This window comes from Carya illinoinensis, chromosome 3 (assembly GCF_018687715.1).
Source record: "Carya illinoinensis cultivar Pawnee chromosome 3, C.illinoinensisPawnee_v1, whole genome shotgun sequence".
Taxonomy (NCBI): Eukaryota; Viridiplantae; Streptophyta; class Magnoliopsida; order Fagales; family Juglandaceae; genus Carya; species Carya illinoinensis.
This window is the reverse complement of record NC_056754.1, coordinates 35,949,541-36,021,629: the sequence shown is the minus strand read 5'-3', so window position 1 is coordinate 36,021,629 and position 72,089 is coordinate 35,949,541. Positions and strand designations below refer to the sequence as shown.

The window sequence follows — 72,089 nt, the reverse complement described above, 5'->3', positions numbered from 1 at the left end:
GTAAGGGATACCAACCTGTGGTTCCCTATCCTCAGAGATTGGCAGCTGGCCAAAAGAACAAGTATCACACGGAGATTCAAGAGATTTTCAAGCAAGTAAAGATCAATATTCCACTCTTGGATGCCATACAACAAGTGCCTTCATATGCAAAATTTTTGAAGGACTTGTGCACAGTGAAGAGGAAGCTGAATGTAAAGAAGAAAGCTTTCCTAACAGAGCAAGTTAGTGCATTGATATTGAGCGAGACTCCTCAGAAGTTTGGAGATCCCGGCTCTCCCAACATTTCCATTATGATTGGTGAATCACGCATTGGGAGAGCTTTACTTGATTTGGAGAGTAGTATGAACTTGCTACCGTTCTTAGTATATGAGCAGTTGGAATTGGGTGAGCTAAAAAAGACCTCCATCATGCTACAGCTGGCTGACAGATCAGTTAAGGTACCAAGGGGTATTGTAGAGGACGTGTTAGTCCAGGTGGACAAATTCTACTACCCAGTGGATTTTGTGGTTCTTGACATGCAGCAGCCGGTCTCCACTATTTACCAAGCTCCTGTCATCCTAGGAAGACCATTTCTAACTACATCAAATGCTTTGATCAATTGCAGAAGTGGAGTTTTAAAGCTTACCTTTGGGAACATGGCACTTGAGTTGAACGTTTTCAACGCTTACAAGATGCCAGCACATTTTGATGACACAAGTGATTTGAATGCTGTGGAGAGTTTGACACCAACAGATTTTATTTGCTCAACTTCTCCCTTATTTGATAATGATTATATTTTTCAGACACCTGAATTTTTACTTGATGAGAAAATTGATCATATCAATGAAGATGACTTTGATTTTTTTGATTGTTTTGCAGATTCTTCGTTACCACTTGAAGTACAATTTGCGGGAGTAAGATGGAAACCCCAGTTTGAAGCTCTACCACCACCAGACATACTTAAATCTTCAAAGGAAGAAGTTCCCCAGTTGGAGCTGAAACAACTTCCTCAAGATTTAAAGTATGTGTTTCTTGGTCCTGAAAAAGGCACTTTTTCGGTGGTGATTTCCTCAAAGCTAAATCAGAAGGATGAAACCCAGTTGATTGAAGTATTAAGGAAGCATCGAGGCGCAATTGGTTAGACAATAACCGACATCAAAGGCATTGATGTCGCTGTATGTACCCACAGAATCCATCTTGAAGATGATGCTAGACCAGTTCGTGATGCTCAACGTAGGCTCAATCCTACCATGAAGGAAGTTGTGAAAGAGGAGGTGCTTAAGCTACTCGCAGTGGGTATCATTTATCCCATCTCAGACAGTAAGTGGGTAAGTCCAACTCAAGTGGTACCAAAAAAATCTGGTTTGACTGTCATAAAAAATGATAAAAATGAGTTGATTCCAACTAGAATGGTTACTGGCTGGAGAATATGCATTGATTATAGAAAACTTAATTCAACTAGTAGGAAGGATCATTTTCCTTTACCATTCTTGGATCAAATTTTGGAAAGAGTAGCTGGTAATGCATATTATTGTTTCTTGGATGGCTATTCTGGTTATTATCAAATTGCTGTAGCGCCTGAGGATCAGGAGAAAAGCACTTTTACCTGTCCTTTTGGCACTTTTGCTTTTACTAGAATGCCTTTTGGTTTGTGTAATGCTCCAGCTACTTTTCGGAGATGCATGATGAGTATTTTTTCTGACATGATTGATGATATTTGTGAAATATTCATGGATGATTTATCTGTTTTTGGAAAATCCTTTGAGAGTTGTTTGCATAATTTGGCACGTATTCTCCAGAGATGTGAGGAAAAAAATCTTTTACTTAATTGGGAGAAATGCCAATTTATGATTACTCAGGGCATTGTATTGGGACATATTGTTTCTTCTGAGGGTATAAAGGTTGACAAGGCAAAGATTGAATTAATATCTAAACTTCCTATTCCTAGGACAGTTAGGGATATTCGTTCTTTTCTTGGTCATGCTGGCTTTTATAGGCAGTTTATTCAAGGGTTTAGTTCTATTGCAAAACCTTTGTGCACTCTTTTACAAAATGATATTGAATTTGTTTGGACTAATGAGTGCCAAAAATCTTTTGATACCCTTAAGAAATCACTTACCACTGCACCTATTGTGCAACCTCCACAGTGGGACCTTCCCTTTGAGATTATGACAGATGCTAGTAACTATGCCTTAGGAGCTGTTTTGGGGCAGCGGGTGGATAATAGGCCATTTGTGATTTATTATGCTAGTAGAACCTTGAATGATGCCCAAAAGAATTATACAACTACTGAAAAAGAATTGCTTGCAGTGGTTTTTGCACTTGATAAATTTCAGACTTATATTATTGGTTCTCCTGTTACTATTTTCATTGACCACTCTACTCTTAAGTATTTGTTGGCTAAGAAAGATGCAAAACCACGCTTGATTCGCTGGATTCTATTACTTCAAGAGTTCAACATCAACATTAAAGACAAGAAAGGAGTTGAAAACGTGGTAGCTAACCACCTCTCTAGATTGTCATCATCTCCTTCTTTAAATGTCAGCCTTCCTCTTGATGATAGTTTCCCGGATGAGCAGCTGTTTGTAGTTGATAGAGCTCCCTGGTATGCTGACATAGTCAATTATCTGGTGACTGAGCGAATGCCTTCTGAATGGTCCACCCAAGATAAGCGTCAGTTTCTCTCTAAGGTACGACACTTTTATTTTGATGATCCATATCTTTTTAAATATTGTTCAGACCAATTGATTCGAAGATGCATTCCTGATGATGAGTTTTCTTCGGTTTTGAGATTTTGTCATATGGGTGCATGTGGTGATCATTTTTTAGCAAAAAAAACAGTTTCAAAAATTTTGCAAAGCGGTTTTTACTGGCCTTCCATGTTTAAATATGCTTATAATTTTTGCAAGGCTTGTGAGCCTTGTCAAAAATTGGAATCCATTAGCAAAAGAGACATGATGCCTCTTTCCCCTATTCTGACTTTAGAAATTTTTGATTGTTGGGGAATAGATTTTCCAGTTTTTTTTGGAAACAAATATATTCTTTTAGCTGTGGATTATGTCTCAAAATGGGTGGAGGCCATTGCTTGCAAAACAAATGACCATCATGTTGTCATGAAATTTTTGCAATCTTTGTTTGCTCGTTTTGTCATGCCAAAAGTTATTATAAGTGATGGGGGTTCTCATTTTTGCAATAAACCATTTTCTACACTTGTGAAGAAATATGGTATCACACACAGAGTTTCTACCCCTTATCACCCTCAAACAAATGGGCAAACTGAATTGGCAAACAGAGAGATAAAAATTATTTTAGAGAAAACCATCAAGCCTTATAAGAAAGAATGGTCGGTTAAACTTCTTGATGTTTTGTGGGCTTATAGGACAGCTTTTAAAACAAATCTAGGGATGTCTACTTATCAATTAGTTTATGGTAAAGCTTGTCATTTACCTGTTGATATTCAGCATCGAGCTCTTTGGGCCATAAAACATGTTACATGTCACTTGATGAAGCTTCAGGGTTGAGAAAATTGCAGATCAATGAATTGGATGAAGCTCGTCGGAATGCTTATGACAATGCTCAACTCGCAAAGGAACGCATGGAAATTCTACATGATCAGAAAATTCATCCAAAGCATTTCACACTTGGCCAGGAAGTTCTTCTTTACAACTCTCGCTTGCATATTTTTCCTGGAAAGTTGAAATCCCGATGGAGTGGGCCTTACATTGTAAAGACCGTTCATCCTCATGGTGCGGTAGACATTGTCAATCCGAAGAATGGGAATAGCTTCACTGTCAACGGACAACGTCTAAAGTCATTTCTGAAGGTCTTTGATCCACATGAAGAGATCTTGCTTGTGCAAAACCCCAGGGAAGTGTTTTGAATTGCTTCTCCTTCTTTACAGTTTTCTTTACTTACTTTGTTTTTATTTGTTCTTTTGCTTTGATTTTATATTTCATGTTGATTGTTTGTTTTGCTTGCTTAGTTCTGTGCACTTTCTTTTCTTTCGTTCGACTCATTGAGGACTATGTCTCTCACTAGTTGGGGGTAGCATGTGTGTACAGTTTAAAAAATATATATATATATAAAATAAAAAAATAAGATTTGTGAAATTTGAGCATCTTGGTGGAGTAGTTGAGCGGGATCATTTGTGAAGATTTATTTTCAAGGTTAAACATAGAGCATAATTTTTGATGCATCATATTTTGTTGATATGTGGCTTGAAACACCGGGATATTATACTTATTGAGATGAAACTTGATAAAATTTTTGTAGAACGAAAGGCAAATTTTGAAGGACATTTGGCACATGCTTACGCTTGTAGTGTTCCTTATTTACCATTCATTGATTTAACACTGGAGAAGTAAACTGCAGGACTACCGAGCCATGCCAAAAAAGAAAAAAAGAGAAAAAAAAAAGCAAAAAAAAAAAGGAAAAGGATTTGAAAAGATTAGAATGAAAATAAAAGAAAAAAAGAAAAAAAAACAAAAAGAAGAGAAAAATAAAAAGAGAGAAAATGAATAAAGGCGACTTAGTGAACTTTCCTAAGTAAAAAGGGTTAGAAACAGTTACTCAAGACTTTGGGGGTTGAGTGTCCAACCTTTAAAAACAGAGCTGGCGTGAAAACTGCTAGACCCTTGGGCTTTGAGGTAGTTAGAATTAGCAATGATTAATCTTAAGGTTGAAAAATCATATGGCAAATCATGGCTAGTAATGAGGAGCACACAATCGGTCTAGCTCCACACACACATTTGAGTTCTGAGACATTTGCTTTAATTCTATGTGAAAGATTGTTGAGATAGTCTTAGTGGGTATAATCCTTGGGGGTTGAGTAGTAACGTGTCACTTTTGTGAGAATTCATAATTGTGTTTGATTGTTTTTGTTTGAATTTTGATCTTTATGTAATATTCATCTCAATTAATTTTCACTATTTTGCTCAAGGATTAGCAAAATGCTAGTTGGGGGGTGTGATTGAGCTGAATTATTACATTTTTAATTCTTTTGGAACCAATATATATTAATTCTTTCATTACTTTTTCATTGGTTTTATATGGAAAAATGAATAAATCAAAATTGTGATTTTAATTGATTAAAAGCATGAATTTCTGCTCTAATTTTATCAGCTGTTGATTAATATGGATTATGGTACATATCGCTCGAGCGGCGGCTTCCCGCTGCTCGAGCGAAGTCAGGCAGATTCAAATGCTCGACTTCCGCTCTACAGCGGGCTCAAGCGAGTTGCGGAAAAAGAGATCGCTCGAGCGGAGGCATTTAGCCGCTCGAGCGAATTCAGGCAGAGTCGAACGCTCGATGTTCGCTTGACACTTCGCTCGAGCAAATATCGCATTTTTACAAATCAGGGTTTATTCCGCCGTCAGAGTATATATATGTTTTTTTTACATCCTAGGACAGACCTTTGGCTGGAAAACTCGGTTTTGAGTAGAGAAACACTTAGAATTCATTATTTTTTCCATTGATTTTCATTCAGATTCGGAGAGGATGATTCATACAATCGATCATTCACGCAGCTACACAATTTCCACTAGATCATTCACTCACACTGCAGCAGATTGAAGAACTCCTTGAGGGGTCCAATTGCCACTGCAGCTTAGCCTCCCCCACCGCTTCGAATCTTCATCTCCATTCAATTGGCTTGATCTTTTCAATTCCCTACTTGCTATTTCATTTCAGTTTTGAGTTTCTGAATTATTTTGGAGAATTTTGATTTAGACGTTTGAGTAATTTATTTGTTATTCATTTAATTCATGTTATTCATTTTTATCGTTTCGTTAAGCTTTCATTTTAATAGTGATTACAATTACGGTAGTTTAATTTGAGAATTTGTGATTTGAATATAATGATGAACCCTAGAACATTGATTTTTGGGGCTTTTCAATTTTCAGTGCATGTTTTGTCAATTACTTCCTAATTTAGTTTTATTAATTTCTGAGTTTAATCTATTAGTCCTTTACATTCCAGTCCGACAATCAAAATCTAAAAACATGAATCTAGTCCATGACTAGTACCCTTTTCCATCCATTGCACATACCATCATTTTATTTTCTCTTTGTTTCATCTTTTTCAACGAGTTTGATTTTTACGTAACTTTCCCTGAGGAGACGATCTAGGAATTTATTCCTAATTATTATACGACATCCTCCTGCACTTGGAATAGCTTTAGTGCTACTCATTTTTGAGTGAGTCAATGATGCTTATTATTTGACTTTCATTATGTATTCATACATTTACTGTTATGCATATATCATTAACCTGTGTGAAAATTTCTTGTTAGCTTACTGAGATTTGTAATCAAATATCGTCATGGTAGTCTCAACTACCATTCCTCATAAAGGGTAGACGATGTGTCAGTACCAGAACTGGGAATGGACACTGGCCGACTATAGGAGGTTGACTAAACGCCGCAGACGCAATGCGGAGCTTACAACCTCCAAAGATAGGTTCTTAGAAGTAGTTTGGCATTGTTAGTCGAGTTACGCGAGTTACTCGATAAACTAGCCCATTAGTATATTTTGGTAATGTAATTATGGAGTCTGATCTGCTATGTTTTGAGATTATAGTCTTCTAAGACCTGCACTATAATCATGGATATTTACTTGTCAAGTATGTATGGATTATGTTTTTAATTATTTGGGATATTCTCAGTTTTGTCCATAGTATTGCTCAAGAAAAAAATTATCCATCGCAAACAGGGGCATAATGCTCTGAGTTTGGTGCATCTTATTTGTCATAAACGGGGGCAAGTAATCTTGTGTTGCATGTCCCAACACTTCAGATATTCGTTTGATCCAAAGCGGAATTTGGGGTATCACAAAAATACTGTTAGAATATTACTTTTTAAAATTTGAGAAAATTGAATTGTTTTTACTGTGTTTTGTTTGACAGTTTGGAAAATTTGTAATGATTAGATGAAAAAGTTAAAAATTTAAAATTAAAAAGTGTTTGTATTTGTGTAATGCTTGAGAATGAAATTTTGAAACATTTTGAGATAAAATGAGATGAGATTAGATGATTTGTGTAACCAAAGACACTTACGTTTTCTCCTTCTTGATTTTTTTTTTCTTTTAATTGCAAGGGTGCTCTAAGCTTGTAGGTACGGGCCTATACCACACCTTCCCCTATACCAGACCCATTCAATTTCTAAAAAGAGAAGCTGCTCATTCTTTCTAGAAAAAACTCAATCGGAACTCCCACCCTCCTCTCTGTTCTTTTTCCACCCACATTCATCTCCCTTCTTTCATGGTAGGTTTTTTTTCCCCCCCCTCCTTTCCACCACTTCTGTTTTGGTCAGAGTTACCCCACCACGCAACTCTCCAACCGCCGATCTACCGGGATGACGTTGAACCGCAGTGAAATTCTCGACGCGTGACCCTCACACATGGCTTATACCAAGCATGGCCTACACTTGGCTCGACAGTTTGCATATCTATGTAAACTATAAAAAATCATCTTTTAAAACGCCCCTGTCTTTGTAGGGCATGGGGGGACCAAGTATTTGGTCCTATGACCCGCTTTTTTTCTTCTTTTTATTTTTTATTTTTGTATTGTGGTTGTTGTAATTGGGTGTTTGTTGGAAACCACACTCCCTCTTCATGTATCTTGTTTTCTATTATCTGAATGATAATTTGCTTGCTAAGGAAAAAAAAAAAAAAAAAACAGTTATAGGCTATACCTAATAGGTGTGTCATTTTAAGATTGAAGATGTGTGGTTTAAATTTTTTTAATATTAAAATCTTTGTAAAATTCTGAAAAAAAAACTAAAATAAAATTGTATTCAAACAAGACACGGTGTTTTGGAAAGTCGAGCATAAAATGGCTTTCTTAACTAAAATTCAGTCAAACATTTTGAATCGTCCAATCTGAATACTGTGACGGAATACTGGCAAGAAATTTCTTTGTTAGAAAGCTACGTCTAGAGCAGTCTTTGACGCCACCATGGGGCTCCTACGTTCTTTTACGCTTCCTTGACTGATAGCTTGAAAGTTTTACTGGTTTAAGAGGACATCTTGATTAACGGAACGGGATTGCAAGAAAAAGGTTCAGAGAAATAGCAGCATGGACTTGGAGCTTGACAAATACTTTTCGCCCTCCGTTTTCTGTGTTCTCTCCATCCGTGTGTATCTCGGTTTTAGCAGCATTTAAGATCAACTCGTCCTCCAAAACTGCGTCGAGCATTTGTTTACAACGAATCAAGGAGAATGGGAAGCGATACAAGAAAAAAAAAAAGGTGAAGAATATGAAACATGAGATGACACGTTTAGTCACATGAGAATTTGAAATTGAAAAGTGTGTATACTTTAGTAATGTTTGGAAAGGAAAATATGAGAAGTTTTTAGAGGAAATGAGATCATCCCACTTCCTATAAAAGCCCTTAACATTGTCCAAGAGCAGTTTGAATGCAGGAATTCATTTGGTAAATTTCAAAAGTTGGATAAGGTGTTCTTGAGGTCTTGTACCAGTTGTATGAGCTAATTTCTCAACTAACTAATTCCAAGCAACAGATTGGACAAGAACGAGTGATCAGCCACCATTAGATTGATCAAGCATCGCTGATCCCTTAATTAAACAACAATTATCAAAATGAAAACAGATATAACAAACTCTGAAAGGGAGTTAATATATCTAAAAATGTAATGCTACATTTTTGGTAAAGCAGATTATGAACCAGTTTCTGTAATCACTTGAGATCGTAAAATGGAAAACAATGAATATAATATCTTGTATGCAACCTTCTATGAAACAAAAACCAAAAGAATCTCCATCCACAACCCATCCTTTTTTTTACAGTTTTTCACTTGCCCTGAATTACTACCCTTTAACACAATGTTAAACATCAGCACATCTCATCGGTACGTATCCCAACCTGGACTTCTTTGTGTCATACAAGATGTGAAAATTCTGGTGCTGGTAGTTTCCAATTATTGAAAGAGCGGAGCGAGGAGTCCCTAAAATTGCTAGACAAACAACATCCTCCGGTTCAAGCCTGATAAAGTAATTCTCGTCTGGGAAATTCCACACAGCTCCATCTGCAAAATGAATTCCAAATTCTGGCAGCTCCATCTTCTCCACTCCAGACACATTGTAACAAGGATGCAGAAAAGGAAAATCTTCCACTAGAGGGTAGCCTTGAACCTTCTTCAGGAATGCCTCCTTGATAATCTGATAAGCAGGTTCTGCAAAATAACTTAGGGTAGTACCCGAATCGATTATTGTACCACCAGCACCATCTGATGAAAGATGCCAAGTCTCTTCTGGGATATTAAGCACCTCTCCTCCAACCACAATCGACTTAATCTGGACATAGTAGAATGTATCAGTTGAGTTTTCCTTTCCAGCAACAAATGAAGTAAAATTCAGATTAGGGTTGCTCAGAAGGTCCTTGTCCTCTCCAAAAATCAACTTGCTGCTAACATTTGCATCACTGTTTCTATCCACAAGACAATAAGAAAAAGAGTGACCATAAAGAGACTGCAGCTGGGAGGAAAAGGAGAGAGGTCCTCTTCCGAGTCCCAACAACCCTGCAGCCCCATGGAATAGGCCTCTATTCCAATGACCACAACCAAACATCACATGCTCTACCTGCTTCAAGTCTGACTTACCAGAAGATGTCGTAAGATTAACTGTGAAGGTTTCAACCGCAAAATCTCCAGTCGTATTTGAAGAATCTCCATACCAATAAAAGTAAGGACATGTTTGATGCTCAGATTTGCAAGGCCTGGGCGGATCTGGGGATGAAACCAATTGACACCGAGGATCATGACAGCTTATATTCCTAAACGAACTAGAAGCTTTGGGATCATAATAAGGTCCATTTTGTTCAAAACAATCCAAACAAGGAACGCATTGAATCCAATTAAGGTCACTGCCAGTATCAAGAATCATAGAGAAATGTTTAGGAGGGGTACCCACAAACACATCTATGAAGTATTCTCCAGAGCCAAGACTCACCCCCGATTCCAAGGTCGCCATGAGCTGCCCCGAAAGGCTGCCTGTGTAAGATTCCGGTGATGCAGCCGGAGCAAAAGCCAACTTGGATTCATTCTTTGCTGGCTTACTATCTTTCTTTAGCCTTGAAATGGTGTTTTGGTTCTTCTTCTCTATAATCCTCGTATGAAGTGTCCGGATTCTAGTCAAATCCTTGGTCGTGAACTCAGCCGCAGAAATTTTAGGATCCAATTGTCGGGTCAGCGGCTTGTGCTTAAGATGGAGCTTCACAGATGGTTTCCCCAAAAAAACATCTTCATGTTCTTCGTCGTCGTCGTCATCTTCCTCTGGTGTTGCTTGCATCGTTGATTCTGATTCTTTGTCTTTCTTAGCTGTTGAAAAGCTACAACCAGTACTCCCAGAAGACGAAACGGCATTGAAGCTCAGGTGATCGGGCAATTCAATAGCTGCCAGGGTAGAGCCATTAGGATTATGGCTTTTGTGATAGTGAATTCCAGCAAAAGCTTGGAAAGGGCCAGAGAAGACTAAAATGAGGACCAAGATGAGAGCAACCTTAACAACCATGGTAGAGAAGATCCTACACCAAGTCCAACTGAAGAAAATTCGAAAGGAAGTGAGGGAAACAAACCCCAGGATGAGGAAGACGTTGCTCAAAACTCGAGGTTTTTATGGGAAATAAATCAAAACAAATAAACGTGTGAAGAGAAAAGCCAGAGAGACAATTAAGATGAAATTAAAATTTCAGGGAAACAGGGATAAAGAATGGAAATATCTATGGAAAACAAGCAGGACTTGACTTGCCTTCAAGCACAGAGAGTAAACCCAGGAACCCAGAAACAGAAGCCCCAATCGAATCCAATAGAACTACAATCGGTTCTGCGGAAATGTAAGGAAAGAAGGTAGAGAAAGGAAGTAGAAAGAGGAAAAAAGGGTCCGCGTTCTGGGTCTGGGTGCACGTTCCTATGGATGGAATCAACGTCGAAGACTTCGAATTTGAAACACTATCGTTTATTTTTTATTTTTTAAAGAAAGTCATACCGTTCAACTACGCGGTTTGATTATAGAAATTAATTGATTTATAGTTTTGATGAGTTCAAAAGATTATTGAGGAAGGTGGGTTTTTACCTGGTCCAGTCGTGAGTGGTGGGAGACTCCAACCACGCGGTTTGAGTCTGGAGTCTTGACTCTTCCTCCCGCCCCATTTTTCCTGAGTCCAGTCACATTTTTCGAGGAATGTAGCTCGAATTACTATCAAAGAAAGGAATTTTTTTACTTTTTATTATTATTTTTATATTCTTAAATATTTTAAAAATATATATTTATAATATTAAAAAATATTTTTTAATTATTAAAAAAAAAAAAAAAAAAAGCTTTTTCGGGACATTTTCGGGTCCCGAATTTATTTCTGTTTCTCATTTTACTCCGCACTAGTAGTGGCGGCAGAAGCATCTACCACTCCACAAGTCGGACAAGTATTTTTGTGTTGCTATGGTCTTTATTCTTATCTTTTGAAATCAACAACTCTGATGCCCAAAAATTTTAAAAACTAAATTTTATCTTTACATTAATTACAAAAAATCTATTCATTATCTTTTTATTATTATCCTCTCATCATTTTATAATCTGACATTAGATGATAGTATATTTACGATTAAAATATAATAAATAATTTTCAATTATCTACTGTCATATCATGAGAGAATGATCAGAAAATAAATTATTAAGAGCACTAATTAATTATTCTCAATTAAATTAATCAATTAAGTCACATATTAACTAACTTTTGTGTTAATAATTCTTTAATGAGATTACTACAGAAATACTCTTCTTAAGATGCTGCTAGCCAACCTGTGTTTAATGTTTATGTGAAAATTAGATGAAGAAAAAAGGACACATAGAAACTAAATAAAGAGAAATGCTAGGCCTACAATGAAAAAAATATCAAATTTATGCTACTTGATATAATATGTAGATCTATTTTATAATAAAAATAATTTTAAATTTTATTGAGTTGTACAAAATTTCGAAGGATTTTTAATTTTTTTTAAATCAAATCCAACATTTTTAAATTTCAATTTCTAAAATCATAATTACCAAAATATAAAAACAAATATAACCTTTTCTAAACTCTAAAAATTAGTCTTAAAGTAATATGTTCAAACAAATTTTCAACTTTACTTATCCACTTTTTAAAATCAAACATTCTTGTGTTTTACTATTTGAATTTTTATTTTAATTTATAAAATAATTTTTTTTTATAATTTTATCTCAAAATCAAATATTCTCCTACGTAAATTTTAAAGCCTTATAAATATAAAATAAAAATAAAACTCGATTCAAGAACAAATTTTGTGCTTACTCCAAAAAATCAAAAGAAACTTTGTGCTTTTTTCTTTTTTATCTTCCCCAAAACTTTTAACCCGTGGCATATGCGGCAACTGACCCACACTGTACGCGCGTGGACATTTCCTCGACCTTTTTATATTCGCCGTTGTTGAACTTGGACCAATGACTAATGCTGCCGAGGCACACAACCTCGAATTCTCCACAGGTGAGGCCTAAAATGGCAGACCCTGTTCTGTTTTTGTTCAAACAATTTGACTGGCTTTTTTTTTTCGCATTCTATGCACACTAATGTCAACAAAAACTCGTTAAAAATATATAAAAATATAATAATTTATGAGATGTGAAGTTCATATTAAAAGTCCTTCTCTCTCTCTCTCTCTAGAGTCTAAGATAGAGTAAAATTTTAGTCCCCTTGCCAATGCAGGATGGTTTTGTCTCTTTGTCGAGAGCCTGGCCTTTCTCAATTTCTGGCCCTTATTGTTTCCAATCCATGACGGAGGAAGAAAACCTTGCAAAGAGATTGGAAAGATTGAACTTGTCTTCCCCAGAAAGTAAAGTACTAAAAGTCTCTTATGCTAGATCTAAGAAGGATGTTTTACATAGAAAACATTGCATTGTTGGGGGAGTCTTGACCGAGAAAGGTATAAATAGCGAAGCATTCAGAGCAACAATGTCGCAAGTATGGAGAATTGAGGGATGGGTAATGTGACGCCCCCAAATTCCGTTTGGGATTGGACGGACATTTGAAGCGTCAAGACATGCAACACAAGGTTACCTGCCCCCGTTCATGACATATAAGATGCAATAATCCTAACATGCATCTAACATTATGCAATATTCGCAGCGGATAATTTTTTTCTTTAGCAATACTATGCACCAAATTAAAATATCCCAAATACTTAAAACATACTTCATATATAAAGATACATTGAATAACTAAGATCACAGAACTATTCCAAAATAGTTATGATCTAAAAGTACTGGAGATGCAACTTCATTGTACAAGTAGTAATTTAACTACTATATTAACCTTAACGACGCACCGTCGTTCAGTCGACTGTATCTAGTTGGTCAGCTCCTGATCTTCCTTCAGGTCCTGTAACAAGATCTACCATTCGGGGGGAATGGTAGTTGGGACTACCACAGTGAGATTTGATTACAAATCTCAGCAAGTTAACAAAAAACTTCCATACAGACTAATGATGCATGTATGACAGTAAAAGCATAAATGCATAATCAAATTCATAAGTAATTAAAGTATAACTTAGCGTACAACATAGCATAATTGACATAGCTTAAATTGAATCATGAACTAAACTTGACTTGACATGAATTTGATCTGAAACTTGACTTAGCATGAACTTGCTCTGAAACTTGAATTAACATGAAAAATACATACTCCACAATTGTTGTGGCCCCATGTATTCTACGTGTAAATACATACTCCACAGTTGTTGTGGCCCCATGTATTGTACGTGTAAATACATACTCCACAGTTGTTGTGGCCCCATGTATTCTACGTGTAAATACATACTCCACAGTTGTTGTGGCCCCATGTATTCTACACAAACTTGACTTAACATTAAAAATACATACTCCACAGTTGTTGTGGCCCCATGTATTCTACGTGTAAATACATACTCCACAGTTGTTGTGGCCCCATGTATTCTACACAAACTTGACTTAACATTAAAAATACATACTCCACAGTTGTTGTGGCCCCATGTATTCTACACAAACTTGACTTAACATGAAAAATACATACTCCACAGTTGTTGTGGCCCCATGTATTTTACGCATCACAATTGTAGTTAAATACATACTCCACAGTTGTTGTGGCCCCATGTATTCTACACATCATATTGTACTCAAGATGAAATGTGATTGGAATACGAAAGGACTGAAGTCCTGACGTAACATAACGTGACTTGAACATAACTTAGAATACATGACCAACTTGAGATAGAAACATTTCGTAACATGGCATAACATATAATAGACAACATATTTAACATGACATACTTGCAACAGTGAATATTACATGACTTGACATACATGTAATAGATGGCATACTTAGCATGACGTACTTGTAAGGTACAGTAATACATGACAGAATATATTATGTAACAGATAAAAAATTGATGACAGAATAAATTCTGTATAATAGACAATTACGTGATAACTTGGCATGGCATGACATATATGATAACACACATACATACACTGTAATTCCTTTATTTAGCACAGATACACAGTAGACTGCTAGTAAGTTAAAAGCTAACTTACCTCGATCTCCGCGTTTCTTATAAAACTTCAAGTGCGATCACGAGGAACTGTAATTAGTAATTCTAAAAGTTAGAACTAAATCACTAATAATTTGAAATATGGAAAATACTAACTTAAAGAGTAAAATTTTTATTTTACTCTCTACATGTGGAAAAATGACTGTTTTACCCATAACTTAAGGATTTTGCATACTAACTCTAAAAGTTTCTAAAATTTACATTCCTCATGTAAATTTTATCCTAAACTTAAATATCAACTCAGAAAAATTTAAAACAAAACATAACTATGAAGAACACACTATGGTTGAAACATCCATAGGCCATTTCCCTTTATTTTTGTTGCAATTCCTTCCAACTTCAAAACTCATGCTTAAACCAAAATTTTGCAACAAACATCTTCCAATCCTAAGTTCAAAACCATACTTAAAACATCCATTTAGAAAAAGCTAATAATCAACACCAAACTTTTTTGTAAAAAGATCCAAGCACTTGAATCACAAGTTTTGACATTAAATCAAAACATCTCCAAGAGTTTCAAAAAATCAAATCTTACTTCTAACATATTCATAATATCATCCTAACATCAACCATGCTTTAAATCATCAAACCAAAGTCACCAAAATCACAAAATAACATTTGGAGTTTTTGGTTTTACACTTAATCCAAAAACAGAAACTTTTTCCTCAACTAGTTTTGATAAATATCTTGATCTATGACTTATAAATATATGATCTTCAAACCAAACCATCACATGGTTTAAAAAGATGTCCTAAAACATATATAAGCTTCTAATTCAAGATCACATGGTTAGAAATTAACCAAAACATAAATTTAGCCAAGAATATCCACACTTTGGCTTGTTTGAATATCTCTTTGCATAAAATTTCATATCTTTGAAACTAACATCAAATATCTTCAAAATAATAATATAACATGTATATAAGATACTTAGGATCCTCCAATAAAATTATTAAAGTCATTAGAATAGGTTTAGACCACCAAAGAGTTAAACTTTCTCAAAACAGAAACTGTTTTTCTTCTTCCAGTTTCTAAGTTTCTAAATCTAAGTAAATCTTTCATCAAAACCTTTAATCATGCAAAAATCCTCAACCAATAGTCACATATACATGTTAACAATACTCCATAAAAATTTCGGACCAATATCTATCCATTAGCTTGGTCAAAAACTCCAAACTATAACATATTCTCCAGTTTATCTCCCAGAATGACCTTTCTATAGTTTATACAATATTTGAATGACCAAATGATCTTCAAATGGGGCAAATAAGATATCCATGTAAACTAGACTCAAAAAGGAACAACTTATATGAAGGAGACTTTATGATAAAACACTTACAACAGCTTCGAAATGGGCGTGTAAAAGACCTCCTAAAAGCTGTCCGAGAGAGAGTGTTTGATAATCTTTTATTGGAAGGTGTAATTAGATAATTTCGTGGGGAGAGGTGGCTGGAGATAATTATGGATGAGATATGGAAGAGATGAGGCTGGAGTTGAGAGTTGAGTGTAGTTTTCTCCTACCCAAAATATCTATAAAAGATTATCTCATAATATTTTATCTAATAATATCTATAAAAATCAACTCAAAATATTTTTACCCAATAATATTCATGAAAATTACCTCAAGATATTTCTTTTTATCCAATAATATCTACAGTTTTAAACAGACGTTTTGACCGAAAATATAAAAAAATGTTATTGCGCCATAAGACTTTAAATAACCCTCCGAGTCTAATGGCACAAACCATAATACATTTTGACACTTCTAACTATCTCCAATAATCAAAAACACACTTCTGATACCATAGTAAATAATAACACTAACTATGTAATTAGACAAAAACCTATATGATTAATGGATTCGTGAAAACTTATGGGGTTTTCACGAGGTTCTTAAAGTTAATAGAAATTTCACAATTGAATTTCTAGCGGGCTGTTACAGGTAAAGTCCAAAGAATTAGGGGAACACAAATTCTTAATCAAATTTCATTTTCTTGGTGATAAAGAAAAAGTCTTAGGGGGACGACCTTGGTTCTTTGATAAAAATCTTGTGTCCTTTTTAGAAATTGATGAGGATGATTCTTTAACGCCATTAGTTTTCAATTTGAACCATTTTGGGTCCAGCTACACGGTTTGCCACGGGGGACAATGACAGACGAAGTGGGTAGGCACTTGGGTTCCTTGGTAGGCCATGTCATTAGAGTGGATGCTAACTCTGATGGAGTTGCATGGGGGAAATGTATGCGGATAAGAGTTGTAGTGGACTTACATAAACCACTTTTATGTGGAAAATGGGTGGAACTGAATAACCGTAAACACTGGATCTCTATAAAGTATGAAAGGTTACAGGCGTTCTGCTTTCATTGTAGTATTATTACTCATAAAGGTCAAAACTGCATCCAACAGCGGGGTCCTACACATGGCAATGATCCCAAGACTTTGCAATTTGGTCCATGGCTCCAGGCGCAACCAATGAACTCTAAGATTTTTGATGCTCGACAATACGATGGTACATCTGGTGGTCTGAACCAACAGCAGAGACAACAATCTGAATCTTCTAGGGGTAATGATAAGGAAAACACTTATGATAAGGAAGCGGGTGAGGAAGAAGTCATGGCCACTTTTAAGGATTTTCCCAATTCAAACCTTTTTTAAAAGGAAAATAGCACTATAAATGGGAACCATACTAAGGAGGGGTTTGATCATTCTAATTTTGGAAACTCCTTAAAGACAGAATCCCCGATTGCACCTATGGTGGAGGTATTTACTGTCAACTATCAACTCCCTAATCTATTAAACTCCAATGATAATAAAGAATATACTGCAAATGAAATGTTGCTTGCTATTGATGATGAACCACCACCATTTATGGAAAGAGAGCCGCAACAAGATATGTCTGATACAGATATGGTTGTGCCTAGTAGTACTGGTGTTGTGACCAGGCAGAAAGGGGCCACCTGGAAAAGGAAGGATAGGGAGGTATTTCACTCTATCCCTATGGACATGGCCTCAAAAAGCAAGGGAGCAAGAAAAGAGGTTTGAATAATCAGCCAAAATTGCCAATAAAAATGAAGAAATCAAGAGGTAATGAAGAATTAAATTTAAACAGTTACAAAACTGAATTGGTGGAGGCTACTATGCAGCCCCACCAACAATAATGATAAGCCTTAGTTGGAACTGTAGGGGGCTTGGAAACCCTCATACAGTTCGAGAATTAAACCTCTTAGTGAGGACAAAGTGGCCCAAATTTATATTCTTAATGGAAACAAAGTATGGAAGAAAAAGGGTGGAGGAGGTGAGGAACAAACTGAGATTTGAATGCAGTTTTGTGGAGGATAGCAGAGGTCTTAGTGGAGGATTAGCTTTTATATGGAAGGACAATATGGATTTCAGATTAGAGAATTATTCTCAAAACCATATTTCGATGATTTTCACTCAACAGGAGAATATGCAGTAGATATTGCTCACTGGCGTCTATGGATTTCCTGAAATAGCAAAACGAGGGGATAGTTGGAACTTGATGAAGATGATCAGACCTAAGGAGAACAAACCATGGCTATGCTTTGGAGATTTCAATGAAATCATGCATCACCATGAAAATGTAGGAGCAGCCAGTAGACCATATCTTCAAATGGAAGCCTTCAGAATTGCTATGGACTGGTGTGGCCTGAGTGACCTAGGTTATGAAGGCTCAAAATTTACCTGGTGCAATAATAGAGAGGGAGTCCAGTTCACCAAAGAAAGATTGGATCGAGTCCTTGGAAACTTGCTGTGGACTAGTATGTTTTGTGAATGCAACATTAGTGCTCTAGCAGCTCAAACTTATGACCACTGCCCCTTATTGATCAACGCAAGAAGAAAAGGTAGGAGGGGCCATTCATAGAGACTAAAAGAGAGAAGATTTTCTGATTTGAGGCAAGCTGGAACCTTCATGAAGCCTGCAATAGCATCATTAATTCTAGTTGGTCTTGTCAAGATACTCAATAGGGTTTTAAGGTTACTTCAGTCATGAGGAAGCTTAATAGATGCAAGGATTCTTTAAAACATTGGAGCTCAACTCTTTGGAAAAAACGTAGGGACACTCAAACTAAATTGAACCAACTTTCTAAGATGCAAGACTCAAACACTGGTTCAAATTCAGTAGCTATCAAGGCCCTAAAGAAAGATATTGACAAAGCTCTTGAGGAAGAGAATTTGAAATGGCAGCAGAGGGCAAAACAAGTGTGGCTTAAAGATGGGGACATAAATTCTAAGTACTTTCACAGGTGTGCTAATCAGAGGAGGAAAAACAATGGAATTCAAAAGCTTATAAAGGCTGATGGCAATGCAACTAATGATCTGGGAGAAATTTCTGCCTTATTTCCCAGTATTTCCAAGAGCTCTTTACCTCCTCAAACCCAAGTGGTACGGATGCTTGCTTGAGTCATGTCCATCATAGAGTGGATAGAGAGATGAACTCCAATCTTTCCAAACAATTTACAACTGAAAAGGTAAAGGCTGCACTATTTCAAATGAACCCTATGGGTGCACCTGGTCCAGATGGTTTCCCTGCTTTATTTTACCAATCTCATTGGGAAGTTGTAGGAGATGATGTCACTAAAGCAGTTATGGAAGTCTTAAATGGAGGTGGTGAGATTGCTCCTATTAATAATACCTTCATTGTCTTAATACCAAAAGTCAAAAATCCTCAAACAGTTCTGCACTTTAGGCCTATTTCTCTCTGCAATGTTATTTATAAAGTGGTTTCAAAAGTACTTTATAATAGACTGAAGGAGATCCTTCCTCTTATTATTGCCCCTACACAAAGTGTTTTTATTCTCAGGAGGATGATCCTTGATAATGTCATTGTAGCCTTTGAAACACTTCGCTCTATGTCCACTAAAGGCAAAGGGCAGCAAGGCTACATGGCCATCAAGCTGGACATGAGCAAGGCCTATGATAGGGTGAAATGAGAGTTTTTGAGGAAGGTCATGGCAAAAATGGGGTTCAACAACAGGTGGATAAATCTGGTTATGCAATATGTCTCTACTGTCTCCTACTCTATTCTTGTTAATGGAAATACTCAAGGCAGCTTTAGTCCATCAAAAGGGATTAGACAGGGAGATCCCCTATCTCCTTACTTATTCATATTAGTAGCTGAGGTGTTAAGCAACTTATTGAACCATGCTGAAGTTGCCAAACTGATTCATGGGTTTCCTATTTGCAGGGGGAAGCTTAGCATCAACCATTTATTTTTTGCAAATGAAAGTTTGCTTTTCTGTCGAGCAAATGAAAGGGAGTGGTCCTCTATCCATGTTTTGTTAAACCTCTATGAAGAAGCCTCTAGACAGAAGCTTAATAAGACAAAAACATCCATTTTCTTCAGTCCAAATACAAGATCAGCAACTAAAGAATACATCTTGAGTCTTGCATGTACTAGATCCTCATCTTGTTATGAAAAGTACCTTGGATTACCAGCACTTATAGGTAGATCCAAAAATGCTGCCTTCAAGGGTATCATCGACAGAATTAGAGCAAAAGTAAGCAACTGGAAGAATAAGTTCCTTTCTCATACAGGTAAGGAAATACTCCTTAAGGTTGTGATACAGGTCCTCCCTACTTATTGCCTGGGGGTCTTTAAACTTCCTAAGTCATTATTGAGTGATATTAATAGAGTTATGCATCACTTTTGATGGGGCCAATTACACAATGAAAAAAAGGTGCACTAGGTGTCTTGGGGACAGATGGGAAGATCGAAAGCTGCAGGAGGGCTGGGTTTTAGAGACCTTGAGAGTTTTAACTTGGCATTGTTGGCAAAGCAAGGGTGGAGGCTTATTCAATATCCTAACTCTCTAGCTGCTTAAGTCCTTAAAATGAAATATTATCCAGAACTTGATTTCTTTAGAGCCAAGGTGAGAACTAGACCATCTTTCATCTGGAGGAGTTTTTGTGCTGCAAAAGGAATACTTGAAAAGGGCTCATTATGGCGTATTGGAAATGGTCAAAAAACCAGAATATGGAAGGACAGGTGGCTGCCCCAACCTACTAGTTACATGGTTCAATCTACAGTACACATCCTACAGGAAGATGATAAAGTTGCAAAACTGATTAACAATGAGACTAAGCAATGGGATAAAGGCTTGATTACAGATGCTCTTGGCTCTGATACAGCTGCAGTGATTCTAAGAATTCCCATCAGCTCTTTAGGTGCTGAAGATAGACTAATATGGTTGGGCACCAAAGATGGTTCATTCACTGTTAAGAGTGCCTATCATACGCAGAAAGGGTCTCTTAAACTGTTCAGGGGACAATCATCCAGATGGACACAAAGCCAGAGTAATTGGACTGAATGTTGGAAGCTGCAGGTTCCTAATGCCACTAAGACCTTCCTCTGGTGAGCATGTCTTGAATCACTTCCCACCATGCTCAACTTGTTCAAGAAAAAGATAGTGGATTCTCCTATTTGTCATATTTGCTACAGGGAAGAGGAATCTACCACTCATGCTCTATGGAGTTGCAGTTCTACTATGGATGTTTGGAGTCAAGGTCATATAGTTTTCCAAAAAAGCTCTCTAAGGGAAGTCAGTTTTAAAGAGCTATATGAGCACCTCATTATACAGTGTGATCAGAAATTATTGGACCTATTTTCAGTTATTGCTAGGAGTATATGGTTAAGAAGAAACAAGCTACTCTTTGAGGGATCCTTTTTGCACCCAAATCTGGTTTTGAAACAGGCATCTCAATCCCTGGAAGATTACAAGGCTGCTCAAGTTAAAAAAGTGGTTACAACTCAGATGGCCTCTATTCATCCTTTTGTGTGGGTTCCTCCTCCAACAGATTTTATTAAAATCAACTGGGATGCTGCTGTGGATGTTCCTCAAGCTAGAATTGGCACTGGTCTGGTGGCTCGAGACCATGAAGTTACTGTTTTGGTCACCAAGAAGCTCTCTATCTCCAGCATTACTGAACCTATTTTGGCTGAAGCCTTAGGAGCTTTCCATGCGGCTACCTTGGCAAAGGAATTGGAGTTGAATTCTATTAAGGTGATGCACTCTAGATTGTGAATGGAATCAACCTCCATGCTGAAAGATGGGATAGAGTGGGCGTGATTTTATTAGACACTAAGGTGTTGCTCTCTAGTTTGAATCAATGGAAAGTAGTTTTTGTTAGGAGAAGTGGCAATCATGTTGCTCACAGTCTAGCTAAGGAATCCTTAGAACTAGCTGAGAATTCGGTTGAATTGGTCTATCGACCACTTTCTAATCGTGTACCACCGTTCCCTTGATTTATATGAAAGTATGATGTTTCATTTCAAAAAAAAAAAAAGTTCATATTAAAAAAATGGTCCATGAATTTTTAGTTGTTTAATATCACTCGTGTTTTATGAAAACCAAGGATTGGCGTCTTACTGACCAGTTGGCATCCCTGACACCATGAATCCTCCCTCGGTATGTAGCCAAAGGTTGAGGGTGCCACAACTTGGTGTCAAAGCCTTACAACTCTGGTTAAATCCATAATGTCATTTAGAAACAATATTAGAGAAATAGAATATGGTCTTCAGCATCATAGACTTGAATTTTGAATACCATAGGCTTAATATGTAGTTTGCATAAGAGGGTCCAATGAGAGAGTCATATGCTTGGGTTTGTGTGACAGGATTTCATTATGGTGCGACCAAGGGTTCCACGAAATGAATGATCTAGGGGTGATCATGAAGGAGATCGACCTCGCGACGAAGGTTATCATGATGTGTAGGGATATAAAAATAAACCCGTTCGGTTCGGAATCGGTTCTTTCATTTTAAAAACCAGTCTAATTCGGTCTAAAATCGATTTTATATTTTCCAATACTAGATTAGACCCGTTTACATATTATATATATTTTATTAATTTTTAATATAATATATAATTATGTATGTAATAATATATTATAATTTATAACATAACATTTTAATCTTAAACATGAATATTTATTTCATCATATGTTTTAAATATAATATATATATATATTAAATGCATTTTATTGCTTATAATATATTTCTTTTGATAAATACATTAGTAATACTAATATACTTAATATACTAAAATCAGAAAATCAAACCGAACCGGTAAAACCGGACTTACCGGTTTAAGGTGTAACCGGTGTGTAATCGATTTTTGAAAATGCAAAACCGATACATACCGGTTCGATCCTAAATTTTTTCAAAACCAAACCAAACCAGACCAATTACACTCATAACGATGTGGCACAAGCCATCAATCATATCATGGACGTGTTACATCAACAACAAGGGTTTTTTTCAATGACATATGCAAGTACAACAACTCAATCAATCGCATGTCAAGCAATATAATGTGAATGTGAACATAACATAATATGAACGTCAACTTGAAACATAACGTGAACATAAATAACTCAATGACATGCAAATACAACAACTCAATTACTCGCATGTCGAGCAACATGATGTGAATGCGAACATAACATAACATGAACGTGAACTTGAAACATAACGTGAACATAAACATAACATAACATGAACGTGAGCTTGAATATAACATAAACGTGAACATAACATGATATGAACATGAACTTGAAACTTAACGTGAACATGAATATAACATAACATGAACGTAAGCTTGAACATAACATAAACGTGAACATAATATGATATGAACATGAACTTGAAACTTAACGTAAACATGAACATAACATGTATGTGAACATAACATAACATAATGACTTATTATACTCATTCACCGTAGTACTTGGCAGTGCATAGCCTTGATCGCAGTATCAGGCAGTGCGTATTATCATTGACCATTACATAACTTAATTGATTTAACCATCTGTAGTACGGTAGATTATACTCCTTCACCTTAGTACTCGGTAGCACATAGCCTTGACAGCAATACCAGGCAATGCGTATCATCCTTGACCGTAGTATAAATTAACTGATAACTGAAACTTAATTGTTCTCAAAATACACAACTGTATTTGAGATAAAACATGAATGGAATACGAAAGAACAAAAGTTTTGACGTCACATAACATAACTTGAATGTAACTTGAGAGACATAACTTAGTTAAGATAGAAATATTTTGTAGTATGACATAACATGTAGCAAACAACATTTCATAATATGGCATAACATGTAACAGTGAATATTACGTGACATGGCATACATGTAATAGATGGCATAATATAATACGACATACTTGTAATATATAGCAATACGTGACAGAATAGATTGTGTAACAGATAAGCATTCGTGACAAAATAAATCATGCGTAACAGATAAACATGTAATGACGTGGCATGGCATGACATATATGATAACATATATACATAAATTGTAGTTTCCTTACCTATCATACATACACAGTAAACTGATAGTAAGTTCGAAACTAACCTCGATCGTCGAGTTTTACGAGAATAAAGCGCGAAACACGAGGAACTGTAAGAGGGTATTCCAAAAGTTAGAAATTTAATTACTAACAATTATAAATGTGTGAAAGAGACAACTTAGAATAAAATTACCATTTTACCCTCTACATGTGGAAAAATGATCATTTTACCCTTAACTTGAGGATTTCACGTCCTAACTCCAAAAATTTTTAAAATAAATTTACATTCCTCATGTAAACTTTATCCTAAACTCAAGCATCAACTCAAAAAAATTTAAAACAAATCACAACTATGAAAAACTTACTATGGCCGAAACATCCATAGGTCATTTCTCTTGATTTTTGTTGCAATTACTTCCAACTTCAAATCTCATGCTTAAACCAAAATTTTACAACAAAGATCTTCCTATCCTAAGTTTAAAACCGTACTTGAAATATCCATTTAGAAAAAAATAATAATCAACACCAAACTTTTTTGTAAAAAGATCCAAACACTTGAATCACAAGTTTTGACCCTAAATCAAAACATCTCCTAAAATTTCAAAAAAATCAAATCTTACTTCTAACATATTCATAACATCATCCTAAGATCATCCATGTTTTAAATCATCAAACTAAAGTCACCAAAATCACAAAATAACACTTAGAGTTTTTGGTTTTCCATTTAGTCCAAAAACAGAAACTTTGTTTTTCAACTAACTTTGATAAATCTCTTGATCCATGGCTTAAAAAGATGAGATCTTCAAACTAAAGCATCACATGGTTAAAAATGTGTTTTAAAGAGTATCCAACCATCCAACTTAAAATCACTTGGCTAAAACTCAATAAAGCATGGATCTAACCCAAAAAAATCAAATCTTAGGCCTAATCAAAATCCTCTTGCATAGAAGAATCATATCTTTAAAACTAAAACTAAATATTTTCAAAATAACATCCTAACATGAAAATAAGAGACTTGGTATCATCATATAAAAATATCAAAACCATTAGAGTAAGATCAGATCACGAAATATTCAAACTTTCACCAAACAAAAATTGTTTTTCCACTTCCAGTTTTCAAGTTTCTAGATCTAGGAACATCTATCATCAAAAACTTTATTCATGCAACAAAATCTCAATAGAAACTCATAAACATATGCTAACAACACTCCATAAAATTTTCAGACCAAGATATATGTCCATTAGCTTGGTCAAAACCTTCAAAACATAACATACTCTCCAATTTCACACCCAGAATGATCTTACCATGGTTAAAAATACTTTTTACAGACAAAATGACCATGGAATGATACAAATAATATATATACGGAAACTATACTCAAATAGAAACAACGTTTATGAAGGAGTCTTCATGTAAAAATACTTATAAAGGCTTGAAAATCTCCAAGCAAAAAGACCCAAAAATCTGCCCAAGAGAACTCTTTTGGGTTTCTCTCTAAGAACGGGGTAAAGAATTGATTAAAAAGAAAGAAGTGTGTCTTGCACGATTCTAGACTTTTGGAGGGGGAAGATATGGGGTTAAATGACCATTGATTGTAGGTGGCTATGTGACATAAAGTAGAGAATAGTGAGGGGAAAGGACTGCCTGCAGAAGCTGTGAGGTATGAAGGTTAATGAGGTGAGTTTCTCCATCACATCAAGGCACTATTGAGTATAGCTAAGGGTAGTGGATGGTCTGCCATGTGGGGGAGGAAACTTTTTCAATAAGCTTTGCCAATGTGGCCAACTTCATGGGTCTTGGTAGGCCTCAACCAATTGGGCTTCAATTTGGGGTTAAATGGAGGTTGGTTAGGGTTTGAGATGCTATCAAGAGCAAATCTAATTTTTCTTGACCCCAATCAAATTTTCAAGGTTTAAAATGTTGGATAATGATGTCATAACAAGGATTTGAGAAATTAATAGCATATGGAAGTGATTTAATCAAATGATTAAACACAATGCTAGAAATTAGATAAAAAAGGGTTTGAAGGCCAACTTTAGGGTTTCAACCAAACTTTTGGGGTTTCAATTGGATTCCAACCATTTAGAGTTTCACTAGGGTTGAAACCCTCTTTGATCTGGATCAATTTGGTTGATCAAATGAAAAAAGTTTTGCTTAGGTGGCATGATCTCACATCTTGATTTCCTTAATCCATCTAATGGTTTATCTTTATGCCAAGTGTCTATTACTATTCACTATATGTGGCGAAGATCTTGCCAAGTTTCTAAATAAAACTTCTCTAACCTAATTTGAACATTCCATACTGTGATTTTAAAAACACTGCACTTAGTATGCTTATCAAGGTTACTATTCACTCTGAAAAATACATAATAAACTTAGTACTGAAAAATCCTAAATATTCATATTAACCTATAATGAAAATCGTTTACCAAAACTCAATACCGAAGTGCTCCTAAAAATAATTTCACAGTTTCGAATAGGTGTTTCGTTCAAAATTATGAAAATGAGTTATTGCGCTATAAATTCCTAAATATTCAACTAAGTCTAGTGGCGTGGACCATAACATATTCTGACACTTCTAACTACCTCAAACAATTAAAATCACATTTCTGACACTATAATGAGTGATACCACTGACTATGTTAACAGACTAAAACCTTTGCGATTAGTCAATTTATGAAAACTTACGGAGTGCTCACGAGCTTCCTAAAGTCTATATAAATTCTACCAATGAATTTCTAGCAGGCTATTACAATCACCATATCATAACCATATTCAGAATTAGAATAAAAATATATAAGCATGCCAAAGGTTTTTCATATTTATATCATATCAAATCACGTGCGGAACATATTTCTATCATTTCAATAATCAATAACAAATCCAAAATATTTCATATCACATGAAAAAAATCAAATATCACTCTTTTTTTACATTTCAGAACATATCAAATCTTACTCATGTCTATACTTTTCATGTCAAAAAGCATTTTCTATTTCATATAGATTTCATGAGTGAATGTAGAACACATAATTAAGGTTGTTTTCACATTCTCTTTTCAAAATATAACATGCACATTTTTACAAACCAACCTCAATTCATTTCCTTTTATGCAAATCTAGCATAAGAACCTTGTTTACATAGACTTTTTAACTTTTCTGAATCTTTCCATAATCGAGCCAAATGAAAACCAATCGACACCGATACGGAATACTTAAACGTTACTAAACATCTAAAAGAACTGCTAAAACTCTTCATCTACTTAAAAATCTTACCGAAATAGCTTTAGTCATCAGAAACCTAATAAATACCATTATCATTAAAAATAATCTTAACTTATTATAATATAATTTTTATCAAAATGTGGCGAAACAACTTACATTCATTTCAAAAATTAACTTGATCATATTTAAACTCTCTCTATAAACTATTATTAAAACGATAATTTAATACTACTAACATATAACGTAGTAGGAAATCATAACTTTTTTGAACAATAGTAGTTCACAAAATATATTTAATAATACTTACATTAAAAATCATCGTAAAATACTAATCATATCTAATTTAAAACTATCCAAGATTTATTCCATATAATAGGCTTCAAGTGTTTAAAAATAAAAGTTTAAACACTTACAGTTTACTACCAAAATTCCAATTATAAAAATATTAGCTATAAACTTGATTTCACAGAATATAAATGTGAAACCAGCACATTTATAAATATAATTTTTGAAACACGGTACAACGAGGCTACTAAGGGCAGCAGATAAAATTAGTAAGTCCAAAATATGATATCTATCGTAGATTAAAAATAAGGGTAAAAATGTAAGCACGTATTTATTCTAACAACTTAAAAGGCATGCATAAGTTTTAAGTAAAATGCAAAACCAACCGGCTGTGTGACGACGAACCCACCGAGAATGGCCAAGGATGATGGAAGCGGTGGTTGGACAAGATAGATAGTATGGCTCGGCTGAAGAGCACACAGAGAGAGAGAGAGAGAGAGAGAGAGAGACAGAGAGAGAGAGAGAGAGACAGAGAGAGAGAGAGAGAGAGAGAGAGAGAGAGAGAGAGAGAGAGAGAGAGATATGGACCATGATACATGGGGGTTGCAGTCCAACCATGGAGTCTTGCTTCGTGATCTGCAGTGGCTCCACTTGCACGTTCGCAGCTGGGCTACGACGCATGGATGGCAAATGACTAGGCGGCTTGCATAGGGGCAGTGATCGAAGGAAAACATGCTCTATTTTTTGCAGGTGAAAACAGAGGCCTCCTAGCTTGCGATGGTGGCTATGGCTTCGCGTGGCTTGGGCAGTGGGCAATGGGAAGGCCGTGAGGGTGCAATGTCTGGGACCTTGGGTTTAGATGGTATACATGGTTGGTTCCTTTCTCTTGGTGCCGAGTTGTTTGTACACGGGCTGGGTGGTTGGCTATGGGAACTTAAGGAGCAATAAGGTCGATTTGAGAACATGGAAAGGGATAAAAATTAGGGAGAGCATTTGAGATAAACGTGGACGTGGGTAACGGAAGGGGACAACGATTGGGGAAAATCTTGGGGGATGCAGTTCTGAAATGGCATGAGAATGGGTGAAAACGTTGGGGAAGAGAATAGGGAGTAGAAACCGTCATGGGAGGGAGGAAAAATTCATACAAATAAAAAGAGATCCCTTATCTAAACGGCGTCGTTCTCCAAAAGGACTAATGTTTTCACAACATGGGCTAAGTTATGGGCCTGGGTATTACATCCTTCTCCCCTTAAAAAAAATTTTGTCCTCAAAATTTGTTGCACCTAAAGCAAAGTCTAAAATTTTTTTCCTCATAATCCTTGCCTATTTTAATCCCCGTTTAATATGTCAAAGTTTATATTCCAAGATCCTAACTTTCCAATATTTTCACCCGTCGCCCTAACTATCTCCTAGTCTTCTTAGCAAACTCATTCCCACACCGAGCGTCGATCTTCATACCTCTCATGATCTAGTTCAAGCCTAAAATATAAACCTTAACAATTGAATTACAAGCCTAATAACAATTCCCTCTAGACATACACACTCATGCACATTGTATCGATTATTACACTTAAGTATGCAATCCATTTCAAAGTATAAACTTCCACAATAGCTCGATTAAAAGCCTATTAAAATTTTCACCCAACTTCCTATCCTCCTATCCTAACTTCATCTGACATAGCACATAGAACTATTAACCTAAAATGAGTAGTAAAATAAAACTCTCCAGTCCTTAATCTCACACTCAATTCACGAAGAAATCCAACTTAACTTGAGATCCCCAAAAATCTCTCATTCTTATAAATCTTCAAACTTGGAATCTATAACCACGATATTAAAACCTACGTGATCTCGAGTCGCAACTCATTTCCCAATCATCATTAAGCTTACTTGCAAACTATCGTATCACCACAAACCATGCTTTTGTTGTGTACTCTGATAACTACGCAAAAATTTCTAAAACTAGGATGCATAAATACATCAACATGGAGTCTAATCCATTCCCGCATCTACCAAGATAACTTTTACCACACTTTAATAACAAAAAATTTATTGTCTACCAAATCCATGCACACCCACTTATACTTTTAGATATCCTCTCTCGTTCTCAATTACAATCAAAAGTCATTAAGTACACATTTATGTCTGATGACCACACACTAGTACTCATGATATCCTTACCATCCTTTTGTTTTGGAGTGACCCAAGAACGCAGAAATCCATATGCCAAATCAAACCCATGAGGTGGATAGGGTTGGGTAGTTGTACAGGAATGATTGGAAATCAAAGATGCAGCGGTGAAGTTGGGACCTTCTCGCAGTTGGTGAAAGAGAAACTAGTCTAATGATTGCAATCAAAAATTAGACATAAATGGTTAATGACTATAGAAGGAATTAACTCGCACCTAAATTCTTTTTTTTTTTAATTCTTTTTTTACAAAAGATGCAAGAAAAATCTTTATTAAAAAAAAAATAGTTTCCAAAAGTACTATAATCAAAACGCTAACTTGAGTTGCCAATAAAATTTTTATTAGGTTGGACCAAGATACTTACCCAAAAAATGAATAAAAGAAGTATATCGGCAAAAAAATATATATATATAAAATAAAATAAGAGCGAAGTCCAAAATCTCAAATATTAGTGTCTACAAATGTCAAACCTAACTTCCGGCCAAACTTATATAGACCTTCAAAATTAGGGCTGAACAAAAAGGCCGAAATTTCGATCCGATCCGAAACCCGAAATTACCCAACCCTAAAACCCGGACCGTTTACGGATAAAATCAAGAACGGGTATTACCCGTTACCCGATTTCAAAGGAGCACGAGGAAGAAAATTAAATGGCAGACAAGAGGGTGGGGAAGTGAAGAAGTTTCCACCACCTCTTTCGTCGTTGAGCCCGAACGGCCAGAGAAATTTCTTTCTCCATGCAGTAAGGAAGGATGGACGGCTTGAGCTCACCGAGATGAGGATCAATAGAACTGAGATTCTTCGAGCTTCAAGAGAAGATGGATGCTTGAGACTTCACCTCATTAGAGACGACGATATCCAAGACTCGGTAGAAGAGGAGGAGGAGAACGTAGTAGATGAAGAAATAGAGGCAGAACAAGATAAAGAAGAAAAAGAAAAGGAAAAAGCAGTATTAGTAGAAAAAGAAGAACAGCAAGCTGAAGAAAAGGAAATAGGCAATCTTGTGCAACCAAATTGTTGAGGTACTGCAAGTGGTCGGAGGCAGCGGCAGATTCAGTGCAGATGGGGGGGAGCTTCTTGTGGTGGGTTTGGTCGAGACTTGGGAGGTAGAGTCGAGCAGAGATCGCGGTCCTATGACATTGTGTTTGGATGAGACTCCGGTTTCTAGATCTTTCTGGGTTTTTCTGTGAAATGTACATTGATTTCGAGTAATCGGTTAACCATTAATCGGTATAAACCATATTCGGGTAGGGTCGAGTATTTCTATTTTCGGGTCGGGTCGGGTCGGCGGGCAGCTCTATTCAAAATCTAAACTTTAAATCTTATCAAAATCATTTCTTAAAGTCCACAAAATAAGCCTACCGGATCTAAACTCATTGTAATAATATACACAAAATCCAAAATCTCAATATCATAGAGAACATTTTTAAAGTACGCAAAACGTCTAAACCTCAGATGACGTAAATCACCTTCCATGAGTATGCAAATGCGGAATCCTTAAATATCTTCAAAATCATATCTTGGACCTACAGAATTTCTAAAACCTTTGACCTCAGTAAAACTCATATTCCCAAACTCAACCAATAGAATCTCAAACCTTAGATATCTACATCATCATCCTTATAGTCCTTAAATCTCTACACCTCAAATATGAACGTTATTCCCTAAAACCCATAGATATCCAAATCTCATATGTTTATAGTCTACAGAACCACAAACCTAGCTCTAATAGCAATTGTAACGCCCTCGTCCCACAGAGGTCAGAGAGTTACTTCCGATCAATTAAACTCATATTTCAATAATATAATTACAGACTCCAAATTCCCAATATCATATAAAAATTGTGATTCAAACTAATTTGCTCAATATAATTAATTTTCCAAAATGCGAAGTCATCATAACACAATAAAATTTCTTAATAAACTTCGTCAATACACATATAGAAACTCTCTAAGCTTAACCACCATTCTTAAATCATCTCACCCAATGCTTCATAATCTGATCCTCAGCTGAAATATCCAAAATCATCTGAAAAATATTATGAAGATAAGGGGTGAGTTATCAACAACTTAGTAAGCAGAGCACATATACTAATGTGTACAACATTAGCCTTTTCATAAAGTTTCATATGCAAGAAACATAAACATTTCATTTTCACATGCAGATCTCAAAACATATTATCAGGTAGTATCATATTGTGAAATTTTTCCCTTTTCAATCTCGGAGCCCTGAGTGTGCACATAGGAAAGAACACATAAAAGTCCACTTTGCTTCCAAAGTGGGTGCACTCATATCATATCATGTTGGTACCAACCATATCACGTGAACCAGTATCATCATATCAGAACCATATTCAGAATTAGAATAAAAACAAATAAGCATGCCAAAAGGTTTTTCATATTTATATCATATCAAATCATGTGCAGAATACATTCATATCATTTTGAATGATCAATAACAAATCCAAAATATTTCATATCACATGAAAAAAAATCAAATATCATATTCGCTCTTTTTTTTACATTTCAAAACATGTCAAATATTGCTCATGTCTACACTTTTTATGTCAAAAAGCATTTTCTATTTCATATAGATTTCGTGAGTGAATGCATAACACATGACTGAGGTTATTTTCACATTCTCTTTTCAAAACATAACTTGCACATTTTATAAACCAACCTTAGTTCATTTCTTTTTATGCAAATCTAGTATATAAATCCTACTTACATAGACTTTTTAGCTTTTCTGAATCTTTCCACAATCAAGCCGAATGAAAACCAATCGACACCTATACAGAATACTAAACGCTACTAAGCTTCTAAAAGGATTGCTAAAACTCTCCATCTACTTAAAAATCATACTACAGAAACAGCTTTGATAACTATCTAGTTATCAGAAATCTAATAAATACAATTATCAATAAAAATAATCTTAACTTATTATAATATAATTTTTATCAAAATATGGTGAAACAACTTAAATTCATTTCAAAAATTAACATAATCATATTTAAAACAAATATCTCTATAAACTATTATTAAAACGGTAATTTAATACAACTAACATAGTATAGGAAATCATAAATTTCTTAAACAATTGTAGTTCATAAAATATATTTAATAATACTTATATTAAAAATCATCGTAAAATACTAATCATATCAAATTTAAAACTATCCAAGAATTATACCATATAATAGGCTTAAAGTGTTTAAAAATAAAAGTTTAAACACTTACTAAAATTTTAAACACTAACAATTTACTAACAAAAATCAAATTATAAAAATATTAGCTATAAACTTGATTTCACAGAATATAAATGTGAAATTAGCACATTTAAAAATATAAATTTTGAAACAAGGTAGAACGAGGCTACTATGGGTAGCAAATAAAATTAGTAAGTCCTAAATATGATATCTACCATAGATTAAAAATAAGGGTAAAAACGTAAGCCCATATTTATTCTCACAACTTAAAAGGCATCCTTGAGTTTTACGTAAAATACAGAACCAATGGGCTATGCGACAACGAACTCATCGAGAATGGCCAGGGACAACGGAAGCGGTGGTTGGACAAGATCAACAGTGTACGGCTTGGCTGAAGAGCACTGAGAGAGAGAGAGAGAGAGAGAGAGAGAGAGAGAGAGAGAGAGAGAGAGAGAGACAGAGAGACAGAGAGACAGAGAGACAGAGAGAGATAAAACCCAAGAGAAAGAGGGAGAGGGAGTTACGGACCATGCTACGTGGGGGTTGCGGTCCGACCATGGAGTCTTGTTTCGGTGGCTCCACTTGTGGGTTCATGGCTGGGCTACGACACATGGATGGCAAATGACTGGGCGGCTTGCATGGAGGCAATGATAGAAGGAAACATACTTTGTTTTTGGCAAGTGAAAATAGAGGCCTCTTAGCATGCGATGGTAGCTATGATTTCATGTGGCCTGGTAGTGGGCTATGGGAAGGCTGTGAGGGTGCAACGTCTGAGACCTTGGGTTTAGATGCTGTACATGGTTGGTTCCTTTCTCTCGATGCCGAGTTGTTTGTACACGGGCTAGGTGGTTGGCTATGGGAACTTGAGGAGGAACAAGGTTGATCTTAGAACACGGAAACAGGTAAAAATGAGAGAGAGAGCATTTGAGAGAAATGAGGACGTGGGTAACAGAAGGGGAAACGGTTGGGAAAAATCTTGGGGGATGCAGATTTGAAATAGCACGAGAAGGGGTGAGAATGTTGGGGAAGGGAAGATGGAGTGGAAACTGTCATGGGAGGGAAGAAAAAAAACATGAAAAGAAAAAGATATCCCTTACCTAAATAGTGTCGTTTACCAAAAGGGCTAATATTTTCATAGCTTGGGCCAAGTTATGGGCCTGGGTATTACAACAAATATATCAACTTCATATTGACTTAAAAATATACCTTGTTAAATGCCTGTCAAGTAAGCTATGAATTGTAACATAACATAGTTAGGGAGTATCAATGCCTTATTACAAAACGTTAGTATAACATAGTCTGTAACTAACATCATGGAATCATCAAATAATTTGCTTTATTTTCTTAATGGTAGCCAAAACCATCTCTACAAACATCACAATCAACTCCATTTTCTTGTCTGGATCGAGCTCATCCTCACTCAATTATGCACCAACTCCATTTTTTATTTTTGGTAGTTCATAATAGTTTATAGAGAGATTTCGAAAGAATGTGATCATGTTTACTTGTGTAACTAAAAAAGATGCCTAACTCCTAGGCATTGGCGAAAGTGGTAGGGACCTTGGTCTTGGGGGTATGTTCCCCCAAGGTCTAAGGCCAAACCTTAGGTACAAACAATTTCTAGGGCCCACAAAGTGCCAATGTTTTACCTAATTTGTGTGATGTGGGTGACTTGCAAGGGTCTAGAGTTTAACCAAATGGAAGTCTAACCTCGTCCATTGACCGTTGACGATCCTCAAAGGTTATTTCATTTCACTTCCACCAAAGACACCACCATGGACAAATTAGAACCACCATGGCATTTTCTTAAGTGAGAATTTTCCCCAATGAGGTTGTCCATACAATAAAAGCTACTTTTAGGGGAGCATTAGTCTCCCAAATGCACTTCCAAGGTAATGGGTTTGCATTGCATGAGGTGAGAGACTTGTAGAATGAAAAAACAATAAATCCCCCTTCCCTCACAAGTCATCACAACAACTTGTCAGCCTCTCCACCCTCACTCTAGAAGAGCATACAAGATTGTAAAACTCAGAGAAAGTGTCCACTTCCTAGTGTTGTGCAGCTCTAAAGAGATGTTCTACTGGGGAGATCCACTAGATAGGTCAAGAAGATCTTCAATTGAAGGTGCTTGCACCCATGAAATGTCATAAATAGCTAGGAAAGCTTCCTTGATGGGCCTATTGCCACTCCAAAGTTCATGCCAAAATTTAATTCTCAAATCGTCACCCACCTAGAAACAAGTATGCCTGAAGAAAGCATCCCATCCTCATCTGTAGGCTTCCAAAGCCCCACCCCATGTGATCCACTCACCTTGTTTGAGAACTATCCATCCCATCACCAAACTGAGTCGATAATAGCTCTCCATAAGGCCCCTCTTTCTAGTTGAACCACTTGCCCAAAAGAGTTTTATTGAAAACCAACAAGTTTTGAACTCCCAAACTGCCATTAAAAATTGAGGTGCATACTTGGAACCAATTCACAAGGTGGAATTTTAACTCTTCATCCATACCTCCCCACAGAGGGCCATCTTGGTGAGTAGTGGAAACTAAGATAAGAAATTGATCTAAGTTTGAAAAAAGTACTTTTAATCAAATTAACCATCCAACCTTTGGATAGATACATCATTTTCCAACAAGCCAACATTCTCTCATTTTTTTCAATCACCCAATTCAAATAGACAGATTTGGAGGCACCCAAGGGAAGGCCAAGATATTTGACAGGCAAAGAAAATACCTTGTACCCCAGAAGGTTGGCCAAAATCTCCACCTCAGAGACATTCCCAACTACAACCAATTATGACTTGGCAAGGTTCACTCTCGATCTAGAAGTAGCTTCCAAACAAAGAACAGCTCTGAAAGCTTGAATATGATCTTGGTTGGCCCCGTAAAAGATAAGTGCCATTACAAATATGAGGTGAGAGATATCTAATGTGCCCATGTTTACTTCCTCCATTGAGAGTCTAGAAAGGAATACGCCATCCACAATACTTGTAATCATTTTACTGAAAGCTTCTATTACAAAAAAATAAAATAAAAAATAAAAAAAGAAAAAAAAAGGAAAAAAGAAGAGTAATGGAGATGATGGATCATCTTTTTTAAAGCCCCGTGAGCTGTTAAAAATATCCACTGGTGTGCCATTCCCCAAAATAGCAAAGTGGGCGAGGATATGTAGTGTCTGATCCAAGCACACCATTTCTCCCCAAGTTGGCCCTTGCGAACAGCTTGATGCACTATCTCCCTTCAACCCTTTGATCGAAATGCGACAAAAGGAAAGAAAATCCATGGACCGACCCCATCGTCTCCACCCCGTAGGAACTACGAGATCACCCCAAGGACGCCTTCGGCATCCAGGGGTTGTGGACCGACCATAGAACCTTGTTCAATAAGTGGAATGCATTAGCTATCCTTTCTAAGGTTGGGCAGTAAGGGTTCAGAGAAGCTACACCATTCAGCTAGGGGAAAAGCTCAAGGAGGTGAGAACCATCCCACTCTCTTACACGCGCACACACAGACGACCAAGAGGGAAGTTTCTTATTCCCCATTTGGTTTCAACTCTTTTCTTTACAACCACACACATTCACTTGGGTAACTAGGGTTTTCTCTTCAAGAAAGAATGAACCCTAGATGCCTATGGGTTTTTCGATAAAAGAAACATGAGGTTTAAGGGACTAAGGTTTCGGTTTTTACTTGAAAAAGAGAAGCTAGGGTTTCACTCCTAGAGAGAAGAAAAAACCCGAATACCCTTGGCACTTTGAGTGTAGAAAACACAAGTTTTAGAAAGGTTTAAGTTTCAGTTTTCACTTGAAAAATAAACTAGGGTTTGAACTTTGAAGGAGTTTCGACCCTAGGGTTTTTGTTTTGAGAAAAACATTTGGAAAAGCACCCTAAACTCACACTCACTCACATTTTCGGAACGTAGGGTTTTTGTGTATGGATTTCTAATAAGACTACGTTGTATTCCCAGATTTTTACTATTTTAAATCATTGGATTTTTGTAAGTATACACTCAAGTTGCTATTGGTTAATACTTGCATATATTTGTTTAAATCCTTTTTATTGTTGTTGTTGTTTTGATTGCTATTCTTGTTTGCTTGATTTAATACTCTTACAAATTTGGAATATGAATATGGAATGATGAACATGAATCAGTTTATGATGACAAATGGTGATAAAATGCTTTACATGTTTTTGTTTTGAGGAAAAAGATATTGAGGTTTTAAAACTCCTGATGATTCGGCTTTATCATGCCTTGAATAATTCGGATCTTGCTCAAATGTCATGATTTCATGTCCTGTTTTACTATATCATGAATTCTAAGTATCTTGGATGAAGTTTGAAGCATGTTAAAGTGATGATCTTTCATGATTTTATGAATGCATGTTTCGGCCGAGACTTAAATTCATGGTTCTATGTATGAAATTTGATATCTCATATGTTATATGTTATCATGCTATGTGAAGCCCCCAAATCCCACGTACATACACGTGGAAATTGAAACATCGAGATGATGACAACACGGGTCATCACCTTATCACTAAGTGTCAAGTGTGTGTACATGCAACAAGTGTGCAAAAGAAAACACGCAGCGGATAAACAAGGTCATATAACTAAGTACCAGAATTTTTTCCATATTTAATACAAACCCGTTCAAAACATACATAATAAAATATTACAAGCCACAAATATCGTTTCACACCAAACTACAAAGCATAAACTCCAAATCAATACTCCGGCGGAGTCGCCTCCTCGGGCTCAGCCTCCTCCTTTTCCTCCTTCTTGACCTCTGCATCAAAATCTACGGTACGAAAATGATGCCATAGGTAAGTAAAGATCCAAATGTCACAAGATAAAAACATATTAAACTCAATAATATGCATGAAAGAATACCAAATGCACATAACCCATAAAACCACATTTTTTTCATGCACGCCAAAATCTCATTTTGACCCAAAACATTCCCTTTAAACATAGCCTCGCCATTATCCCCGATAATGGCCCAAAACCAAACCATCAGAGCACTGTAGACGGGAATCGCAAGCGGGAATCGTAAGCGGGACTCTACCACCATCCCTGCTCACCACCATCCCTACGCGTGCAACGTAGGCGGGAACCACAGGCAGGATTCTGCCACCTTCCCTGTTTACTACCATCCCTACACGTGCCTCTGACTTAAACCAGTCAATCCAATCGTTCACATATACCAAAAATATTTCTCGCTTGAAAGCCCAGTTTTCAAGTTTCAACACATGTACATACATGCAATGCACACCTCAAGATACAAAACATCCAACCAATCACAAAATCAACAAAACCAAGCAACTCCGTCATCAATCCATCCGACCCCTGAACTCATCGGACTCAGTCCGGAATCAACCAACTAGTCAAATAATTTATTGTAAGAGTAAAAATATATTTAAATCTAAAATAGAGTTTGGAAGATACTTACAGCGCTATAAGGTATTTTTTGAAAGATCACGACATTGCAAACAATGGAAAAAAAGCAACGTAACAGTATATTTTACACTGTGGCCGTGGGTTGTAAATTACCCACTTTCGAACGAGGACAAACCAAGACTTGAAATTGATAGGGAATGGCCTAGAGATGTTTATGAAACTAATGGAAGTGAGTTTTGGCCGTGGGTGGCGGTGGAAATGGCGGTGAAAGCAAAAAAGGAGCAAATCGGAGTTGAGCTCGTGGGAGTCGCTCCGGCAATGGATCAGGGGATGAAGTGGTGAAAAGGTGGTGGCCCAAGGTGGAGTGACGGCGCCGGAAACGGCCAAAAGCCGTGCGGCATAGATGGGCTATAGGGGGTTAACGGCGGCACGGGAGGGGCTGGTTTTTGGTGGGGTGGTGAGCCAGCTGGAGGGGAGCTGACCGGTGGGGGCAGTGTCAGCCACGTTGCCAGCGAGCGGCGGGTCTGGGCTGCACAACTGAACGACGTTAGTGATGAGAGAGAGAGAGAGAGAGAGAGAGAGAGAGAGAGAGAGAGAGAGAGAGAGAGAGAGAGAGAGAGAGAGAGAGAGCAGGTCGCGCGTGGGAGAGAGGAAAAAAAGAAGAAGAAAAAGAAAGAAAGAAGAAAGGGAAAGAAAAAAGAAAGAAAAATGAGAAAGGGAAAAAAGAAAAAGAGAAAAGAAAAGATGAAGAAAGAAAATGAGGTCCAGTCCTCACCTCCGGAGTCCAAAAACTGATCCGACGAAAACGATTTTAAAAATCATAAAATGACTAAAATAAATTAAACACCACATCAAATAAAATAAAACCAATTTAAAATAGAATAAATTAAAATAAAATAACCAATATATTAATTAAATTAAAATACTCCTTCAGTGAAAATACACGTAAAAAGGGGATGTCACATGTTATAAATCAAACGTGTTATGCATGGTTAGTTCATGCATGACATTTCATGTGTCATTTATTAAGTATAAGAGCGTATGTCTTAAGTCTCATGTCACATGCATTTGGGAAAAGTGATTTTCAAATAAAAACGTTTTCAAAAAACAAAAAGTGTTTTGGAAATAAAGTAGTGTTTTTAAAAGAAAATTTTTATCATGACCCCAAATGCTAGGACAGGGGAATGTCCTAGTGGAACTCCTCTGCCCACTCTGGAGTGCTTAAGAATGGAGTGGTAACGCCGGGGTCGACAAAGAACTGTCAACGTGCCCCAAATGGATACTTTTTAAAGGATGCCGGAGCGAGGTAGCACCTAACGCTAATGAGTGCCATGATTAAGGCAAGTAACTCGACAAAGTACTATCATCTTACTATGATATGAATATGTTTAAGACATATTCACCATTGTGCACGGACCATTGGTGGTGCGATAACTAGCAGGAACATGCGGTGCAAAAAGGGAGCTGTGATGTGTCCACAAGTGTTATAAGAATGAGGTCACGTGACTCTATGATATGCTCTGGATCACATCATGTGAATCATGTGATATGATATGCTCTGGATCACGTGATTAAGTAAGATAAGAATGATGAAAAAAGTATGTTTTCTCCAAAAGTCAAAGATTCTAGTACGTCTTTTGAAAAAGGTCAAATGCATAAGTCAAGTCTTCAGTCACGTCACGTGTCAAGTACATGTCTATACATGCATTGCATGATATACCTCTTGTATGCCTGTGTTAACTATGGTATGTTTTGTGATTACTTACTAAGATTTCTTGAAATCTCACTGTTACATTTTTCCAATATCATTCATGTCCCAGAATGGTAGAAGTAGTTATAGGTACGCCCGATAATCCCAAAGCATGAATCTAGACAGTTCTTTGATAGAAGACAAGTACACCATTTGGGGATGTATACGTTATGCATCGGTTGTGTTGGAATGCACTATTCCTTTTCTTCATGAATTGTTGAGGGGTCATTACGACCCTAGTTTTGATGTTTTGTGTTTGGATCCCTTATAGGTTTTGAAGTTTTCTTGGAACCTGAATCAAGTAACATGACTTCTCGAGGAAGCTAGCGCAATCTATGTGGATGGAATGAGGCTCTTTATGGAATTAGGATTCCCATCACCAGAAATGCGGAAGTCAATGGGAGCTTGCTTGATTCTGTCTCCCAATGGATCCCTGACAATGGGGAGATTGCATAATGAGAACCTACAGAGGTTTAGGTGGCCTGCCCATTTCTAGAGTGAGAAGAAAGGAAAAAAAAAAAGAGAGAAACTTTTAGTCCTGTGTTTTGGGAATTTGTTACTCTGATTATGTTTTGAGACTCTCGTTATGAATGATGGTATTTTAAAACAAGTTTAGGGACAAAAGTATTTTTTTTTTTTTAAGTACCATGTATTTTGCAATTGCCTATTACATTGCTTAGATTTTTCATTACCTTTTTACTGTTTTTCATTGAACGTTTATTGCATATTGCTAGACTATCTAGGGGCATGCAAATTATCTGTCATATACGAGGGGTGTGTAGTCTTGTGTTGCACATCCTGACATCTCAGTCACTATTAAATCCCAAGTGGGGGCTGGGGACACCACAACCCAATCTGACTTGATCCTGTTATTTAAACATTCATTAGTGATGAGTACCGAATCAAGAATCTGTCTACCGTTTACAAAGGCAATTTTGGAGCTCTTATATGATCTTCTCCATCACTATGCTCAATTTATTTGCCGAGAATTTCACTATAATTTTATACATCCCACTCACCAGGCTAATGGGGTGATAATCTTCTTACCTCTACGACTGTGTGTTTTCTCGACACAAGAGCAATGAAAATTACACTTGAGACTTTTTCAAAATTTCCAAACTCATGGAACACCACACCCCCCCCCCCCCCCCCCAAAAAAAAAGACTTTGGTTTTTTTGTCACTCTTGCAGCAAGTTTGAAAGAAAACCATAGTGAACCCATCAAGACCTAGGACATTGTCACCAACTATGTTCTTGAGCACTTCCAAATCTCTTTCTCCTTGAAATGCCTCTCTAGCCATCCCATGTCCTCTGATTAAAGAAGATCAAAAGTAAGTCTGTCAAGGTTCGATGTTCTAGAGTAAGTGCTCATAATACTAATTGATATGGTATGTGATATCAGGAAGATTAGAAATAACCACACCATCCACCACCATTGTTTCAATGGCATTCCTCCTATGAGAGTTAGTTACACAATGGAAGAACTTGGTACACCTGTCTCTCTCTTTCAACCATAAAGCCCTCGACTTTTATCTCCATGAGATTTCTTCCATTAGGATCTCCCTTTCTAAGTCCATATTCACATGAGTTTTAGGGACTCTCTAACATCTGAGAGAATCTCAACCTCCTCAACACCTTCCAAACCCTTAAGTTCATACAATAAAGAGTTCTTTTTGGAGTTCCACATTGCCAAACACCTACTCATTCCAAGCCTTTAGGTCCGTCTTTAACACCTTAAGCTTGCATGCCAAGATGTAACTAGGGGAGCCATAGTAAGTGGAAGAGGACCACCATTGCTAAAGTTTATGAACAAACCCTTCAAACTTCAATCTCTTACACAATCAAGGATAATAGGGAAGTGGTCTAAACGAAACCTAGGAAGTAATTTTTGGATAATATACGGATAGTGTGCTTCCCAATCTACGGATACCAAGATTCTACCTATTCTTAACCAAGAAGGATGCTCACAAGTGTTGGACCAAGTATAATCACCAGCAACAAGAGGGATGTCCAGTAGGTCTAGCTCAAAGATGAAAAACCTAATGACTCACTTGGAAATCAAATGACATTAAAATCACCTTCAATGCCCCATGGAATGCCCTATAAACTATAGACTCTTGCCAGCTCATCCAACAAAAACTTTCTCACATTATCTAAGTTTGGACCATAGAAACCTACAGAGGCCATAACAAACCATCCTTTGTGTTTTTAAACAAAAAAGCCACCATAAAGTTTCCCACGCATTCCTCCATCTTTTCTACTACCTTTCTATCCCACATTAAGAATAGTCCTCATGAAGCCCCATTAGAAGGCAAATAGGACAAGCCCACTTGTTGACATCCTTACAAACTTCTTATCACGTTTAAAAAGATCACTTCTAACTTCATCTCTTGAGGACAAACATCTGCATTCCAATTGTCGAGTTGATTTCTACCTGTCAATGCCCAACCCTTCGTTATCCCACAACTAGAGCTCCCATCTCTTGCCCCATAGTTAACCAACCAGGTAAGTCTCTTCAATTCTCTATCTCCTTTCTTCATTGAATTAGGCTCAACTTTTGAGCTAGATCACATCTGACCAAACTCAATGGTCCATAAATTGGTCCTCAAAACCAACACATGAGAGCCTTACACAATGTTGGATCTCCTTTGCATTTTGAAACACCCAATCCAACACCACTAGATAGTTGTTAAAATTCGGATGCAAGGACCTCGGTTGGTTACTCCCAGTTACGGATGCATAAGGTTCGTTCATCATTTCCATTCCACCATCTGCGAGTTGCCAAAGTGTAACAGCCAGCTAGAACTTCAGTGGTGGAATTTCTATTGGCTTTAGGAACCTCATGAAAACCCTGTAGTTAGAAGTGTCAGAATGAGTAGTCTGTGCCATTAGATTCAGTTAATTATTTAGGATTTTATGATGCAATAAGTCCATTTTCATAATTTCAAATAAAACGCTTATTCAAAACTGTATTTTTATTTTTAGGAGCACATCAGTGTTGAATTTCAGTAAATGAATTTCATTGTAAGTTCATATGAATACTTAGGATTTTTCAGTACTAAGTTTATAAGTTCACTTTTTTAGAGTGAATAGTAACCTCGATACGAGCACAAAATGCAATGTTTTCAAAATCACGATATGGAATGTCTAAATTAGGTTAGATAAGTTTTATTTGGACACTTGGCAAGATCTTAGCCATACATGATGAATAATATTAGACACTTGGCACCAACGAGAATCATTTGATGGATTTTGAAGGTATCAAAGTGTAAGATCATGCCACCAAAGCAAAACTCTAGTCCATCCGACCAATCAAATTGTGCCAAACCAAAGAAGATTTTCACCATTGTAAAACCCTATATAGTTGAAATCCAAATAAAAACCCAAAAGTATGGTTGAAACTGAAATCCTAAACGGTTTTATACAAACCCTAAAATTGAACTCCAAACCAAAACTAAATAGATTTCTAGCATTGTATTTAATAACTTGATTAAATCACTTCCACATACTATTAATCCTTCAAATTTATGTTATGACATCTTATCCAACATTTTTAATCCTAGATGTTTGATTAGGTGAAGAATAATTGGATTTAAACTTGATAGCAATTCAAACCCTCTTTATACCCCACATTAAGGCTCATTCGGTTAAGGCTGATGAATTTGGCCACCTTAGCATTACTTCTTGGCTAAATTTTGCACTCCTACTTGGCTAACCAGATCTGCCCAAGAAGGCCCTAGAGTTTACTTGAAGTGAAGGGCTAGATGCACCTCACTCTTTTACTTCTACAAGGCACCTTGGAGAGAAATATGTTGGGATATTTTGCCTACTAATTTGGATTGGCAAGACCAACACTCAAGCTCCCTTTTAGCCTTATCATCTTCCCTCACTTATGCAAGAAGCCCTCCAGCCCATTTCGCACGCAACCCATCATTTCTTTCCACTTTTCTTTGAAAGAAAACAAAACTCTCGGACAGCTTTTTTGTTTAGTTCTTTTACACACATGTTTCAAAGCTTTTGTATGTATTTTTAGTCTAGTTTACGTGGATACCTCATTTGTTCCATTTGAAGATCATTTGATCGATCAAAAGTTGTTTAAACCCCAAAACGGTCATTCTAGGCGATAAACTGGAGAGTATATTATATTTTGGAGTTTTTGACCAAGCTAATAAATAAATCTTGGTCCAAAATTTTTATGAAGTATTGTTAACATATGTATATGATTATTGATTGAGGATTTGTTGCACGACTAAAAGTTTTGAGGAAAGATTTTCTTAGATCTATAAACTTAGAAACTAGAAGAGGAACAACAGTTTTTGTTTTAAGAAAGTTTATATCTTTAGTGATTTAAACTTATTCCAATGGCTTTGGTATTTTTATTTGAGTATCCTAAGTCTCTTATATACATGTTAGAATGTTAGTTTGAAGATATTTGATGTTAGTTTCAAATATATGAATTTTAATGCAAGAAGATATTCGAATAGGTCAAAAAATTGATGTTCTTAGCTAAATCCGTGTTTTGGTTAAATTTTAACCATGTGATCTTGTGTTTGAAGCTTTGATCTATTTTAGGACACATTTTTAAAACCATGTGATGTTTTGCTTGGAAAATAAGATCTTTTTAAGTCATGGATCAAGAGGTTGATCAAAACTAGTTTGGAAACAAAAATCTATTTTTGAACTTAGAAAGAAATCGAAAATTTCAAGTATTGTTTTAGTGGTTTTGATGAATTTTGTCATGATTCAAAACATGATTATTATTAAGAATATGTTATGAGTATATTAGAAGAAAAATTTTGGTTTAATCATGGCTTTTGAAATTTAGAAGAATTGCAACAAAAATCACAAGGGGGATAGCCTAAGTTTTGGCCACTATGGAGTTTTCATAGTTGTTTTTATTTTTAAATTTTTCTGAATTGATATTTGAGTTTAGAATAAAATTTACATAAGGTATGTAAATTTTGATGATTTTTGGAATGCAAAATCTTTAAGTTATGACTAAAATGGTTATTTTCCCACATGTAGAGGGTAAAATGATAATTTTACTCTAAATTTATATTTTTTTTCATGTTTCTAACTGTCAATGGTTAAGTTCTAACCTTCATAATCACTACTTACAATTCCTCGTGATCACGTTTGAATTTTGCATAGAAACGCAAAGACCAAAGTATGTTAACTTTTAACTTATTATTAGTTTACTGTGTATGTGTGATGAGTAAAGGAATTAAAGTTTATGTATGTATGCTATCATATATGCAATGCAATGCCATGACATGTCATTATATGTTCATCTGTTACACAATTTATTCTATCTTGAATTATTTATCGGTTACATAATATATTCTATTACGTATTACTATACATTGCAAGTATGTCATGTTACATTACGCCATCTATTACATGTATTCCATGTCACAAAATATTCATCGTTACACGTATACCATGTTATGAAATGTTGTCTGTTACATGTCATGATACGTTTTGTCTTTCGACTTATTTTCAAGTCATGTCAAGTTCACGCTCATGTACATTCTTGTGCGGTTAAGTTATTGTTCAGTTTATGGTTATTATTAAATCATGGTAACCCCATGAGATAAGAATACGCTATCATGGTAACCCCATGAGATAAGACTACTCTATCATGATAACTTCATGAGATAAAAATACGTTATCATGGTAACCCCATGAGATAAAACTACACTATCACGGGAATATCATGAAATAAGACTACGCTATCATGGTATCACGGGAATATCATGAAATAAGACTACGCTATCATGGTAACACTATGAGACAAGAATATGTTTCAAGTTTATGTTCATGTTATGTACAAGTTCACATTCATGCTATGTTTCAAGTCATGTTATGTTTTAAGTTCACGTTCATGTCAAGTTCACATTGATGTTACGTTCATGTTCATGTCATGTCAAATTTAGTTCACGTTTCAGTTCAAGTTATATCAGTTATGCCATATTATATGTTAAGATATGCGTTCATACTATGTTTCAAGTTCACGTTCATGTCAAGTTCACGTACATGTTCATGTCATGTCAAGTTTAGTTCATATTTCAGTTCAAATTATGTTAGTTATGCCATGTTATATGTTAAGATATGCTATCCTTACTTATGACTTTGATTATGCATTTATACTTTAACTGCCATGTATGCATCATTAACTTCTGTAAAAGTTTTCTGATAACTTGCTGAGATTTGATTACAAATCTCAATGTGATAGTCCAAACTACCATTCCCCCTCGAATGGTAGATCTTGTCTTAGGATCTGAAGGAGAATGAATCAACCAACTGGAAACAGTCGACTAGATGACAGTACGACGTCGATGGATAGCATAGTAGTTACCTTAGTTTACTATTTGTACTTATGGAGTTCAATCTCCAACACTCTTTTTATTACAACCATTTTGGACTAAAGTTGTGATCATAGTTGTTTAGCATGTTGATATGTAAAAGTACATTTTAAGTATTTAGGATATTTTCAGTTTGGTGTATAGTATTGCTCAATAAATAAAAAAATTATCCGCTACAAATATTGCACAATGCTAGATGCATGTTAGTAACATTGCATCTTATATGTCATTAATAGAAGGTAAGTAACCTTGTGTCTCATATATCAGCACTTCAAATGTCCGTCCAATCCCAAACAGAATTTAGAGACATTACACAAAGCCCTTCCTCTTCAATGTTATGTCTATTCTCATAATCGATTAAGTATAGGTCCGAGATTTCCTAGTAACACAAGTTCTTTCATGTCACTAATCATTTTTGGAAGAGCCAAATGTGCAGAAACAAATTGTACTACATCATTTACAGATGACATTGGCGTTGCGACCAGAAATTGTCAGACAGACCAAACCTAACAAAGGTGCATCTGGTGATCTCACTTTCAAATTGGATTGAATGCCCTCCTTGTGGGGATTCTTCACATTATATAGAACACTCACTAATTACAAGGTTGGAAATTAGCCATTACAACAATCAACTCTAACTAAATAAGAAAATTATAAAGTCCTACTTATTTGCAGAATCAATGTTGTGATCAAGCTATTTACAGCTAGAAAATATTGTCTAAATAAGGAATATAAAATATGGTCTGAATAAGGAAGGTATGACTAAAATATGTACACTGATAACTACATTCCAGATTACATCCCCCCTTAAACTGACGTTGGTCGATCAAGAAGCATCAATTTGCCTACAAGAAACTAATGACGTTGACGTGTCATGGCCTAGGTAAACATATCAACTATCTGGAGATCAGTGGAAATATAAGGAAGAGAAATAATACGAGTTTCCAAGTCTTCCCGAATGGAATGCCAATCCACCTCAATGTGTTTTGTATGCTCATGAAAGACAGGATTAGCAGCAATCTGAACGACACTAGTAATAGTCCACCCCATACTCTTGTATGTTGCCAAGTGCAACCAACCCTGCCTTATATCGATCCAGAGTGCTATCAGAACGTAGCCCACTTACAACCAATGGCCTTAACCGTGGCAAGACAAGGAACATCCCATGTGTGATTGTCTTGGAGAGCCCGAAGTTCTTTAGCCATCGCCTCACGCCAACATTCATGTTTAACTACCTCGAAATAACCTGAAGGAATGGGAATGGAAGATAAAGTAGCATGGACAGAGGTATGTGAAAAACCATACCGATTAGGGACACGAGATACCTTGGTCAAACGACAAGGAACTATGTGGAAGTCTGGAACACATGTAGAAGAGGTAGTCGAAGCTGGGTCAGGTGGCAGATTAGGCTTAGGAAAGGACAAAGTTGGTCGTCGTTGCTCATACACAAGTTTAGGTTTGAATCGGTCAAGAGAAGAAGTTAAGTCATCAAAATGCAGTAAAACATACATCTCAGGTAAAGACTCAACATGAGTAAACAAGAACGATTGGTTTTCAAAGAAAACAACAGGACGAGAAATACGAAATATGTTAAAGCATGGATCATAGCAAACATAGCATTTGTGTGAAATACTATACCCTAGAAAAGCATACCTAACATACTGAGTAGATAATTCATGATGCTCATGAGATGACAAATGAACAAAACATACACAACCAAAAGTATGCATATGATAACAAGGATGCTGATAATAAAGACGAAAGTAAGGAGTGTTAAAATTCAAGACATTAGAAGACAATCTATTAATTAAATAAGCCACCGTAGACAAAGCTTCAACCCAGAATTCAGGCAGAATAGAGGACTGAAGCAATAGTGTACGAACAACATCCAACAAATGTTGATTTTTTCGTTCAGCCACACCATTTTGCCGAGGTGTATAAGGCTAAGAGCGTTGAGAAGCAATGCCTTTTTGTTGAAGAAACTCATGAAACATATATACCACCTGAATCAGACCTTAAAGTTTTGATCCCTGACAAGAACTGAGTCTCAACATAGGCGATGAATAGTTAAAAGACAGAGAAAACCTTAGATTTAGAACGTAGAAAATAAATTCAGGTATACTTGATATAATCATCAATGAAAATAACAAAATATTTATAATTCGCATGTGAAATAACAGGAGAAATTCCCCACACATCACTATGAATCACATCAAAGTATTGTTTAGCATGACTACCATGAGAGGAAAATGAGAGGGACTTTTACCTAATTTGCATGTGAAGCAATCAAAAGAAAGATGAGAGGAAAATTGATCTTTATTGTCCAACAAACTAGAGTTTATTGAATGAGATAAAACATCAGAGTTAAGATGACCCAACCGTTTTTGCCATATTTCACCCTTATTCTTTATGGTGTTACAAGCTAAAGAAATAACAGCAGGAATGAAAAACTGCAAAGGAAACAATCATCCACTTTTAGGCCACTTCGCAAGTATCTTCCCCAACACTTGATCTTACACAAGACAACCATCATGAGAAAAACAAACATCACAGTTGTTATCTACCAATTGGCCTACTGATATAAGACTAGTAGAAAGCTCAAGAGATACAAAACATCTCTAACTGTGGAATTAACATCACCAACAGCATGAATAGGTAATTGACTACCATTAGCAATTTGAATATGTGACGATCCATTATAATTTTGAGCATTGCTAAGAGTATCGGAAGAACTAGCCATGTGATTAGACGCACCAAAATCAACAAGCCAAGATAAGGATGATGGTGTACCGTTACATTGCAACCCTAAGGCTGGAAAAGCTTAAATAATCATCTCTTGGACCATCTCAAGAGTAAGAGTTGAGGAATCACCAACAATTGCAAAATTAGTGGAAGTAGAGGGACCCACAATGGCCTGATAAGCATTAACCTAACAATTCTAGGAACAAATAGGACATTCTTTGATAATATGGCTCGGCTTCTTACAGTAGTTGCAAGATTTCCTCGCACAGTGGGCAATAATATGTCTGTAGTCCTTATAGCTAAAACATTGAACTTTCTACATATCACGTCCCTTGCCTCTCTCGTGAGCTACATAAGCCTTTGCATTGGGTATGATTTTGTCGTGCTGGTAAGTTGCTTGGGTGGCAAGACGCTGCTCCTCACGAACTAACTTCTCAAAACAAATATCCAAAGAAGGCAATGGATCATGGTTCATCAATTGGGAAAAGTGGCCTTAAATTCAGGCCGTAACTTCATTAAAAACTGATCTTGCTTACTTTGTTCATAAACTTCTTGCACAACAGAGAAAGATTCTTCTAATATCTTGGCATAAATCATGTCAGTAAATTCTCCCCATAGATTATTAAATCCAGAAAAATAATCTTGAATGGAGAGATCACCCTAAGTGTAACTAGTGATCTTATACTCCAACTGAAAATGCCAGGTAGTATTGTCTTGATTATACACTTTTCTTAAGTACTCCCACATAGATTTAGCAGTCTTATATGGCCTTAGATTAAGAAGAAATAAGAGGATCAACAGATCTTAAAATTCTTGTCATCATACTAGCATTTTTTATCTTCCACTAAACCAACTTAGAAAATCTCAATAGGAGTGGGATCACTATCATCTATATGACCCCATAACTCTTTTTCCATTACAAATAAATAAAATTGAAATTCCCATGCAGAATAGTTCTTACCTGTGAATTTCACAGCAAATGAATCGGAAGACATGATGCCCGTAAAAGGGAAAAAAACACTAGTCCAAAAAAAAAAAAAAAATACCTACCCATTCCCCATAGATTGTGCCGGCAAAATCCTAGCCCCTTCACACCAAGCCCAAATTCAACAGAGAGTGCCAACAGACCCACACCCAACCAAGTCAAGAGTGCTAACAACCGAAAAAAGACTTCACAAAAATTGCCTACAACCCCAAAACTCTGCAGCAATCTTACCGACAGCCACAAGAGTACTAAAATTCTAGTCTGATCTCCAAGGACTATCGCAACCCAATAATCACCAAGAAGCTCCAAGACAGTGCCAATAGTATCAGAAAACTATGAACCAAATTGTCGCAGCCCTCAAAGAACTTACAAAAGGTACCAACAATAGTAAAACTGTCACCTACCAATGGGAAAAAAAATGTTCCTCACTAGAAAGAATTGAAACTATGTGTAAGTGTTGGCACAGAAACCATGTCAAATTGGATTGCTTATAAGGGTTCTTCACATTATATAGAATACTATGGCTAATTACAAGGCTGAAAATTAGTGCTAATTACAAGGTTGGAAATAAGCTATTACAGCAATCAACTCTAACTAAATAAGAAAAACTATAAAGTAACCCCAAGTGATTGGCCCAAGTGGTGAAGGTCTTGGTCTTGAGGTATCACTCCCTTCAAGATTTAAGGTTCAACAACTCATGAGTGCAAACAATTTTTTGGTGCCACGCCCCCTAATAAAAAGCTAGCAATTTAATTAGTTCATTGTAAGGAAACTTCCAAGGGTGGGTGCAAGGGACCGAGGTTTACTCTGCAGAGGTGGGTTCAAAGAGCCTTGCCTTGGAGAGGCTTCCGATATTAAAAAAGATAAAAAATAAATAAATAAATAAAAAGAAGATGAAACTATAAAGTCCTACTTATTTATAGAGTCAAGGATATGGATCAAGCTATTTACAACTAGAAAATATTGTCTAGATAAGGAATATAAAATATGTTTTGAATAAGTTATGACTGAAAAATGTACAATGATAACTACATTCCCGCTGACACTCACAACCCCACCCATAATGCTAATCACTGCCAGAACATCCATATTTGTAGAAATAGAGTTCCACATCATTTACGGATGACACCGACACCGCCACCACTAGAAAATTGTCGACTAAACCCACAACCACCATATCACAACTTACTAATGATGATTTTTGTGCAAGCACCGATCGGTGAAACGAAACTAACAATGGCTCTTTTGCAATTCTAGAAGAGGAACCCATTTCAAACCATCTTTTGACTCTGTGGTTTTGACCTACTAGCTCTCGGTCAAATAGGTCCCATGGGCTTTCATTTTACCTTTCACAACCCGAGATAGGATTGGGCCTTTTCTCCTCAGCTCATGCTTACGTGAGACTACAAAAGACTTGCCTTTAGAAATAGGCAGCATTGGGCCAGGTTTCTCCAAGCACAAATCCAAGCCTACGTTAGCATTATGAATAATAACCTGGACCACTTCCATCTCCAAGCCCAGACCCATGTCGACTTTAAGAATAAGGGCATTGACCACTTCCCTTTGCAACAGCAGGTCCAATTTTAAACTACATAAGGAAGTCTTCTCTGCCACAACTCCCTTGAATAGTGGGCCACCTTCATTCATGTAATCTGTGTAGATGGGTGGCGCAATAGACTTGGTGGGCACATCTCCATGACAGACTTTTCCTTCCCCTTTGGATTACCAACTATACCCCTCAGTTTAATAGTAGGCTTAATAGCATGGTCGGAGTGAGGTTTTGGATTTTTCAACGGCCCCCTATTTTGGTCATCGAAAATAGGGATGTAGATAGCAATCCTCAAATCCTTGTACAAGCCAATTCACGGTGGAGACCCCCAAGACTATTTCTTTAACCATCTTCCTGCTTCTCTCCGTGATGTGCACCAAATAATCACTTATCACCAATAACTCGAATATTTTTTATTTTAAGGTTGCGTTTGGGTAAATGATGTAATCTCGAATATTCTGTGAATAGTAATAAAAAAGTAATGATAAAATATTGAATAATTGTAAATAATAGTAAAAAATAATAATAAAATAATGAATAGTATCCAAACGGAGCCTAAAAAAACTAATTTCGACTATCCCAACCACAATAACATATAATAGACTTAAAAAACAAAGGGGCACTTCCAATAAGAAGCACTGGAAAGAAACATCACGGGTGGGACGGTGGGGAGAGAGAGAGAGAGAGAGAGAGAGAGATGGGGTTCCTAATACAATGTAAATGGTTGTCAATAGATATACTAAATGGGTACTTCCACACATTACAGCAGTGGAGCATCTTCAAGTTACTCTGACAGAGGATTCGTAAAAACTTATTTGTCATTTTGAACTACTCTTCACTTGAATTGAAGTAATTGGATAACACTCAAGGGCTAGTATTAGTCATCTCCTCATCTGAAAGTTCAATAAAATTGCAAGTTTGAACCTTCTTTAAAGGGACAGTTGCTCAAGAGTTTCCATTATTCTTCGCTCCATGTTTTCCCCTTTTCCTGCTCACTAATTACTCTGCTGCTTATTGTTATTAGGTGATAAATCTCTGTAGCTAATCAATACGTAATTGGCTTAAACACAGAAGTCAACCCTGATTCCACTCCCATAGCTTACCTGTCTGTATCTAGTTTGATGTTGCTTCAACAGGCTTTGCAGAGACATCTTGCAACCCACACACCATATTTGCAGGGACAGCGATGTCTATCATTTTCGGGTATGGGAGTTTAAGATCTGTCAAAAAATTTGTAAAAATTAAATAAACCTTAAATGGCTAAGTGTAAAATATAAGACCAGTCTTCAATAGCAAAATTGTTCTTATCAAAATTGATCATGGAAGACTTACTTTCCATAATATTCTTAAATGCTTCCTGCAAAGAGTTCACAGGTTGAAACAATTAAAGATATGGAGGAGAATATTGACAAAGAGAAAGCAAAGTAAAAGGATAGGAGTAATTGAGAAAAAAAGAATTATCAGATATTAAACAACAGGAACTACACTGCTTAGTCAGCCAATCATCATCAAAATCAGAATAATCTTCTTTCTCATTACTTTGTATCAAATTTAAGAAGAATGCAAATCCAATAATTTGAAAGGGATTTAATGTAGACTTTGGTGGGATCAAATGGCAGTTACACCAAAGGATAACACCGAAGTCTACTTGGCTTTCAAACAAGTCAAATGTGAAGTTGATAAAAATTAATTATTGAAATATGAGAAAGCGCACCAGTTAAACAAAATGGTAAGATCTATTAATAAAAATTGATGACCAAGGGCTTTACATCAATATCAGAAGAATAATGGAAAAAGAAAGAAAACTATTTGGAAAGCATCATATTGGAGTAGTTACATTGTCCTAATTATAAAATCAAATCTAGGAAAAACAAAAAATGGCATTTATGCCAAAAGAATCACCTCCTCTTTTGTAAGCCTAGGATTATAAAGCATCTCCTCCTCCACAGTACTAACCTGGATGTCAGGAGAAGGCATGTCACAATCAGCTGTTTTCAATAAATTACAGTCTAGAAATAAGAGGCTGCAGATGGTTCATACCGTAAATCCTTTGTAATCATGGGCAGGAAAGAGCAGTGTATCCTTAGGCAATGTGAAAATCTGGGTCAACAGTATTTATCAAAAAAAAAAAAAAAATCAGGGTCCACAAGAAAAAGATATTAAGTCTCTGCAAATAGTGTTCCGAAGGTCAAAATAGACAAGTATTCCTTCCCATACAAAACATAGCGTGCTATTTCATCATCTCGTATCCTTACCTGTGAATGCACTGACTTGTAGAGTTGAAGCGAACTACCACCCTGTACATAAATTAATGAGATAAATGCTACTTGATATTTCCCTCAAAATGACATATGAGAATGAGTGCAGTTTCTTCAAAAGCAAGCTTTGACTTTTCTAAAATGTAATTCTTTCTTTATTCTTTTAATCATGCTAAAATAGCTTTATTAAAAAAAAAAAAAAATGTAATACACTACAATTTCAGATATTTAAGACACTAAACCTGAAAATCAGTTCTTCCACATCCACGTATCAGTAAGGCATCCCCAGTGAAAGCCATTCTCGGTTGAGGTTGATCAGGACCATCTCCTGTAACATAAGTAACACATCCTAATGTATGGCCAGGAGTAGCACGAACCTGCAAAATGATTCAAAAAGAATTCATATGTCATATACTTATTGCTATAACTTAAAAGAAAAAATCACATCGCCATTATACACTATATAATGCTAATTTAGTCGCCACCGATATTTTGGTCAGTATCTAGATTGCGGCAAACAGAATTGAGTGACCATATAAAACAATCAGCAATACCTAAAAATAAAAATAAAAAATACTAGTTCGAAAATAATATATGTATGCTTGATTAAGAGAAGTTTTAAGAATGAGAATTATACTGAAATTACTGTTTATTGGATTTTTTTTGAAAGAAGATAGGATTTTTTTTTTTTGGAGATAAGTTTTGTATTGGGCTTCTAAAAGTGGATAGATAGGGATGAAAAGTCATTAAAAAAATCATTTATGGTAGATTTGGTTTTGGATTTTGCAAAAGTTTCGATTTTTATGTTTCTTTTTTTAATTTTTCACTAAACCTAGGCAAATGATTAGATGAAAAGTTGAAATAAAAAATTTTTTGAGATTGAAAGATGTTTGGATTGAAGTTGAAAAAACATTTGAAACAGTTTGAGAAATCTCTTTCAACAAGAGTCGTCATTTGTAGGCATGGTGTGTCAACACACCACTTGTTGTGGAACCCATTATAGTTAATAAAAAAAAAAAAAGAAAGAAGGTTAAAACACCAATATCTTTTTACCATTGTGGGACCCACTTCAATGATGTATTGGGTGTGTCAAAAAACAGACTTGCAAATAGATTTTTTCTTTTTGATTAAAAAAATGTTAGTTAAACATGGCCTGTGTATCTACTATAATCAGCTATACACTACATACCAGCGGCCATATTTTACCATAGAAATTAATGCTTTAGTATTTTAAAGCTAATCCTGGGCTCTGTAAGTCTATCAAAATCATGGATAATAAATTTCCAGTCAAGCTCTAATTATTCTGCAGATTTCATTAGTTTCACAAGAAAGGGGAAAAACAATAGTCAATTAACATATGCATCTAGGAAACTATTCCCCCCATAAATAACTCACAGAATTTCCCTAATCATGTACTTGAAAAATTTATAAACCATGCGCAACTGTATCCTACCTCCAAAAATAGATCACCAAAACAGATTTTATCACCAGCTTTGATCAGAAGATCAGCCTGTGAGTTGCTAGCTTTTGAAATGATAGATTTCACTCCAGGAATCTTGTTCTACAAGTAAAAACAACGCATGAAGATCAACAGATCCATTTCTGCTTATGCAGCATCAAAGGATAAAAAAACTCTCACCAGAAGGCAAGCTTTATAGAAAGGGAATCAAGTTTTATATACGGCAACTTATCAAAAAAAAAGTTTTATATAAGGCAAGTTTAGCAATATGGAAGTAATTCCACACCTTAATAAGACCACTACCAGTTACATGGTCAGCATGGACATGGGTGTTCATGGCATAAATCAGTTTCAGTCCAAGCTCTTTTACAAGGGAGAGGTCTCTCTCCACCATCTTATCAACTGGGTCAATCAACTGAAAAATTTGAACAAAAAAGATAAATAAACTTGATAAAATAAATAAACTTGATAAATAACAAAGAGAAACAGCAATGAAACTAGTCAACATAAACATTCAATTAGATGCCAACGCAGGCATTGCATAAATCAGGAAGCTAGTCAGCAGAATCATCAGAAGAAGAAAATTACATGCTTAGCTCATAAATGTTTCACATTAGTACAAGCAAACGATTATATTGAGTAAAGTAGAAAAGTCCAAACTAGTTACTTTATGCCTGCTTAGTCGCTAATGCACCCTAAAGTGTGTCAATCATCGACTCTAGCCAATTTCTTAGATATTTTTTCCTAAAACTTCTCTGGTGCTACTTCAAATATTTTGTATATAAGAATGGATGGCTATAGTTATTTCTGCAAAACATTTTTCTAGTAATCATTACATTAGATTAAAAGGCAGATATGGAAGGAGTCCAAGGGCTGGTGGGCTGCCCCGACAAAATGCCCCACTATAATAATTAAAGTGCATAGAAATAAAAAACAAGAAAAGGACAATGGAATGTGTCTGGACCCATCTTTGTCAGTCAAGTTGGGGGAACTTCCGTAAAGGTCAATTTTTTATCCAATCCAATAAAAGAATTGTGGCACTGCATCTGGAAGCCGCAGTGGTGATATTGGCCTGAACATGACTGCTTAACAATTTGCATATAATGGCTTGCTTAAGTTTTGACAATACCAGTACCCTATCAATTAAATTTGATTACAAATAAAAGATGATTACCTTTTTATTTGACCATGCATCACAATTTTAAAACATTAAAGCCTTTATATGCAAATTCTTTTCATTTTGGCTGCTTATTCACGAAATCCATTATTGCTTAAGATTAAGAAAATGACTTGGCAGCATATTGTTCAAATTCTCACTGCTATTGGTAAAAACACAACTCACCATCTGTCGGGAAAAAAATAAAGGCCTGCCATAAAGCTGTGTGATTGGACAAGGACACAGGTTCAAGAGGAAAAGTGTGACAGCAGACAGAGAGGGAAAAGGATAAGGGGCAATTGGACAAATAAAAAAAATAAAAATAAAAAAAAAATCAGCTACCACAACAAGGGGAGACTTCATTTCCAGACTTGGGCACTTCATCCTCATCCTCTCCTTCCCTCTTCTACATCTATAACACTTGTATCAGAGAGCTTATAGAGGACATGAGAACTTGTATAAAACATTATTGGTATCAACCCTGTGGTGTGATGCCCTCAACCCCCCACCTGGGATTTAACGGAGATTGAGACGTTGGGACATGCAACTTACATACCCCCATCATACATAATACTCAATATGTGTGCACATAGCATGCTTCTAGCAATATGAGTAAATCACAGTGGAAAAAGTAATGTTAACTACTTGTACCAGAATAAAATCAATCCCAAGCATACATAACTTGATAACATACCATAACTGATTCCTACATCCAACAGTTCAATACATAAAAAGAAAACATAACATATTGTCTTCCACATAATATATCCCAAAGTTACTTCACAAAACATAACATAACACCTTGCCCTTAAAGTAGTCTCAACAATAGTTATCCACATAATAACATTGTCTTGAAATTACAAACAGTACTTATAAATATAACAAGAGATTAGACTTCTCCCATATAAGTCCATCCACCACTAGTCCACCTCGTCCAATCCCGTCTATTACTCCTCGGGGTTTTGTTCTGCATACATTGTAACATCTTTGGTTCCAAGAAGCAGGACCATAGTGGCACTACCACAGTGAAAAATTTCAATAAGCTATACCTAGAACTAAGCACAAAGATAACATGATATGACAGGTATAAACATGTGAATAATGCATGAACATGAGACTTGTTTTTCATAAAAAATAATACTTTTCCATCCAAATTCCAGGATATCTTTTCATAACATCCACTTTTAGTCTTGATTACCATATGCCATAGCTCCCCATAAGATCCGTGTCTACGCCTGGTTATCTTCACCACACAACAAGTAACGCCCGTCAATGTGACTTCATCTCAAGAATACTCAAGGCTTCACGTAAACGTCCTTCACTTTGAGCACTCTCTAGCCCCCACCAACAAGAAGGCACAAACCCTCGCTCCTAGACCGTTACTATCTCATTCAAGGTCAATGATTGTTTTTCATCAATCTAAGGGGATCCACTCCATATTTAAACAATCCATAGTGGATGGAGAAGCTCCACTAGGATAATCCCTCATCCCAGCTTGGGATCGAGACTTATTTTTCAAAAAGATTTTCTATGCATAAACTTGTACTTTATGTCATGTAACCATGCTTCATGAATGATGACAGATATTCATATGCTTTGACATATAACATTTCATGAATAGAATAGATGAAGTAATGTGATTGCATTTATCACCATATCATAAGTCACATTACCGATGAGTAAGTTAAGTTTAACTTACAAACTATTGTTGATGTTCGTTTCGCGTTCACGTTTCTGGAAAATCATAATTTAGAGTTATAACTCAGCTTAACTTTTTTTTATTAAAAACTAAAAAATAACCTTTCTCATATCCTTAATGCCTTTTTGCAGAATGATCCTTAAACTTCTACTATTTACACAATAAGCCCTATACTTTTCACTATTTATAATTTGACCCCAACTTTACCCATTTCCATAAACTCCATTCTTTTCTTGCTAATTATAAGCTTTGATAAACATTATTCTCATGTATTACTTGCACAACCATCAACATTAACCCGTTACAAGGTTAAAACAGAACCTAAATCTATCATTCTCTCATAAACTTGCCACTGAAAAATCATTAAACACAAATGTACACATACTCTATTCATTTATCACTTGAGCCCAACACAAATCCATCACAACCATTGTTCAAGCATAACACACCTAACATACTCAAATCTGTCCAATTCTTTAACCTCATGGTCCTCATGTAAATTCCAATCCATAAATCATTGTGATTAAGCAAAAACTAGCCCTTCAACTAAATTAATATACACACACATACCTTCAATCCATCATCCATTTAAACTCAATATATGATTTCATATAACATAGCTTCACAATTTCAAACCATGGCCTCCCTCAATCCATGAAGTTCAACACCACACCATCAATATATAAAATCTGTCCATACCACAAAGCTTTATAAGCTTCATTCATGGCTACATAACATCCCAACCGTATAGTCATATAAACTTCATTCATTCATATTACATTCAATATGTATATACAAATCTGTCCAATGCATACAACCAACCCAAAGAACTCATACTCAATTCATCCATCATTCAAGTTCAACATAAATCCACCACACAACCACATAGTCCCACAAACATACATTCAAGATACATTAAATCTGTCTACCATATATAACCAACCAAAAATATTATACCATACTCATTTATCACCTAAGATCAGCATACAACCCACTCGAAGCACCCACTCTATTTACAAACTTCATCCACACACAATATACTTAATACATACAGTTCTGTCCAACCAATCTTCACAAACCACTTTACTCAAAGCAAAAGCCCCTTGACAAAGCATACTCATGATTTCATAAGTTCAAACCATGATATTCCACTGCCTTTACACTCAAAACACAACACCATTCAATCACATAAACATAATATTCATTGAGATAAAGAGATAGGAGTTTATACCACAAATTGAGGGGCTGCTATGTGCGGGTTCAAGGTTAGATCACTGTAAATACCATGCAGTGCATGAGCTAGTTGTGTAAGCCTGCTCTGTTTTTCTACGCTTGGAGGGCTGAGTGGCGGCACACAGAGGAGGGTTTTTGTGGTGGGGAGGTGGTTTGCTAGAGAGAAAGCAGTGGAGGTGCTGGGCTGAACGTGGAAGGGTTGTCAATTTGGAGTTGCATGAAGAAGGGGCTGGACAGTGCTAGGTGCAAAGGCTCACGGTTGTCCAGTGGTGGTTGAGGTGTGACGAGGCTGTGCTTCCGTGTCTCATTTCAACAGAATGGCTTATGGTGGGGCTATTGGCTGCGTGCAACCAAGGATGGCTAGGTGGGGCTGCTGCGCTGTGGCGTGGCATCAACGTGAGCTGGGAGCTCGACAATGGGCTATCGGTCCTAGTGGCTTGCCCGGGCAGATGGGAAACCAAGAATCATGGCTGGAGGGGGTCCATGGTGGTTCCATTGCAGATTCCAAGCTAGGCATTGGAGGGAGGACAACGATGGTCTCAATTTCTACTGATTTGGTTTCGCCAGTAATGAGAGAGATCTAGTTTTGTCGGTGTGCACAAGATGGCATGACCTTGAATTGCCATAAGCAATAGCATTGGTCTTCATTGGTGCAGAGTTGGTTTTAAGGTTTGGGGGCAGTGGTGAAAGGTGGTGCGGGGTGAACGTGAGGCAGCTCACAGTTCTGTCTGCAAAAGCTGGCAGCTTTCAGTGGTTGCTTGGGGAAGAAGTTGCAACTGGTCATTGACGACAATCTTGGACGTGGGACAGTGCTACTGCCTTGATCTTCAATGGCCTGTGGATGAAGGAGATGGTGGGGTTGGAAGCTTGAGGAGCCGCTGGTGGTTCTTCACGGTAGCTGGTGGCTGGCAGCAAGGTCATGAGATGGAGTGAGCAAGGAAGACCAATGGGATGCTTGGGGAATGAGATAAGATGGAAATTTTGAGAATGGTAGTAAGATGGTTTCTTAATAGTAGTAAGATAATTTGTAAATGGTAGTGAGATGGTTTGAGTTAAGTATTTATTGGGTTTTAGGAAAGAAGAGAAAAAAAGTTTAACAAAAAATATTATAAAGTAAAATATTGTTAAAATATCATTTTTAATATTTTATTTTTGTTTTGGGATTTTAAAATTTTGAATTATTTTTTGTTTTTTGTTTGAAAATTTGGGAAAGTTGTAATGATTAGTTTGAAAGTGTTTATATTTGAATGATATTTGAGAAAAAAATGAGGTGTGAGAAGATGAAATGAGATGAGATGAGATGGGATGAGATTTGTTTCCAAACATCCCCTAAGGGTGCTGAGGAAGAAGAAGAACAGGGAGGGAGGGAGAGAGAGAGAGAGAGGGTCTGCAGCCGAGATAGGGAGAGAGAGCTTGTGAGTGTGTGTTAACCGATTGCCTCAAGGTATGTGTGTGGTCTGAAATCAATTTAATGAGATGGGGTTGGAGAAGATGGGTTAGATGGGCAACACGTGGGGCTGATTTGATCCAATAGTGGAGATAGAACATAGAGGAACTATGAGAAAGGAATAGGGAAAATAATAGCAAGGGAAGAGAAATGGGCTAAATGCAAAAAAATACAACCTTTTATTCTTGAAACAAAAATAATATTTTTCATCATAAAAGAAAATGATGAATTTTAAAAACAATTACATAAAGTGAATTTGTAAAATTATATTATTTTCGGGTCTCCAAAATTAAAGAGGCTAAATCCATAATATATGTTTGGTCCAATAACACTAAAAATACCACATTTAAAAACATTTGGTCCTTTAAAAATACTTGGAAAATTTTAAAACACTTGGCTCTATATAAAAATCATCCGCTAAATTTAAAGCAAGAATTCAAGATTTAAAACATTTAGGCTAGGCTCGTGGTCACGCATGGTATTAGAGGTTTTGGGGCTCATTTGTGAATAGTTTGAGGAGAAGCATAAGGGAATGGCTACTTCGTGGGAGCTAGACCTCTAGATTTTTCATATGAGATAAAATATTAAGTAGAAATTCCTTGATGATCTTATAGCAAAACATAGGGTTCCTGTATAGATAAGCCAAATGCCAAACATGGAAATTATTTGCCTTGATAAATTATTTGACTTGGCCTCCTACTTTTGCCATGCATGGAAATTACCTAGGTGAGAAAATATCATTCCTTAGATTAAGCTAATTAAAATATTGCTACAATTAAAATATCTCATTATAGATATTATATAATTTTATACCTAATTAGGATCATAACAAATTATTCATAATGGATTTCACCTCCCCAAGACCCGTGGACATACACCTTAATGCCAAACCACGTAGACATGAGTGTCTCCTCTTCTTATCTATTTTCCGCATTTATTTTATACTGTACAAACCATGGATGTGCACATGGTGCACAGTCATCTTCGTCACCTCCATGGGACATGCGATCAACTGTTGGACCCTAGTTGCCAGAAAAATGTGTCAACACCATCTATATGTGTGATAGCCCATATGATAGGGATAATAATAGGTGGTGTGTGGGATCCCACATTGTTTAGGAATGAGAAGCTCTTGCTCTTTATAAGAGGTTCCAATAGGGCTCCAATTATATCATCAATAGTTCTTTTGGAGTATAAGTCATGTGGTTTGAGCCATCCACTGAGACATTACAAATGGTATCAAAGCCTACCCCAACCAGAAATGTGGGACTTGAGCCGTGCCATTGACTAGTCTTTTTGGATAGGCCATGTGGTTTGGGCTTTCCATTGGGCATTACAACATGACTACACTTCAAACACAGCACCATTTTCGATGGATAATCATTAAAACTAATATATCTAATTAATATATATATACATCATTTGTAGTGAAAAAGAAAAACTACAGTCGCCATAGTATACCCACACTAGAAAGACCACATTCTATAAGAAAACAAAAAAAAAAAATTGTGGTTTCAAGCGATTTATTCTTGTATACCGAACATGGTAATACATCTTATTACGTGATAAAGTAAAGCAATAAATTTTATGATGACTTTGTAATAATCCTTCTTCTGCAATTACGAATCAAATAAATATCACGTTTAAATATAGGTTCGAGAGTGATCGAAGTGCTTTAGTACAAATTTCCTTTTACATTTTCAGTTTCACGAATTGCCTTTTGCTATAATTTTATAATGATAAACAGGAATGAAAGAAAAATGAAGATAGAGGAAAGGAGGGAAAGAAATCAGCACCCCCCCCCCCCCCCCCCCCCCCTCTGGTTGCTGAAAAATCTAAGACCAAGACTATTAATGCATTTTCCTCTAGTTACTACATTCTCAGCGACCAAATAACACGAAAAATATTTGAAAATTTAGAATAAGAAAAAAAATAAAAATACAAACCAGAGCGGGCTTGTCAGGATGAGACAGATCGGCAAGCAAGTACGTGTAGGTTGAGGACTCCTTCTCGAAGAGCTGGCGAAACAGGAGCTTGTTGGAGCGGGGATGAGAAGACGAGCGCGTCGTGTACGATGCGGCCATGGTTTGGGGCCTGAGCTTAGTATGAAGGGTGGGGAAATTGAAGAGAGTAGTAGGGCGAGGGAGAGTGATCCGATGAAGACTGAGCCGAAGCATTTCTCGCTACCTTTTATAGGTTTGCAGAATGCTCCACAGCTATGGCGGAGGGATCAAATCGATTGAAGTGGAACTTTGATCTTTTCTCCTATTATAATCGGTGATTCTTTTCCGTGGCAGTACGCGGCCGGCATAACGGGGATTGAACCTTGGTTAGTGCGCCACAGCAATTTTTATGCCATTATCTTTTGTCCCTAAACCCTTCTTGTTTTAAAATCAGTTTCTTATTTGCCTAAAGACGTCACGGATATAATTCATACATCGCAAACGTTGAATGTTTTTAGGAAAGAGTCGTTATCCCACATATTATATACTATATTTTTTTTCTTACTAAATATATGTTATATAGGTATTAAATAAAAGAATTTGATTAGGTTAAAATAAATATGGAATATATCGATCCCTTTTTGTATTTAATTGGAAAGCAAGTATTTTTAAATGAATTTATAATTTTTTTAAACATTTGAAGAGATTAAAAAAATATTTGAAAAAATATAAAAATTAAAAAGTGCATTTTAAACTTAACAATCGAAATAGAGTCTCCTCTCTAGTTTCGCTTGGAGAAAATAGAGGTAGTGGTATGTCCATGTTCTTTTGAATGGTGGTGGTTTTCTTCATCGTTTATTCTTGATTCAGCATACTATCTCTCTGTTGGGCTACTTGCAATGGATAAGCTTAATAGTTTGTGGAGTAATCTTCAGTTGAATAAGGAAGAGGATACGTCTATTATAATTGAAGAAGAAGCAGTTTCTGAGATAAAGAAGAAGGGTGATCTTAGTTTGATTGGTAAAATATTGTCTGGTAGACAATTGGCAACACCTGTGGTAGAGTCTACTTTGAAGAAGATTTGGCACCTGAGTAAACCTGCAACTTTAAGGGAGTTTGGGAGAAATATGTATGTAATGATCTTTGCAACTCATGCTAACAAGCAGAGGATTGTTGAGGGGAGACCATGGTTCTTTGATGGTCAGCTGTTTATCATCAATCCTTTTGATGGCATTTTCTCCAATACATGATCTGAAGTTTGATACTGCACCTTTCTGGGTGCAATTCCATAATCTACCTTTGTTTGAGAGAGGTTGGTGTAAGGTTGGGTAGTTCAATTGGTGAAGTCCAAGAAGTAGATGTGGATGATGATAATGTAGGGTGGGGTAGTAGTTTATGAGTGAAGATTCTGATTGATATGAAAAAACCTCTTGCTAGAGGCAGAACTTCTATTCTGAATGGAGTAAAGTCTGGAGTCCAATGCAATATGAAAAGCTCCCACACTTTTGTTTTGCTTGTGGTCAAATTATTCATGAGAATGTTGAATGCCAAAGTAAGCCAAATTCTTCTCCTCAATATGGTGCATGGTTAAAGGTTGCTTCCAGTGCTAAAAAGAAGTGGGATTCATCAAATGAGTATAGTAAGAAGATATCAACTAGTACTGGGGAGAAGCAGGACATGGTGACATCTGATGAAGATGCTGTGCAGGTGGAGAGGAAGAGTCAAGGTGAAGCTGCTCAGGTGGAGAGTCAAAGTCACGGTGAAGCTGCTCAGGTGGAGAGGGAGAGTCACGGTGCAATTGCTACCCCGATGGAGAAGATGAGTAACGGTTCCTCATTTAATGAGAAGATACTGAATTCAGCCATATGTTCAACTGCTGTTACAGAGAACTTAAATAGCAAAGCAATTACTGATTGTTTTGAGGTAATGGCTAGTAATGATCCTTTATTGGCTAGTAATGATTCTTTATTGGCTAGTAATGACATGGAAGGGTCAGTGCTTAAGAGTTTTGAGGGGCCTAAGAAACCTATTGTTGGCCTATATGATGGGTTTGTTGCTGGACCATTCTATGGGCCTACTGCTGGACCTATTACTGGACATGTAGAAAGACAAACGAGGCAAGGCCTTATTTTTCAAGCCCAAGGTACTGGAAATTCAAACTCATCCTTGCATGTTGCCCAGAAGCAAGGAAAAAATACTAGAAGTACTTGGAAGGAGAAAGCAAGATGGCATTCTACTGTAGATGAATCGAAGAAGAAAAGAAATGTGGAGGAGATTTCAGGAGGCAAAGCTACTACAGGTGGTAAAAAGATAGGTAAATTTACTGCCTTTTCTAGTGATGAAGTTGATTACATTAAGAAGAGTAAACAAGAGGGGATGGATTCAAATGAATTGGTATCGGCAGAGGCTGTGCACCAGCCCTGCCGAAACCAATGAGTATTATAAGTTGGAATTCCCGTGGGCTTGGGAACCCACTGGGAATTCAAACCCTTTCTGACTTAGTCAGAAAACAAGCTCCTGAGTTTTTGTTTCTTCAAGAAACAAGACTTCATTCAAAAGTTATGGAAAAGTTAAAATTTAAGCTGGGGTTTTATGGTTGCTTAATAGTAAGTTGTGAAGGTAGGAGTGGTGGGATTGCATATTGGAAGAAACATTTTAAAGTAGAAATACAAAGCTATTCAAAATTTCATGTGCATGCAAAGGTTACTGAGGAAGGAAAGAATAGTGAGTCTTGGTGGTTGATTGGTGTGTATGGCCAACCAGATGTTAGTAGGAGACATGAGTCATGGGATTTGTTGAAATCTATAAAAGTCCCTAGTGATAAGGGATGGTTGTTAATGGGTGATTTTAATGAGATTATGAGCAATAATGAAAAGAGTGGAGGTAGAGTTAGATATGATAGTCAGATAAAGGCTTTTAAAGATGTTATTGAGGAATGTCACTTACATGATCTAGGCTTTGAAGGAAATCCTTTCACTTGGTGTAACAGAAGAGAGGAGGGACAAACTATATAAGTGAGAGGCTAGACAGGTTTTTATCAAATTTTAAGTGGCATTCTTTCTATCCAATGGCCACTATGTTCCATGGTATTGTGGCATATTCTGATAATGTGCCTATAATATTGAAGTTGATTGAAAGAGTTCAAAGGCAGGTGGGGAAAAGATTATTTTGTTTTGAGGCCATGTGGGTTGAAACTCCAAATTGTAAACAGATTGCTCGAAGAGCTTGGAGGGGAGTTAATGGTAGGAGAGAATTGAACACTGTGATGAAGAAGATTCAACACTGTGAAGAGAAGCTAACAGTGTGGAATAAAGCTAGTTTTGGACATGTGCAGAGAAGTCTTAAAGTGGCATAGGAGAAATTGCAACTGGCTCACCAGATGGATCCTCTTTCTCATGACAAACAGAAGGTACAAGAAGCAAGAAAAGAGGTTTAGAAATGGCTATCAAGAAATGAAACTATGTGAAGACAAAGATCTAAGGCTTTATGGCTAGCTCAAGGAGATAAAAATTCTAAATTTTTCCATCATAAAGCATCTCAGAGAAACAAAAAGAATTGGATAAATGGTATGAAGGACTCAAATGGGGAGTGGCAGACAAATGAGGCTAGAGATGAAGTTATTATTGAGTATTTCTCTAATCTTTTCAAAGCAGCTGAAGTCTCTGGAAACATGGAGTTCTTACAAGGACTAATGATTGAGTTGAATTATTGCATTTTTAATGCTTTTGGAACCAATATATATTAATTCTTTCATTACTTTATCATTGGTTTTATATGGAAAAATGAATAAATCAAAGTTGTGATTTTAATTGATTAAAAGTTTGAATTTCTGCTCTAATTTTATCAACTGCCAATTAATATGGATTATGGTAAATTTCGCTCGAGCGGCCAGAAGCCGCCGCTCGAGCGAAGTCAGGCAGATTCAAACGCTCGACTTCCGCTCGACAGTGGGCTCGAGCGAGATGCGGGAAAAGAGATCGCTCGAGCGGAGGCATTTGGCCGCTCGAGCGAATTCAGGCAGAGTCGAACGCTCGATGTTCGCTCGACAGGCCGCTCGAGCGAACTTAGGCAGAGTCGAACGCTCGATGTTCACTCCACACTCCGCTCGAGTGAATATCGCATTTTTACAGATCAGGGTTCATTCTGCCGTCAGAGTATATATATGTTTTTTTTACATCTTAGGATGACTCTTGGGCTGGAAAACTCGGTTTTTGAGTAGAGAAACACTTAGAATTCATTTTTCCTTTGATTTTCGTTCAGATTCGAAGAGGAGGATTCATTCAATCGATCATTCACGCAGCTACACAATTTCCACTAGATCATTCACTCACACTGCAGCAGATTGAAGAACTCCTTGAGGGGTCCAATTGCCACTGCAGCTTAGCCTCCTCCACCGCTTCGAATCTTCATCTCCATTCAACTGGCTTGATCTTTTCAATTCCCTACTTGCTATTTCATTTCAGTTTTGAGTTTCTGAATTATTTTAGAGAATTTTGATTTATACGTTTGAGAAATTTATTTGTTATTCATTCAATTCATGTTATTTATTTTTATCGTTTCGTTAAACTTTCATTTTAGTAGTGATTACAATTACGGTGGTTTAATTTGAGAATTTATGATTTGAATATAATGATGAACCCTAGAACATTGATTTTGGGGCTTTTCAATTTCAGTGCATGTTTTGTCAATTACTTCCTAAATTAGTTTAATTCTTAATTTAGTTTTATCAATTTCTGAGTTTAATCTATTAGTTCTTTACATTCTGATTCGACAATCAAAATCCAAAAATATGAATCTAGTCCAAGACTAGTGTCCTCTCCCATCCATTGCACATACCATCATTTTATTTTCTCTTTGTGAAGTTTTTCACATTTTTCAACGAGTTTGATTTCTAAGTAACTTTCTCTGAGGAGACGATCTAGGAATTTATTCCTAATTATTACACGACATTCTCCTACACTTGGGATAGCTTTAGTGCTACTCATTTTTGAGTGAGTCAAGTTTTTGGCGCCGTTGCTGAGGAAAGTGTTTTAACTTAATTTTAAACTCGTTATTTTTTATTATGCTCTTTAAACTGATGTTTCATGTCATGGGTGAGGGACAGTTCAAATAGGTTGCATAGAGTCACATCGAGTGTTGAGAGTAGTATACACAGTTTGGAGATAGATAGCTCTTCTGTCTTTTCTATTAGTGAGTCAGGTGAGGAAATTGAAATTGAACCATAAAACATGGCTGCACCTGCACCACGCACTCTTAAGGATTATTTGCAACCCACTCACACCACTACACTTTCATGCATTGTTTTACCTGAAAATGCATCTAATTTCTCTATTAAGCATGGCATGATGTCAGTGATACCTCAGTTCCACGGGATGGATTCTGAGAGTCCTTACCAGCACTTGACAGATTTTGAGTTGGCTTGCACTACTTTTATCACTAGGGCTGTTACTGATGAATTCATTAGACTTCGTTTATTTCCTTTCTCTTTAAAGGATAAAGCGAAGATTTGGTTTAATTCTTTGAGGCCTAATTCTATTTCTAGTTGTTTTGATATGCAGCGTGAATTCTTACAAAAAATTTTTCCTTTTCAGAGAACTTAGTTTTTGCAAGAGCAAATTAGTGAGTTCAGTCAGAGACCTGATGAGACCTTTCAGGCCAGTTGGAAAAAATTTAAGGATTTGATGAACATCTGTCCACATCATGGTTTTGAATCTTGGAGGTTGGTGAGCTACTTTTACACTGGTCTCACTCCAGAATGCAAGCAGTTTGTTCAGACAATGTGTAATGGGGAGTTCTTCAGCAAGGAACCTGATGAAGCTCTATCATTTTTTGACTACCTTGCTGAGAGCGCACAATAGTGGAACACTCATACTGATCGAGTTCCATTAGCAGCACAGCCACTGAGGGCTATTTCTGGAGAGGGTAGATATGAGCTTAAAGAAGACACCGATGTTCAGGCTCGAATAGCTGCTTTGACTAGAAGATTAGAGGTAATGGAAATGGAAAAAGTGAAGGCTGTGAAAGTATTAGAGGCATGTTCTATATGTGCTGATTCAACCCATAAGACCCAAGACTGCCCGATTATGCCAGTATTTCAAGAAGGTGGGTCTGAGCAGATGCAATCAGCTAACTGGGTTAATAGAGCACAGAATCAACCTTTCTCCAACACATATAATTCGGGGTGGAGAAATCACCCAAATTTCTCATGGAGAAATGATCAGCCTGGTTGGTCCCCACCACCTCAGCAGCAGCCATTTAATCAGGGTGCTCCTCAGCACCAGTATTGACCGGTGCAAAACTGCAAGTGCACAGTATCGTAGTTTTATAGTAAAGTAATAAGAAGAGTATCGTCCTCAGGGATTGGTACCTTACTCTTGCCAAATACCAAAATTATGCTAATCTCAATTTTATCTAGAGGAATCACTAAGGTTTTTGTAGTAGCAAATAAAACTAGATCAACTCAAGAGAAATAAGCAAAGAAAGTAAAACTGATGTTTGAAGATCAAATTCAATAGGGAAGAAAACTTCTAGGAAATCGATTTCACCATAATTCTTCACTATGTTTTTCTCATCCAGCTAATTTAACTTAAACCTCTTTTGTCTATTAGCAAATCTCTAATTCATCCAAAAGCCTCTTTCGATAGTCAATTGGAATTGATTCTAGTTTATCAATTCACACAAGAGTATGCAAATTAAATAATCAAGAACGCAATAAGACTAATGATTTAATTACTACACAGGTTCATACAAGTCTTTCGATCTCTATACTTACCTATGCTGAAATATCCAAGATCTACCCTATGATTCCCTCTTTCGATAGCAAATCACAAGATTAATAATCATCTAATCAATGGCCAGTTAATTAGAAGCATTAAACTCAGAATAAATCAGATAAACAAATAGAGAATTGCATTAAATTAGCATGGACAAACAAGCATAGTTCGGAATTAGGTTACATCGTTTTCCTAGAAAGAAGAAAATTTAGCTCATACTAGAATTGGAATTCAACATAAACGAATTCACCATAATTGTTCTGAGAAGATGGGAAGAAGAAAATAAACACTGAAAAATCCTCCTTGCAGCCTCAACTGGTCGTCAAAAGCTCAAGAGAACGATTCAACGCCTTTCTCCCGTCCGTGCTCGTGTATGAATCCCACGTACGTGCAATAAATTGGAATTCCGTCTCCAAAACAAATGATTTGAATCCCTCTAGCTATGTTTTTCTCTCCCAAAGAGTGTTCTCCAGTCAAAAACCGCGGCTCTAGAGTGAAGAATGGCCTTTTATATGGTCCCACGGCGGAAAACCTAAAATCTGTCAAAATACGATGTTCGCTCGAGCGGGGTGTCGAGCGCGCGTCGAGCGTTCGACTCTGCCTGATTTCGCTCGAGCGTCCTATCGAGCGCACATCGAGCGTTCGACTCTGCCTGATTTCGCTCGAGCGGCCAATGTCTCCGCTCGAGCGATCTTCGTTTTTCAGCAACCCGCTCGAGCTCCCTGTCGAGCGGCAGTCGAGCGTTTGAATCTGCCTGAATTCGCTCGAGCGGCCAAAAGCCTCCGCTCGAGCGAACTTGTAAAATCTGCAATATGAAATTTTTGCAAGCCATCAAATACCCCCAAACTTACAACTTTGTTTGTCCTCAAACAAAAAGAAAAACAAATGATAGTTTAGGCAATATCAACTCGACCCCAAAGAGAAGTATCATCATTCACCAAGCTTTTATGAATTTAGATTTCATCTCTAGTATCTTACTCTTTTAACATCAAAGATAGCAAGAAAATCAATCAAAAATTTTGCAATTTGTCAAGCAAGAGTTAGGCGTTTACTTCAACCTAAAGCTAAGACCTTGAGTGTGTGTGTGATATAGTCAATTTAACCTCAAACCACCTGCAAACTCAGATAAAAGTAGAACAACTAAAATCAAAAGAATTCTCTTAAAACTTAACCCCATAAGTCCAATTTTCAGAAATCCTCTCCACTAATGTAGTCAACACCAAAATCAAAGATCAAAAGGTCTTTATTAAGGTTGTAATGATAGGCCACAGGGTGAGGGTTAAGAAAGAACTGGATATGAGAGATTAAACAAACTGGGAAAATACTTAGTGAAAAGAACATTAAAAGAGAAACTCACATGATTCAAATCATAGCTCTTTCTTGGCAATATGCTCATACTTGTGGCATTATAATTGCTGTAATCACTGATGTAATACTAACACTTCCCTTAACAAAATTTGAGGTAATTCACTTTCCGCTTGGCGACTTCTTTTTTTCTTTTCTTTTCTTTCTTTCTTTTCTTTTTTTTTTTTTTTTTTTTTTTTTTTTTTTCAATCACTTCCTTTCTTCTTCTTCTTTTTCTTTGATCAAACAGAGCAAACATAATACGTTTCATCATGTAACCAATTTTCTCTTTTAAATGTAACTCTCCACCAAAGTATTTTCTCAAACTATCAACGGTAGATTCATTGTTTTTCAGGCTTAGAGCGGGCATGGTTTATGTAGTTTAAAGAATCAATAAAGGCTCATGAAGGCTCAAGGGGGTTGACTATGGAAACACACCATGTAATGATGGCATGACATTTAGGACGGCTGGGAAAGCTTTTTGGTTATGCCAAAGAAATGCCTAGATCATTTCTCTAATATTTGGTCTCAACTAGGATTTCGCCTCAAGGACCCATCAACGGATTCTAGAGCAAAGCAAAATCGAACCTTCCTCTTTCAATTAATTCAACTTCTTCTCTTCATAAGCAAAATGGAATAAGAGAAAAATGACTATGTGCTCAATTGTGTTCAAGGTCAAAGATTTAAACCAAAGTACCCACAAAACTTCACTTGACATAAAAGAAATTTTTGAAAATTTTTCTCAAAACCATCTTCAATCACAAATTTCAGAGTCTAGAGAATTCAATCTTACTCCAATGCATGCTTGGTAAAAGAATCAAACAACCCATCAACAACCCAAAACTTAGAAAACAAGAGGATCAAATAATTATAGGAGTTTACACCCCCAAACTTAAACTAAACAATGTCCTCATTGTGATGCAAAAGTAAAAAGGATTGAAGAAGTAAAGGAACTTCCCTGGTTTCATGGTGAACCTTCCGAGGTTTAAAAATTGTCCAGCTCTTTATTCTTACTAAATACCTGCATTAAAAATTAATTTATTAAAACTTAAATAAATAAAGATAATAAAATAAATGAAAGAAAGAAAGATAGATATATGGGTTGCCTCCCATAAGCGCTTGTTTTAAAGTCTACAGCCAGACTTTTCAATGATCATCAATTAGGATCTCCAAGA

At 36.4% G+C, this 72,089-nt stretch overlaps 2 protein-coding genes and 1 long non-coding RNA gene across 4 annotated transcripts; all 3 read right to left on the bottom strand.

Annotated features, from left to right (window-relative positions):
* Positions 1-8,588: 8,588 nt before the first annotated feature.
* Positions 8,589-11,006, bottom strand: LOC122304147 (aspartyl protease family protein 2-like). Its single transcript, XM_043116235.1, has 2 exons — positions 10,742-11,006; positions 8,589-10,532 (listed from the first exon to the last, which is right to left on the bottom strand). The coding sequence occupies exon 2, from the start codon at positions 10,502-10,504 to the stop codon at positions 8,822-8,824; it is 1,683 nt and encodes a 560-aa protein (XP_042972169.1). The 5' UTR covers positions 10,505-10,532; positions 10,742-11,006; the 3' UTR covers positions 8,589-8,821.
* A 20,452-nt stretch (positions 11,007-31,458) lies between these two features.
* Positions 31,459-63,251, bottom strand: LOC122304144 (persulfide dioxygenase ETHE1 homolog, mitochondrial). Of its 2 annotated transcripts, none has more exons than XM_043116234.1 (10): positions 62,801-63,251; positions 55,606-55,734; positions 55,314-55,421; positions 54,103-54,237; positions 53,858-53,899; positions 53,643-53,702; positions 53,505-53,558; positions 52,935-52,959; positions 52,706-52,822; positions 31,459-31,642 (listed from the first exon to the last, which is right to left on the bottom strand). In XM_043116234.1, exons 1-9 carry the CDS (start codon positions 63,029-63,031, stop codon positions 52,716-52,718), a joined length of 891 nt encoding a protein of 296 aa, XP_042972168.1. In that variant the 5' UTR covers positions 63,032-63,251; the 3' UTR covers positions 31,459-31,642; positions 52,706-52,715. The 2 variants fall into 2 exon arrangements, with proteins under 2 accessions (XP_042972168.1, XP_042972167.1); XM_043116233.1 differs by lacking the exon at positions 31,459-31,642 and adding an exon at positions 37,551-37,613.
* Positions 57,154-60,527, bottom strand: LOC122304146. Its single transcript, XR_006240930.1, has 2 exons — positions 58,175-60,527; positions 57,154-57,492 (listed from the first exon to the last, which is right to left on the bottom strand). It is a non-coding gene; the product is annotated as an uncharacterized LOC122304146 (long non-coding RNA).
* Positions 63,252-72,089: the final 8,838 nt, after the last annotated feature.

What these genes read in the sequence shown, in the direction of transcription:
- LOC122304147 (XM_043116235.1), bottom strand. Translation starts at nt 10,504, where the DNA reads ATGGTTGTTAAGGTTGCTCTCATCTTGGTCCTCATTTTAGTCTTCTCT.
- LOC122304144 (XM_043116234.1), bottom strand. Translation starts at nt 63,031, where the DNA reads ATGCTTCGGCTCAGTCTTCATCGGATCACTCTCCCTCGCCCTACTACT. An exon ending in CTAGGCTTACAAAAGAGGAG is followed by an intron (nt 52,960 to 53,504) that starts GTGATTCTTTTG and finishes AACTCTTTGCAG; the next exon opens with GAAGCATTTAAGAATATTAT. An exon ending in ATTTAAGAATATTATGGAAA is followed by an intron (nt 52,823 to 52,934) that starts GTAAGTCTTCCA and finishes ATTTTTTGACAG; the next exon opens with ATCTTAAACTCCCATACCCG.